Source organism: Saccostrea cucullata, unplaced genomic scaffold (assembly GCF_032062105.1).
Source record: "Saccostrea cucullata isolate Sc308-1 unplaced genomic scaffold, CSIRO_AGI_Scuc_v1 ctg437, whole genome shotgun sequence".
NCBI lineage: Eukaryota > Metazoa > Mollusca > Bivalvia > Ostreida > Ostreidae > Saccostrea > Saccostrea cuccullata.
Window position 1 is genome coordinate 21,376 of NW_026922060.1, and position 72,089 is coordinate 93,464.

Below are 72,089 nucleotides of genomic sequence, written 5' to 3' on the forward strand. Positions count from 1 at the left end.
AAGGTTACCGTATAGAACAAACGTTGGTTACACTTCATTAATGATACTTTGATCGTGGTAAAAAAAAATAATTAAAATAATAATAAAAGATTGTTTAAAAGTTCAGTTACTTCATTGGAGTGACAATTTATTGGTTCCTTGTTCCTTGTTCCTTATTGGATATCGTTAGCAGATTAAATTACCTCGAACCTGCCAAAAGTACACTGCGCTACAAGTGCACGCGGACGAACACTTTATCTTTAATTAAACAGCGGATAGGCTCTTCACATATCAGAATGATGAAATCTTATATTTGTGTACGTGCAGTGTGGTACGTTTTTGTTCTCCTGAGAATTAGACATTGGTCATATATCTTGTTACATAATTTTGCGAGTCAGAATATCAGGGCCAGACGATCCATAAACCCGGATATAAATTAGATAATTTAATACCAGTATATCTAGCGATGTTTGAACGTGCGAAATTTAAACTTTGGTGGATCAGAGGGATATTCAATAGTCTTTGTAGTTTAATTTGTATTTGTACAACACGTTTGTTTTAAATAAAACTTTTATTATATTTTAATGCAGTACTTATTCACTTGTTTTATTATAGGCTCAACATATTCAAGTGATTTTTTTAAGTGTTGGATTTAAATGATTTTAACATTTTATCTGTAGAACAAAAAAGGGGTTAAGAAACTGTAACTCTCAATACAACTCCTTTCTAATTTAACCATAATGTTAGTAACAAAATAATTAGATGTTATCCTGCAAATTCGTTTAAGAAAAATAAAACCTAATATCAACAAATATTGGATCCATCAGAAGCTAGATCATACAATGTAGATTGAGAAATCGGTCAACTAGCCCAGCTCGGTAATGATACAAAATTAACAACAAACAAAACGCCAACTCATACAGAGATCCAAACTCAGCCATATTTGTAACAGATTTCCAACCAGTTTGTTAATTATATGAAGATGGTTAACGTTTAGATAAAATATCTGCCAAACTAAACGCAATGCTGCAATATATCAAAATTTTCTTGTGCATTCAGCAGCTGAACAGAAAATATTTTATGAACCCTTTTCAGAATTGGCCACCACAATTCAATGTAATATCTTGAAGACTAAATGCGACTTACAATATGGTAATAAGGCATTGCATGTTGCATCTTTATTCTACTTATATTGGGAAGATGAACAGACAAGGTCTTTCAAGGTTACACTGATAAATTAAAGAATGTATACTTCTGTGCCATTTTGATACATGTAAATGGTCAACTCTGATAATCAAGAATTGACAGCGTAAAAGATACAGAGCTTCGATGAATTAAACAGGGATTCATATTTCATCAATTATTATCGCTAACGGCAAGATCTCGATTCCGATCATTAGCATCTTTGGGTAATGCAGAGGAACGTATGAAAGGTTAACGTTTCAACCTTCTATACAGAAGAAATGTCAAATCAATCACATTTTCCAGTCATGCAGATAAAGTTGCACTGAAATACGGTGTTTTTATTTGAGCAACTTGAAAGATGATCATAGTTAAATTATTTACTTCTTATGACTATAACAATGTTAAAAATTAAGGTCATGAATCGTAATCTTAATTTTGAGTAAGCAATAGGTTATTTCCTGAAATTTACTAGCCTGAATTCACAAACGTGTGTTTCATCAATGTCCCTTTATTTGCTCCAAGTTAATGCTGCGAAATTTTTTAGAATTCCCATCACTGTTTCAAAACATAAGGCTAACGGACATTTAACATCACTTTTAATGCTTCTTTGCCATTTCTCCGACATTTACAAATATGAATTTTTTTTATGTTTTTTTTTTCTAATCAAAGGATATATCTTTTTAAGTCTCTGTCTTATGTTATTTTAAAATTAATGCCAAAACATAGAGTCAGCAAAAATGTTATACTGTTACAGTAACTGTATTTTGAAGATACTAAAAGATAAAAGATAAAATTGAATTAATTTATAACAAAAAATTATTTGGAATGGAAGATCTGTCTGCTTATTCCGTCATACAGACAGATAACGTGATATTGATATGACATGTTTAAATTATTGTTATACGACATATTACATAATAATATCGAATTACCCGAAGTTTATTTTGAAATAGTTTTGTATGTGTAATGTATAATGCCTCTGATTCCCTCTGTTGGTTTGTTAATATATTTTACTCTATGTCTAAAGAAAAGTATTGAAATTTTAAATAAGAATTTCAAATTCTTTACTTATTTCTGCAAATTCAAGTCACTTTGATATCTTAACCATTAAATTTTAATTTATCATTTTTAGTCTATTTTATTTCATTCTTGAGAAAAACCTCTCATGATAAACGAAGAGATCAGTTTTATGCAATAAGTTTATGTATTAAAAATTCAATATTACTTACATGTATTAAGCGAGTTTTGTTTTTTTATTATGTTGTTAGACTAACGGAAATACAAGTAAGAAATTACGTTTATAACGAAAAAAAAATCCTACGTCTTGTGTACTTCGTTATAAGCGTGTTTTAATATATATAATTAAATGAGTTATGTAGACAAGCATAAAATAATTCTTCTTCCTGAATGCAGATCATGCCTGGTTTGTGTGAAGCTGATTGAAAAAAAAAATTAACAAAATTTATTATGAGATAAACAACCCTCTGAAAAACATGTTACTTATCGGAATGATTCACAAGAGAAGACAAACGATGCTAGAAAGTCAGGCATATTTTTTATATTGATTGATATATACCGGGTCATACTTTTGACCTTAGAATGGGTGTAGCTATTAATCTGAACCTTTAGGGCAGGGAGATAACGATTTTGGGGCAAAAGTGTCAAACATATGTCGTGAAGCTGAAAAAATTTATATATCGTTGGCTTGCACACTGTAAACCTTGAATGAAATATTTGAAGATAACCATTTAGCTTAAAAGTCCATGAAACAATACAAAAAAAGAGCAGAAGAAATGCAGCCCTCCAAAACATCAGAGATGGGTTCAGGTGCCAAGGAGGAGTAAGCATCTCCTGCCGACCGGTCAAACCCGACGTTTGCTTCTTGTAGCAAAAATAAAAGCGAGTTATATTATTTCGCGATTGATGCTTCTCGCAAAATTACGCCTAAATTAATTCCCCGCGTATAATTAGGAATCTACAGTACTTAAAATGTAACATTTTCTTTAGTTCTAACGTATAATAAAATTTATTTTCTCAAACCCTATTTTAATCTTTCAACTCCTTAAACTGAAAGAATTTGATACATTTGAATGATATGCATCTTTACCTGTGCTATTTAAACTCTTAATTTAGGCAAGTATTGACCTAAATTCCTTGGAAGCCATTTAAACAAGTTAAAACAACGATACAATGTGATATCTTTTACTGCAAATTTGAAATTAAATTACTTTTATACGTGCAAATTTGTGTAATATCACTTGGGTATCTCCGACTTTAAACAGGTTTAAAAAAAAGTGATGAACATAAAATCAAAGAACCTTATGAGAGATTTTAAAAACATTTTTTTTCTTCATACAAAGAAAGAAAAATAGCGTGCACCACATGTTGGATATAATTGATGTGTATTTTTTAAAAACATTTTTTTCGAAATTTACCATATTTGAATGTCAAAAAACCTGTTATTTTTTTTATATGTCTGCATATCAATTCTGTGTAACTACATTGCTTATTGACAAAATCAATAGAAAAATCTTTTGCATATGGGAACAGTAAAATGTCAGAATGAAATTTAATCTGGTTAGATGAGAATTTTAGATTTCTATAACACATAAACAATCAACATATTTGTGCTATCTTCATTTCTTTTAAGAAAGAAACTATATGTTGAAAAGATATAGATACAAATCAAGATATTTTTTTTAAAATTTATTTAGATAAATAAAAGCTCCACGAACATACTCAACACCAAGAAACATTATAATATATATATTTCCATAAAACATTTCATACATATATAATCTGTTGTATTTGTAATATAAAGTATTATTTCAAGGCCCGTTAAATTCAAAGGCTATGCTTCTGAAATAAAAAAAAGAAACAATTGATTTGATCATAATAATAAACATGCATAGAATTTGTACTATTTTCAATATGACGTTAAGGAAGGAAAAAAATGATTTCATTTATTGGATAATTGATTATTACCGGATACCCTCTTTAACTTACCATTAAATTTATGAAACAGGAAAATAAATTTAAAATAATCGAAGGGCTACAATTGTTAAGTCACACAGGTGCAGATAAGAAAGAACATACTTTAGTGGTATTTAATCTGATTTATTTCCCTTTTTCTAATTGAAAGGGTGATTTTTTAACCCTTGTTTTGCAAGACGAAGAGTCAAAGTTAATATGACATACAACTTCCAATGAAAAAAATAAACCTTCAACTTTAAAGAAGAATGTTCTTCATAACAATTTTGAAAGAAATCTACATATGAATGAATTGAAATATATATTTTGATAAATTAAAAAAGACAATTTTGATTTCAAATGAAGCAAATATGAACGTTCAATTTTGTAGAATTCCACAAAACATTTCAGCACCTATATAAGTACATGCGAAAAATATGACTACAGAAGATATGTCTGCTGATTTCATTTCAAAAAAGAACTGTTGCTTTACAAGCCAACTATAACGTTATGAAACGAAAGACCAATATCACTACAATATAATCACTAAGTAGCCCTTATATAGTGTGTTGTCTAGTTCTGACGTTCGGTGCCATATAAATATTGGTGTGGTCCTATGGCTTTGTGAGCTAGAACTTCCATGTCCTTGGCCGGTCCAGTTCTTTGTGTCAAAGGCTTTACTGTCCAAACCTGTAAGTCCAAATAGTAATATAATAAACTGTACATAAAATGTCATACAAAATAAGATATATACATGTTATATAAATTAAATTTCTTCCGCATAACACTTAAAAGGAAAAATAACGAAAGGAAGTAAAAAGTAGTAATTAATTCAAAAAGCACATTTAAAAACTCAAACAATAAAGAGAGCTAAAGACAACGACTGTAATGAGATTGAATGAAGTGTCATTGAGAAGTAAGCTTCCCCGTTGATTGATCATGTTTGCCATGCTCTGTTTGTTTTAATTGGGGAATCAGAAAACCAAATAAAGTCAGTGTGCAAATATTGATAACATACAAGTACATGCATTTTATTATTTCATATCTGTCTCCTTTATATGGATGATAACATCCAACTAATCATCCTATTTTAGTAAAAATGTATTTCTTTTATACTATTTTAGGATTGAAAATAATGCAAGATCCCATATCTCCATACATATCCAAGAACGAATTTGATGTCGATATTGTATTGATATCGATCGTGATTAGCACTATTAATTTGAAATACTTGGTACTATATATGAGACTTTGTGCTTTGTCGATGTCGTCGATATCGACAATATCATGAAGATATCGTATATATATAGATCCTATTTTTAGATTTTATTTTCACAGTAGGGTACAAAATAATTTTACAAGGTTACTAGTGATGTCATATTCATTCATTATTAGCATGAATATGAAATTAAATTATGATAAGGAAAGGGTTAGTGGTTGTTATTGTTGTGGATTAGGTTCAAGTGTTGGGTGAGGGTGAAATTTGTTAAAATATGTTTGTTTAAATCATGATTCAATATCGATACGATATCTTCGATATCGACGATATCGACAGTAGGGTAAACTTATTAAATATAGTAAATAGTAAATATGCACAAGAGTTGCATGAAGAAACACAGAACTTAGTGTCATGGGATATTTTAAAAATAAAGTTTTTGTATTAGAGTAAAGGTTGGAAAAGTAATATGTTTTAACAATTATGATTAGATATCAATACGATATCATCGATATCGACGATATCGTTAACAGGTACAATCTTCGTAAATGTAAAGTAATAAAACATAAATCCACATACAAAGTAACAGGGACGGTATTTACAAAGGGCTAAGCAAACATGATTCGATATCGAAGCGATATCGTCGATATCGACGATATCGACACCACAGGGAAAGTTTTATAAAAGATAGCTTTCAAGTAACACGTGTTAAAAACACAATGCTAGTATTATAGATGGGAACCATAATTCTTTAAACAATCATGATTCGATATCGACACTATATCGTTGATATTGACAGCAAGGAAGACTTCGTAAAACAGAAAGTATTGTAATAAACACACACACAAGGATTGAGAAATATTTTAGTAAACTATAAAAACGTAATGTGTCGATATCGTAACTACATCGTGTCTTGGATATAACTCCAAGATCTAACTGAAAATATAACCCTATACCGGGACCCAACGTTTTACAGTTCATTCAAACAAGCGATGTATAAGAATCAACCCCTTTCTCTATTAATCTTAAGCAAACGCTAACTTACAGTTGCGATATTAATATAAGCATAACGCTATATCTTAACCTTTACTTACAGTTTTACTTTTAGCGGGGTAAACGCTGTCGTCTCCACAGTCTGAAATAAAAGAAAGTCTCTGTAATATAGCTTTTAATCAAGAGAAATATAATGATATCATGGGTTGCATATTCCCAAAAGATTTACACAAAATAGATGTTAGGGAATCTTAACCAGTATGTTGAGGTAACATTTACACTTTTTTTTTACAATTAAAATCTAAATACGTATTTTCTTTATTTAGTTTTGATCAATTTTAACAAACCTTTCTTGCATTATATTAACATTGAAAAATTAACAATTCTACATAAACATCGACATAAAAGTCAAAATAAACATCTGGCAAGTCGAAATAAATAACTTACAAGTCGACATCCGACCAAAACAACTTTATTTTTTTTTTGGGGGGGGGTCTTTTAAAACGAAGGTACGGATTTATTCAAACTATTAATTCTGACATAAAAGTAGAGAACATTCACCTGATATCTGGACTTGTATAAAGACAGTATGCTGTGTAAGTAGCAGAAAGGGCGGTGCCTAATCCAACGACTACAACAAGAGGGAGGGTCTGGAAAAAAGTCAGGAAAATATAGCAGACATTTTAACGTGTTAAAAGGAACAATCCGCACTTCATAAATGTATATATTAAATATGTTTCATGTTTAAAACTTTTTAATGATAATAATAGTAATAATAGCCTTTATTTATCCAGGATAACACAATTAGCATAAAGCTAGTTTTCATTGTGGTCCTGCATTAAAACATATTTACAACCACATAAGGATATACAAAATTAACATCTTACATGTAATATTAACACAAGATATAAAAGTACAACACATGCATATATAAACATAAAGAAGCATATCTTTTATACAATCAAACATTGGGAAAAAACTATTTGTTTTTTTTTGTGTGTGTTTTTATGACACATACTACGATTTATATTATACATGTATATAATGCTTAATGTATGCAAATATATTCACAGAAAATATTTATATTCTAGTATACTTTTCATATAATTAAAAATATAGTTGAATATTTAAATTTCTTTTGCTTATACATACATATGGTAATTTATTGGGCATTATAATTCAATAATCTGGCTATAAATACACACTAAAAGTGACGTATATCTCACGTATAAATTGTAGTGTGAAAATGTGTACCTGCATGAAAAACATACTGCTTCAAATACCTATCATGCCCCGTTTATGTAGTAAATAGTACTGAACACCTGTGCAAGTCTTTCGTGGATATAAACAATTCAACATGTGCATTAAACTTTAATTTCTTCTCAAAGTTGCAAAGGAGTATGCATTATCTTTTTTTAAGATAATGCTCATTGTCATTTCAATGCGTAAATGTATACACAAATCATAACAAGAGCTTTAAATACAAAGTTATAACGATGACATCTTTTTTTTTTGGGGGGGGGGGCATAAACATTTGATAAAGATTGAAAAAGAAATGCCTGGAATTTGGATGCAAAGGAACTCGACCCAAACCCTTTTCATAGGTAAATCATGATATCCTCAATAAAACCATCATCAAACTATTGCGTGTAATTTAATCAATGTTTAACTTATAACTGAAAGAAAAAATACTTTTTATCTATCCCCAATGCATCTTTAGGTGGTTTACACAGACTCGCAGATACCAATTATACACATTACGCTCAAAGTGCAAGAGTGCAAACATTTCTTCTAAAAATAACAGAGGATTAGCTCTTAACAAATACAAATGATGAAATCCTTTTGCCAATGGTTTTCTATAAATCAATGTGTGTACGTGCAATGTCGTGCGTTTTTTGCTCTTCTGGGAACTTGACTTTGGGCAAATATCATATGAAATACAGGGAAGAGATAGAGGAATGTGAAACCAGGATATAAAATTTAAATTGCTAACGATCTGAATTCACGATAACAACTAACATGTATTTTTTTCATTTTATACATTTGAGGGAAACTCAATGTTTTTATTTTTCTTTTAATTTATAGATATTATGAAAAATAAATGCAATACTTTAATTGAATATCTGTTTTATTTCTTACTGATAACGGTGTTTATACATCTTTGCACTGATATTTGAATGAATACGACAGAGCCTACAGCAGGGAACAAAAAAAAAAGCATGAAATGGAAACCTGGGAAATAAAAAAAAATAATAACTTGCTAAAGGCAATTGAAATATATTTTTAATTGTATTAAAAACAGGTTTTTATTGTCCGGCAACATAAATGCACATATCCTTTCCACTATTTATGTAAGGCAGGTATCTACATTTTAGTCAGCAGATGATAAGAATGAATAAAAAAATGTCAACAGCCATTTAAATTCGCTGATGGAAAAATGATCAGTCAAGTTTGCATAAAATACTGAAAAAAATATAATTCCTTCTCTTTTGTTAAACTAATTCTAAAGACCTTAATTTTGAATCCTCGTATTCATTTTTAAGAAATATCAAAACGAAGTTGAAAAATTGGTTTTGAACCCGAGAAAAAATACTAATAGGTACTTCAAAACCACAGAGAAAAAATGTTTTTGCACCCGAGCATATTTTAGCATTAAGCAGACGACAGTTATGTTACAATTCATTACCCTAAATGAACATTGATTCCAGTATGGCCTGCCAATAAACAGTAAACTTCATCGTGTGAGTACAATTTGTAGCCACATGGGAACGGAAGTGGTTCCAGAAAAGATGAAAGGACAAGGACAAGTCAAGGATACACTGCTAAATCATGCTGGCTTCAGTGCCATTATGCCCAGATAAATGCAGCCTCGAGGTAGGGCGTTTGATTAGTTTAAAACTGTACCTGATTTTCGCTTGGAACCGGCAAGTCAATATGAAAAACTTAAACATGGGTATTGAGTGCTCTTTGCCAAGCACAGGCACTAAATTTAAAATAACAGGCTTTTCACATGAGCCTTGGAGCTGAACACGATTAGTAAATTGAAGAGTCAGTCATATTCGATTGGTCTCTCTCCATATCAACATGACCCAATATATAGAGCTTCTCACTTAGTCACTGTTCAGTGTAATTAATCTCACTGGTGTAGACGAACGTATCGACTAAAATAGCTTTACTTCTAATACAGGAAAGTAAATTAACAGTCATTAGTAAAGCAAATTAACAAGTAGACTTTCAACAGTTTCAAAGGTCAGTGCAGTATTCAAACAAAAATGCATGCAACTGCAATAAAACAGTTTAAAGTAATTAAAGTAATGCAAGATAACCAGCAGGAACACAGGTCAGCATTCAATGTCGATACCCGTGACAGCAAAGCAGCCAGGTTTAAGAATACAAGGGGACCTTTATATCCCCGTGATATCGGAAATATTAACATCGAAAATGGCGCATGCATATTTACGAGTCGTGTTCAGCTTAATAACAAGTTACCGTGTCAGAGTAGGTGTTTTATAATTAAGCATTGATCATTAATTGTTAGAACCGAGCTTAAGTCCAAAATTTGACGTCTTTCAATTGTATTTTGATATAACTTTGCCTCAGTGATAGAATGTGACGGGGAAAAAACATACAAAGAATTGTTATACACAGATTTATTTTTTGCCCCATGATATTTTCGCTCGAACATACTTGCAAATAATTTTACCCATTTCAAATTCGTCAATTTATCGTTTTGTTTAAGACATTATGATATATTATTTAAATTTACGGCGTTTGCAATTCGCCCATATAAGAGTAGGGTGAAAGGGGCGAAAATATAACGGGGGGTACACAGGGAAAAGTGGCTCGCATGATTTTCATATGAAATTCGCACGAATATCATGCGAATTCTTCGCACGAAAAGGAGACGAAAAACAACTCGCATGATATTCGCATAAAAATATCATGTGATTTTTACATGAAATTCGCACGAATATCATGCGAAAAGAAAATCGCATGATATTCGTGCGAAAAAAGAACCCAGGTTTCATATGAATATCATGCGACGACAAGCATATTTTTTGGACCCTAGAAATTGATATCAAACATATTTTTGAGTGCCCCAAAACTCAATCCATTTAATTCTATCCTTCGAATTCTTTGAAAAACAATTTTTGCTTCTTAGCAGTTCCTGCTAATGATTTTTTTTCATGGATAATTCCATGAATTTAATATCTCCTCTTTTTTCTTACTTAGTCAATTAATCCAGGTACAAGAAAGGAATGATTATACAAAAAATCACTTTCAATTTTAAAGAATCAAAACTTGTTTCTGCATTCCTTGACTAAGTAAAGACATTTGTGACATCAACTTCTACATTGAAAACTAAAACCATTGATCTTTTTCTATCTTCTTTATTGAGGTTTTCATCACATAAAATTTCTTTATCTTGAAGTTCTGTTGAGGTGGTGTTGTTAGTAAACACTGAAAATACAAATGGTAAACATTCTATAAGGTTATATTAAAATGCAAAATGGACAATAAATTTTCTGATTTAAATATATGCTCTAAATGCCCTTTAGTAGGATTGATATTTCTTGGCCATGATCAGCTGTATGTCAAGTAAGATAATGTTCTCTTCATGCTATCATATAAAAAGTTGTACTTTTTAGTGAAATTTCTATAAATTCTGCAAACTTGACCTTGCCTTATGACCTCTGTTTTGGAAATTTAATACAATGTATCTAATAATAATTATAATCAACCATTAGGACAGTATATTGAGATCTAGATCTTACTTTTACAATTATAAGTTATTATGTTATGGCCAAGAATTTAAAATTCAATCAAAATGTGACTGATTTGACACTGCTTACATGAACAGCAGGCAGAGTTATTTCACGGCCTCTGGTGATAGTAAAGCAGCCTTTTTATTTAGAATATATCTTCATGAAAGTTATTATTTTATATTTTAAAAGCATATCATGATATCTATATGTCAATTACCCTATGTTAGAGTTGGGATATAGTCCTCTAGACCTTTTAGTCACAAACAATTCTTGTCTATCTAAATGTTTCCATTATAGAATTGTGATTTAAAACAAGAGGCCCGTGGGTCTTACGGGTCACCTGAGTATCATGTAACAACTGTCCAACAATTGAATTGGTTCATGTTTTAAATCAAAGGCCATTAAATTCAAAATTTTGAAAGAGGCACTATTGCTTATAAGTTATAACTATATACTTAGCTTGCTTACTTTAGTTACTTAATACCCAGAGTTAGATCAGGTAACAAAGAAAAAATGTATTTCCACTTTTTAACCAGTTGTGCACTCTACCCCACAGGAACCACTGACCCTGGGGGCACATATTTCAAAATTCTGGAAATTTTATCATAAAATTTATTTCAACATAAATGGTTGATTATTACCAAAAAGAAAATTTCAAAGCATTAATTTATTTTCAGACTATGTAATTCCACCCCAATCCCAAGTACCCTGACCTAGGGGATCTGAAACTAACCATTTTGGAAAAGGCACCTTTCATCAACATTAATATGTACTTAATTAGAACACTGACATAATAATCAGGAGCAAAGGAAAAGGTTTTCGAGGAATTCATGCATTTTTTACTTTAATCATTCATTAGAGCCCCGCCCTAACACCAAAACCCTGAACTTGAGTTTACTTGAGATGACCTAAAACTATGTGAATACATTTGTACTCTTTAGACCTTAAATATAGTGACAAATACCTATACCAGGCTGTTCAACATTGCTGCAACAATCATGTCTTGTTGTTCCTTGGTACATGTCTCTGTGCTTTAACAGTTTCCTCTTCAAGTGATCCATCAGTTTCCACCTCCAGACTGTTTTCTGTAATATTGAACTTAGGAGTTTAGCTTACAAGTTGTGTATTGTTAGAGTTTTCAAACAATTCTGACTGAGTGAAAGTAACAAATACCTGTTCTAAGCTGTTCAAGATATGCTGTAACATTAGGTGTTAATTGTTTTGTGAAACATATATTTATGACTGCTTTAACAGGATCCTCTTCAAATGATCTATCAGTTTCCACCTCTAGACTGTTCTCTGTAATATTGAACTCTGGTTTAGATGGGAAAAATTAAATATGTGCAGCTTAGACATAATTGTTAAGATTAAAGTGTCCAAATTAATTAAAATATTCATCCAAATTACTTACATGTAGTCTTTTGTCAAATCAGGATGATTAAATACTGGGTTACTCTGGTACTTGAAGTTTGATCTTGTGATGATTGACATTTTAACTGTGCCTACAGAGAAACTCAAAAATGTCAGTTCAAAAACAATTTGTTCATAATCTCTATAACATTTTATTACACAAGTCACAAGTATTCTATGAATTAACAAAGTTAACTATAATTTAACTTAAAATTGTCAAAGTTAGCATAAAACATAGTTTTGTCGAGAAAATGTTTAAAATGTCTACTCAGTTAAGACCTCATTTTTCCCTGCAAAACCTCTAGAATCCATGAACTTCCGGGGCTTTGCCCCCAGGACCCCTACCAGGGCTTTGGTCTGGACCCACTGGGGGCCTCAAGGCGGCAACCAGACCCCCTGCCTAAACTCTTGCGCCCCCACCCCCCCCCCCCTCAACTTCAAATCCTGGATCCGCCCCTGATACTCCTGTCTTGCCTTCTTGATACGCCTATTATATAATGTACGTACTACCATGATAACTAAGCTTAATTCTTTGTATCGATCAGCATATATTTTTGAATGTACATGTACACAAGTGAAATACCTAATGGCTTTAACAGCTGATATTTATTAAAAAAAAAAGCAGCTCTTTTCATGAGATCTTTACCAGGCATATCCTTTACCTACTTCTTTGACATATTTTGACTAGGAGTTATTCCACTAAGCTGCCAACTTGTAGGGCAAAGCAGTGAATTTTCCTCTTTAAGCAACCAATTTTAAACATACATGCCAGAAATATTATATGGAGGAAAATATTTACATTCTCAAGATTATGAATTAACAGAGGCTTTAACAAACGTATTTTCAAAAGAAAAATTGTGTTAACTTTACCTCAGTAACCAGTATAACAAATTGAACTTGGACAGTTGGTTGAATAATGAAGGGATCTGGGAATGTTGCCCTACAACATGGTGGTCATGGGGGAACTCTTGCTTTTAAATTACCTCAATGGAAAACCTTGAAAATCTTTGCAGTGTTGTGTAATATGGCTTGCTGCATTTTACATTTCACATGTTTCAGACACTCAAGTGCAACAGTATTTAAAAAAAACAAAAACATTAGACCCATCCTAGTTCACTAAGCCTATGCTAAGCCTTTACAATAGTATCGTGATGATATATAAAGAATGCAGAGAGCCTTTGCCAGGTCCATCTTTCAACACACCAGCATAACGTTATCTACCTGGATCTATTATTTAAGTTGTCAACAAATATTCCAAAGAAAGTTATTACATCTATCTGGTATAAAAAGTAGAAGATTCAAGATGAAATATAAACTTACAGAAAATATGCAGTCGTTCTGCTCTTTCTTGTCTGCTTTCGCAGCCGCATGATGACGTAATACGTGACGTACGGCATTCCATAGTAAAACTACCTTTGGTTCAGTAACGTAAATTTTATAACCGTTGTCATCAACGTTTGACTTCAACACGGAAACAGATTTTCAAGATAAAACAAAATTGAATGAAAATTAAATTTATAAGGTATTTTCTGATTCTGTGACGAATACGAAACCGACAAGCCGAATAAGCCAGGTTCTACTTGCACTTCCTGTTACAGGAAAAAAAAACAAGTCAGCGAAAGAACCTCGTGTGGCTTGTTCCAGACTTTCCTTTTGGCTGATTGCGCTCTAATCCTTGAAAGAAAGGTAAAAATGAATGCTTTTTAAATCGTTTGCCATATTTTGTGTTTGTAATGCAATTATTTATTGATATTCAATTTGCAACGAAAATTTTCAGAGTAAATTCGGATCTTGTTTTTAATTCAGGTTCTACATGTACGTAACACGACAAGTTTGGCTTTCCAGAAAGCCTGAAATGTCATCTCTTTGGTATCAATAATGTCAAAGAAATAATACAGAAAGGGAAATATTTTAATGCAATGAATATATGGATTATTACACCTGAAGTTCCCAAATGACTTATTCAGCAAACTCCACAGTAAAGTACGCAGTTTAATTTGGCCGCAGTATATATATATGGAAAGCATGGACGTCTGCGAGAGCACCCAAGGCGATTTTTGGTGAAATTTCATTCTAGCGGTATTTGTGCTTCTGGGTGTTTACAATTTACTTTCCTTTAACTATATTTTCTTAACACAATATGGAATTATCAACAATACTTATCATTCATTTAAAAGCCGCTAATCATTAAAGTTTGACAGGAATTAATTTAATAAATCCAATTACAGACTAAAAAATTAACATAGATTAAAATTAGAGTTGACCACTCTTCGTTCATTTTTTGCAGCTTGTTCTATTGTGCGAGAACCAGTTTTCCCTTCGCGTCAACAAATCTATATATAGAAATCACGTCATTGTCAATTCTCCTTGTGTGGCTTACCAATTTAATAAGGCATAGTATTGAGGATCAATATATATACGACACACCGAAACTAAAGATATTTATAAGCATCGTTCTTCTTTTCCAAATTTTCCTTGGCTTTCAAATAGGCCTAAACCGAAAGTAGATCACACACTCCTAAGCTAGTTCTTCTAAAAGAAAACCAGTTTACAGGCTACTTGGAACTCTGTAAAACATCGAGGACTCCCGAAAGATTAATGGAGGCTTACACTAGGACTTCACTTCCGGCATACAATCTTAATGTGTCATCTCCCGAGGGAGATGACAACAAGGTGAATTGAGCAGTTGAGCGACACCTATTTGAAGGGTTTACAAAGTCTTGTGTAAGTAATTCAAAAAGTGATTGTGTAAGCATTTCTAGCTCTCTCTGATTGTTGTTCTGTTGAAAATATTTTTTTTTCATCAGATGTAAACACTATTTAAAAAGCGATTTTTATTTTAACTCATACTGCGTGCATAATTTTGACACATGAGTGGAGACTTGTAAACACAAAATAATTTTGGACTTGAGGTCCTACTAAAGATCCATCTTCTTGGGGATTGATTTGAGGGCTATGCCAAAAAATAAATAAATAGATAACTGTTTCATTTGATGTTTTCACCACAGGTACTTGTGGACAGGACCCCCCCCCCCCCCCCCCCGATATTCAACCCCGGGACTTATTTGACATTTTTTTTTTCACAATTTATATTTAGTACACTTATTCAACATGTTTGTGATAGGAACAAATCGTCAAAACCCTAAAATAATCGCTCTACAAAATTGAAAAAAAATACCCCACTACAATACCTTATAAGAGAGAAGGTAAGCAACTTCGGTTTGTTTACATTTAGGTAAACGCTACGGAAGTGCCTATTACCAATGATAACACCCGAGAGTGATTATTACGTCAGGCAAAATCTCTCTCGGACGTTATCGTAATAAGTGTAACATTCTCTATGCACTTCCGTTGCGTTTACCTAAGGGAATTTCAACATTCTAACTGGAATGCTGTTTGTGGATTCTTACGAGATGCAGAGTCAATTCGATAGCATTGACTGAGACAGAAATATATCTAGAGACAGGGTGGACCGACATTTTAGGTGAAAATGAAATAAATACGTTTTTAAACCCAGAAAGACCAGTGAGGGTACAACGTAAACAAACCGAAGTTGCTTACCTTCTCTCTTATAATGTATAGTGGGGTATTTTTTTGTGAAGCAATTATTTTGGGGTTTTGACGATTTGTTCCTACTGCAAACATGTTGAATGAGTATACTAAATATAAATTGTGAAAAATATGTCAAATAAGCCCGGGGGTGGGGGGGGGGGTTCCTGTCCACAAGTACCTGTGGTTTTCACTATTTAGGAATTCTGATCATTCTATGCAGATTTTTTTAAAAATCACCTTTTCAGTATTATAAGTCTGTTAAATTCTTTGTCATCAAATAAGAATAAAATGTTGACGGTACGGCTGTTATGGCGAGAACGGTTATTTATTTTGTAATACATTTGAGACTGGGCTCGGAAAACTGCACATCAGACATTTGGTGTGTCTAGACTCTGACGTCACATGACGTCATATGTAGTTACATATTTCCAAAAAGATTTCAGCCTGAACAGTGATGAAAGTAAATCAAGAACATTTCGTTTACTATTTATCTTCAATACTTATACATAACATTAAATCATGGCATGTTTACTTTAGATTGTAGCTTTAACAAGTGTTTCATTGTGGGTCCAAATTACTGCGTCAAAAAAATCTATCGAATGAATGTGCAGTAGTCCGAATTTTCTCTTTGCACAGGAGTTGCTGTAAGAGCTCACAGTGACGAGCGTCGCTTCACGATGCTTGCTTCGCTCGCCATCACAATTAAAATTAAATATTTTATTTCATTTGGTTACTATAGCAACCCAAATTTATGTACTAGGTTTAAAACACACTGTTTCATATGATATCTGACACATGCCTCTATAATGGAGTAAAGGAAAGTACTAAACACAGGGTCTTTTGTTTTGCTCAAAGCATAATTTATTATACATGCAGTACCATCAAAATGAACTTAATCAAATGTCGAACAATATATGTAGAGAGACAATCTTTCTTTTTTCAATTTTCAAATTGGTAATTTTTTTTTAGGGCTACAGTTTTAATTGGGACTCCTGTACTAGGAATATCATATCTTTAGCAGAATTGTGCCATGAATTAAAAGGGAACTCTTTTTTTAGGTGCACATGATGCAAAGTCCTTGATGGTGTGTAGGCTGTTTGTCAACATCTGAAACCCACATGAATTTCAGGGTAGGTAAACTAGGTATGTTTACTCCTAATTTTCTTTCTTAAAAGGCGCATAAGGCATATTTTGTCTGATTTTAAAGTTTTGTCTCAGCATTTATTTTTTGAATTATTTTTTATTTCATGAATTATCTGCTGAGAGTCTATTTAATTGATTAATCAAAGCTATATAGTAACACATACTAGTGAAATTAACTTCTTGTGTGAGACTTTAAGATATACAAATTGACAAAACATGGACCTGTCAAGTGATATCATTGTATTATTTATTTTATTTCATGTCATCCTAATTTAGGAATTGGTTCCAACTGACCTAAACAATTGGAATATTAGTATGGGAAGATATAATTTTATAATAAAATTTCTTTATAGGAGATGCTTGTCAGGAGCCAAGACTGAAAAAAAGACTGAAAAACTGCCTTTAAACACAGACATTATTCATTTCAATGGACAAACTAGAAACATCCAAACAATATTACATTAGAATCATCAGAGACTGTCAATTTTTATCCCTCACTGTGGCAGAAACACCTAAATAAACATTGAAAAGATAAATTTCTTTGTTCATTGCTTTTCTAATGATCTACGAATATTGCAAAATATTTATGCGAATTTCACACGATTTATACATGAAAAACTGATAAATTTAAATTCGCATAAATATCATGCGAAAATATGGTCACATGAAAATCGCATGAATTTCGCATAAATATTATATGAGGACATTCGCATGAAATTCGCATGTGTGATTTTTCACACGATTTTTGTATGATTTTCGCATGAATTTCATGCGAAAAGCAAATCGCATGAAAATCATTCGAGCCACTTTTTCCTGTGTAAACATCACCCTGTAAACAGTAGTTGCAAACAAAACTTTTTTTTTCCGATTTTCAATACTTAACATTTTTGATTCATGGGAAAGGACTACTTTGAGGCCAAATGACTTTGTAATTTATGTGTCACTGAGTCACTCTTACTTGGTAAAACTAAACATTTCTTTATTTACTTCCCTAAACGTATAATTTAATGTATGATGCAATAATTAATAATTCTGGGAAAATACAGTTATTTGACATTGGAAGTGAAGTTGTTTTTCTCAAGGAACATCTATAAGATAACTTTTCAGCAAAAATAATCTCCAAGTATATTGATTATCGATTTTCTTCTACAGTATGCCTTTAAATAAGAGAATAAATTATCTTTCAAGCATGTGTTTGTGTCATAAATACATTACGTAACGCATATTGCACTAAATCATTCCAGACTTCTGTTTCATAATTTAAAAATAAACATGTATTAATTCAATTATTTCTGGTATCCTCGTTTAGGCGTTTTCGTTGCATTTACTGCAACAAGCACAAATGCATAACAGAGCGGTGATTTTTCTTTTCAATGATAAGCGCTCTATGAGTACAGTTTAAATGGAGAATATTTTAAGAAGGTTAAATTGTGCATTCAACAAGAAAGTAAAGTATTTCTACAGTTCACACGTATTTGTCATTTATTGATCATTGACATACGTAACTATATCTACTATAAACTAAACAATCCACATACCAATATGTCGTTTGGGTATATACTGTGCGCGATATTTTCTGATACAATGCTTTTAAAGTGTATTCTATCTTTTTATTCATGAAACATATGTATACATTGTTTTTAACAACCACCACTATTTACTATTTCAGCGTCCCTATGTTGGATAACATTAAGTCGACATTGTGTCCATAATGCTCTATTTAATTCCTTGCACGTAATAAAATACATATAAATTTCCCTCCCCAAATCCCCTTTCCGGTAACACGTTCTTTTCTATTAAACTCAAACTATCCCTAAGTAAATTGTGGAGTCTATTATAATGATTAATGGAAGGGACGCCGAAAGATTAGATAACATTAAACATATCCTCTAAAAAACATGTTGTTAGGAAACTTTTATTCAGGGAGGCTGCCTAACGGCAAAATTCTCTTTTAACAATCTGCAACTCCACAGTTCTTAATGACATTGTTATAATTAAAAATATTGGTAGCTTACATTAATTTGTTGTATTGTTTTTTGTATTACAAATAATATTGTTGCATTCTACGTATATTACTGTATTCATTGTTTCAACGCTACATTCTCCATAATATTGCTCTATGAAGACGAGACTGTTGTATTATTGTTCTGAGTAGCATTGTTGTCTCTAAATACACTTTTTGGTATTCTTTAATTAAAATTCTGTGTTCTGTGTGATACTTACGCCATGGTGATTTTTGAGATGATGCCTAAAAACATCCCAAGGTAGAAGCATGGTTTCTTCCGAAATATGGCCTGAAAATCGTTGCACTTCTAGGTTGTCAAATGGTATTTACCTTGAGAGACGAAATGGGGTATTTAAGCACGTTTGACCTGAAATGAGGTAGGTTATTAACAAACATGTTGGTGAACCAAAATTATCAGCAGTTTTGTTTAAAGTCATCATTTAGAAGGTTCAATGGTCGATAAAATAACATTGTCAGGAAATATACTTGTCACTGAGTCAAATGCTGACTGACGTTTATCATACTAATTGTTAGTTCCTTATATACATGTACATACTGGACTGTCGACGGATTTCTCTGTTATTTGCCGATCATGACAAGGATAACACTGCGGATGTGACCGGTCGGCAGGGAATGCTCACTCCTCCATGGCACCTGATCCCACCCCTGATGTTTAAGAGGTCCGTGTTTGCTCCGCTTCTATTTTGCATTGCTTACTAGACCTTTGATCTTGAATGCACGTTATCTCAACATATTTCATTTCATTACTGAGCATAAATCCACCAAAGGAAGTAAACAGAAATGGCCCTTTTAAATGTAATTTAAAAAATATCTATATATAGGATTCTTTATGAAATATACGTATCAATATAATTGATAACTAATGTAAAATCTTGAAAAAAAACTTTGTAGTGTATATTGTAAAAAAAATACTCCTTAAATGACTCTTTATGTTTAAGGAAACAAAGTTTGCCTACTACACGATTTTACTTCCTGTTTAGTGATTTTATAGCAACTAAGCACATTTTTTAAAATATAAGCAGTTAAAATACTTTTATATATTTATTTAAATATATTATCTTTTTTGAACAAAAGAAAATCAAATGGATAATTATATAAGCAAGAGAAATAGAAATGATAAATCTTTTAGGTACTTTATTTCATGAACCAATTACAATCTAAAAAAAAAGAATCATTTAAGAACCAATCTACCAGCTTTGTTAAAATTCACAAAAAAAAACCACTTTTTTTTTTTTACAAGAAAACGTTACGATTGTTGTTCTTTTCTTTTTAATTATTATTTGCTTCATAAATTAATGAAATTTAATTTTAATTATATGAAACTAATAAAAACTTACCCCACCAAGTCAGTCGCTAACAATTCCTTATTACCACTGATTTTCCTCTTCGCCTTTCGCTCAGCTCAATACAATATTAATCAATTTTTTCCGGAATTTTTCGAGCTACATAGAAAGACGCACGTATGCAGACGACATAATCGATCTGCGTCACCTTGAGACAAGGTCAGATTGATCGCGCGGGGGATGATAGTTCGGTATGTAATAAAATACAGCGTCACGATAAGGAGTTTTTTAGTTGTTTATACATTAACAAAACATCCGGTTTCTAAAATTTATCTAGCTTCCTACAACAGGACAGGAAAGTTATGTTTAGGGCAACTAAGGCATGCATCGCTTTGTTTATATTCATTCATGATCGCATTATACACTACCGATGCATGATATATATTGGAATTCCCTTGTTTAGCAGAACTGTTTTGTTTCAGATTTGTTCATGATAATGATGCGTAACCATTAACGTCCTTAGAAAACACAAATTAAATAAAAATTATATATAAATATGCAAATACAGTAATTATGTCCTTAGTTATCAATATATATAAATTGCTAAAAATCGACAAATTGAACATAAATAGATAAAAAGTCGAGGGCACATTAATTTCTATTCCTTTATATGTACAATCAAATTTGTATCTTAACTCTTTACAACTTACAGAATTGGTATGCAACATACATTCAATCCTCGCATCATAGAAATATTACTTTACCATTTCCCCGCAAGCACTTTATAGCGGGGTACAAATTTCTCTAAAGTTTATCGTAAATAATATTCTGAAATAATATTTAAATTAGAAAATAACTTTTCTTATTTTATGAGTCTCAAGCAAGTATAAAATAGTTGAAATTTGGCAATAAATTAAAGATTAAATGAACTTTTTAAAGTGCGTGAAAATGCGTGATTGCGGGGAAACGGTAAATGCATGATTTTGCGTTAGAAATAGGAAATGGTATTGCGTTAAAATGCGTGACTGCGGGGAAGGGTGTTAACATATAAAACTACCTTGTATACACGTGGTAGTAAGTATGATTAATTTGATAAACTGATTTACCGTCCTTAAAAATCATGAATTTCACGAGCTTCAAATACCATTTATACAAAATATGCAGGAAATGAAATTAACTTAAAATACTGAAATATGATTCAATGAAACTTTTAGTTTCCTCTCAAATGTACAATAATTTTACAAAAATAAATCATTAAAATGAAGAAATTGTTTCAGCTTGAATTTGGTTGTGATCATTTATGAATATTACTAAGAGAAAGTTGTTTGGAAATTCTAAACAATGATCCGGCCATGAAACATAATTTACTAAACTGTGGTATAATGCACATCTGTCAATATCTACATCGAAATTAAATATATTCTTTTATCTTAATACACCGTGGGGAGTCTAATACAAGAGAAGACGTATACGTGTCAAACTGCAAGATGTTGTGTTTTAAATGATCAAAAAGTAAACAATTTAATCAGTTTAACCATTCATGCAAGGATATTAAGTCCCAGTATGATAAATATATAAAAAAAAAGAGGTTTTTATAAAGTCGGGTAGGAAGTGGTATGTACGTGAGAACTAAGGTGTATCTACCATTTTTATAATTTCTCCCCAATTCACAAGCACAACTGTATAAGGATAATTACTTTTAAAAAATAGTTGATAAATGTACCGTTTCTACATTTTCTTAATTAGATTCAGTTTTCGTGTGTTGCGAGGGATTTGGTGAAATCTAGGCGTTACCGAGTTTCTCTTCCTTTTTTTCCTCACAAATATCATTGAGTTGACCTCAATTCGTTTTAAAATGATTACCTCCTATAACAATGTAAGAAAGGATGGAAAGAAAGAAAGGAAAAGAAATCGTAATAATATTTGCATAAACAAATTTTAGAGACAGGTATATATTTCAGATGATCGATTAGAACAATAAAGTGCACCGATTTTCTTGACGGAAAAACATAAGTCAGTTACGTCCTATATCTTCTTCATTTTATTTTACATGTAATTTGGTATAGATCTTTTTATTTCAAATTGAGAATGATTTTGTAGGAGGAAATAGAAATCAACACACATTAAAACATTTTTTTTTAATTTACAAAATAATTTCGCAAATGTGTATTTTATTCGGATCTATCATTATAAGATTCCTGTACTGTTTAAAATACAAGTTAAGGTGGGATATCCCTCTGGTAAGAGAGATAACTCTTCTAATAAGAGAGATAACTTTATTCAGACATTTTGTCATGAAATTCAGTGAATTGTCATGTCAGAGTTAACAAGTTTCATTCACAAGGACCATTTTATAGTCAACTCAAGCAAACCTATTCTAGTGTACAAATATTGATTTCTAGTTACTACTGCTAGCATATTTATTAATTATTTATTATAGTATACTTAAAACATTTATGCTCAGTTCCTTTAAACAGTGTAAATTGAGAAATCTCCTTCTCTTAAAGTATTATTCTTTATATTGTACAGAAATTTCAGATGCAGAATTGATTATAAACATAAAATTAATATTTTGTTTCATTAAAAAATATTTTCAAGGGCAATAATGGAACGATAACTCTTCTTTATGGATGCGTATTTTTTTTTACATGCACAGAAAACAATTTGTTATTCTGATTTAAAAAGCAGTGCTTCAGTATGTTTCCTAATGGGGATTAGATAGGTACAGTGTATGAGAGTAAATATTATTTTGATATATACCTCATATTTCTAATTTAATTGTGATATAAAAAATAATTAATCATTCTATTTGCCATATCAAATTTTCTTCACATCATGATTTGACATATTATTCATTACTGACAAAATAAGCAACGCTTCATACTTCAAACTATTTCCATTTGAATTTAATGCTATAGTTGTTGCTGAAAATCAATGACTGGATTTAAAAAAAAATTCGTGTAATTTGGAGCAGAGAGATAATGCCCCTTAAAGTCAAATATGTTCTATCGTGAAGAATTTAATTATTGAAATATTTTTTTTGAAATTTAAGGTAAGGATATATTCATTAGAACCATGATTTTTTTCGTGTTAGGGAATATTGACAGGAAATTTTCATTTTCTATCTAAAACTACAGGCCATAAGGATGATAAAGTTATTAATAATGAAAGAAAATGTATGTTAAAGACCAAGTAGGGACTTTCATTTGAATAAAACACTTACCACAAACAAAAAATGGATGCGCGGGTTGATATATATTTTTTATCTGATTTTGATTTGTAATGACATAAATAATAAATCCCTGAAATATAGCAAAGTATATTGAACAAAAAAGAAAAAAAAAAACATTTTTTCAAGGATTAATTAAATGCAATTTGAATCAATCAAAAATAATGTATCTGGAACTCCTGGGAAGGAAAATCATTTCTTTTTCGGTAGTTCAATTGATCTGATAATTGGATCAATTATAATATTTAAACAATTCCTCAATCATAAGTACATCTACGAAACTAACACATTGACTTTAATGAAATTATACATTGATACGCATGCATATAATATAACATTCCTCGCTACAAAGTCATTAGCATGCAATGGATATAATCCATTTGGTGTTGAGTAGAAATTTGCGAGTTGAAGCGATGCACATAACGAGCCTCGGACTAGGGTTTTCTTCTGAGTCATTTCAATTTCAATTGTAGTATTTTCTTTTCTCTGTGTATCTCAAAAGTATTTTTTTTAAATTCATTTTTTTTAATGATCAAACAATCAAAACACAACTCTTGAAGAGTGAAAGAGTACAAAAATCTCATTTGTCATATCGCAGAAATTAGAATATATTAGGCTGTATTTATCCTGTTTCCTAGGTATGGTAGGGGATAATGTTTCTAATCCTCCAATAATTATACAAGACATGAAAGACATGTTGCAATGAAGTATCCGATTTGGTATATTGAATTATTATCTAATGATTTATTTCACAATGCACGGTAAAAAAATCCCTAAAAATTGATTTAAGATAAACATACAATATACCTGTACATTTGTATATGCATCATGAATATTTTTATAACAGAAAGGAATCTAAATAGGTCCCTTTAAAACTTACCTAATTCATGTACATATGATCCTCATATTTAAATGAGTTTCATATTTGTATCATCTGTGTGTCATGTTCTTATCAAAATTTTATTATATGCATATCCATGCATACAATAAACATATGCTGTACGCATGCCTGTGCATGAGGATATTTTAAAACATTTTCCTTCGTTCTTTTATACATCCAGACTTAAGTTACCGATCTGCACTTTAGTCAAAGATGACTTTTTATATGAAGAGAAAGTATTATAGCAATGGCGGAACGTACTTCTCTATCCAGAGTTGTCGTTCCCGCTACGCTCCCACATACACATATGTTAACGCCTGTTTTACAAGATTTTAAAAAAAAATTGTAACAGATTAAAAGTTGTATTAATAATTGTTTTAATCATGTTTCTTATCGGAAAATATTTATTTTAATTTATTACACCTTAAAAGTATTTTTTTATTAAGATTTTAATTTTTACTCCGCAAAAATAGTTCCCTTAAAACATTGTAAGTTAGTCGTTTTGAGGGATTATAGATTTAAAATAAATGATGAATGATCATCTTCATCGATAATTACAATAATTAATTACTATTTAAACTTCAAATTTCCATCGTTTGAAATTTGTTCAAGAAGCGTTGACACACCCCCTACTAATGTTATTGTGATTTAAATTAAAGACACGTGGTTTAGGTTGATCTATTCAAAGGTTATAGGGTAGAACCGGTTTTATAAATAAAATTGCCAGTAAACATGATATTGCTATAGCCTGTTTCTTTTGAATAAATGTTTCCAGACTTTCTGAAAGACTTTCTTGATTTTCAACAGAAAAGGGGTGGCTAAAGGAGGGGGTGTTAAAATAAAAATATATCTTATACTTTTCGGCGAAAATTAGAGCTCACTAGTGACCGATTCGCTGGTAAAAAATGTGCATAATCATCTTCACCGATAAACCTTTGTTTGCCCTATATACATGTAGCTATTGTTATAAATGCGCACAGAGGATCTCACTACGAGCAACTGACCAATCGTTGAATGAATAGCAACGTTTATGCAAAATACATGTTTATATTTTACTTCAAACAGGCTTTTATAATTTCTTGTTAAATGGAAAAAAATGTTTAATCAATTGTAGTTTGCGTCTAGCTAGTTCAGAACACCGACGCTTCAAGGGTAAGGAAAACGAGCAGCATCTCTTATGCATTTTCAAAAATGGACAAAACTTTGTTTATGTTCGTGATCATGTGTTCGGCCAGGGAATTCATCTGGCAATCGTATTCACCGCTAGTACAACAAAAGAATTAATACAGACGCAAATCGCTTTTGCAGTATGACTTTCAGAAACCTGATAGAGACTTCCGCCATTTATTCAAAAAAATTAATTATTTGTCATTATGAGCATGAAAATAATATTGTTAAAAATGCTTTTCATTTACCATATGGTTTTCCTTTTTTCAAGCGTTTGATTCCTGTTGTATTCGTAGTAACCCATATTTTAATAACTCATTCAGCTGATTCAGGTCAGTTAAAATCAGCAGGTGTCTCATTTGCTAATCTGACGCCAAAAAAATATAGTTCTAGTTCCCATGCAAAAATATTTGTCCAAAGTGAAATTTTAATTCATGACTGCAGAAAATTGTATTATAGAGAATACTTACTTAAGTTTGAATGAATGTAAAAGAGATCGATTGATTGAAGTACATTTCTATAGACATTATCAGCTGATTCTAGGGTGGTGAAAACTGAAACGCAACGTTACTTTTCTGTTCACCATGCCTCCACGTGCTAGTCACTTCCTAGCCACATTTCCGTGAATAATTAACCCTATCTCGCTGAAGTCTCGTTAACTCTCGCCAGAGCCAATGTCTGAGCTACTCTGAACTCATCGGGTTTATAAACTGCAGAACTCCAAAAAATAAAAGGTTCCGAACACATTAGTAGGGGTGTGACAGCTGTAGGTATATGTAGAGAAACACCGACATCTTACGAACGAACGTAACTCTCCCTAACTTCCCGTATCTCGATAGTTTTCTCGGGACCAGTGATTGCACCCATATAAAGTTTAAAATCGGAAAAAATAAGTATATGTGTAAAATAGAACGGATAGTGTTTTAACCTTTTTGTATTTGAAAATTGCTCATGTCAAATTTTTTGTGATCACTTACAATGTTTTAAAGATGCAAACAAATGGAAGAAAATAAACCATCATACTTTACATGGATTAGGAAACACGTTTGTCATGCGTCAGTGATTAAACGTATACAAACTACTCGTAGTGTGCGCCTTGTTCATATGGGGAAAGGTTACTTTTTACAGCTTGAAAAAAATATATCCGTGCAATCAAGTAAATAGGTAGTGCGCTTTATAAAGTGTCTTGTTTTGAGAGAGAGAGAGAGATTCTTTTTTTAAATTTATTAAAATATCACTTTAAAGAAATAAACGAGCATTCATGGTAGACAGTATCTTCTTAGATGATGTATTAAATGACGATCTTAACTAAATTATCTTGGACTGCTTTTATTTTATATAATATATAATATGTAACAGACCTGAAGCAAGCAATTTCAGTTGGGAGGGGGGAGGGGCGACACAACCAAAAGTTTATAGACACTACCAAACAATTCCTTGGAAAGCCAAAATGAAAGATTTTTTTTATTGAGTGGGCACAAGTATACAGTAGCTAAGTATTCTATAATACTTGTATTACGTTGTTTATTTATCGACTTCATTGGAGGAAGGGGGGGGGGCGCTTATCCCCAACCCCTCAACCTCGTTCAGATATACGACCGTGTGTACATGTATATCTATTTATATGTGTGGATTATAAAAAAAAAAGCTGAAAATCGCATTTATGTAGGGTGGTGGATTTTTCATAGTAAAGTTCTTTTCTTTGTCTTAAAGTTATGCTCCACTATGTCATTGTTTGTTAATTGTTAATTATGCATTATTCGTCAAAATATAAAATCAGAAGATACAATTTATACTTTTGACCACACACAGTTATTTTGACCGAAGGCCCAATAAACATATCAAAACTATAACCGAAATTATAACTTGCTTATTTTGTAAGGAAAAATATATATTCACCATCCTGTTGTAAAACAAAAAAAAAAGATTGATTCCAGAATACCGACAATTACGAAAGCCTATTAGGATCAATCTAAAGAGAAAAAAAAAATATAAAAGGCGTTATAACGCCTTTTCAAAAGGCGTTATAACGTCTTTTCAAAAGACGTTATTACGCCTTTCTATTCCAAAAAGGCGTTATAACGCCTTTTTAAAAAGCGTTATTACGCCTTTCCATTCAAAAGACGTTGTAACGCCTTTCTAACAGGCGTTATTGCGCCTTTCCAAAAGGCGTTATTACGCCTTTCCATTCAAAAGGCGTTATTACGCCTTTCCATTCAAAAGGCGTTATTACGCCTTTCCATTCAAAAGGCGTTATTACGCCTTTCCAAAAGGCGTTATTACGCCTTTCCATTCAAAAGGCGTTATTACGCCTTTCCAAAAGGCATTATTACGCCTTTCCATTCAAAATGCGTTATTACGCCTTTCCAAAGGCGTTATTACGCCTTTCTAAAAGGCATTATTACGCCTTTCCATTCAAAAGCCGTTATAACGCCTTTCCAAAAGGCGTTATTATGCCTTTCTAAAAGGCGTTATTATGCCTTTCCAAAAAGGGTTATTACGATTTTGGAATAACCTTTATTTTACATTTAACAGACCCGTGCTTTTAATAGCCCCCACCCCACCCCACTCTACTGGCGAAAGTCGTGGGGGGGGGGGGGGGCTTTTCGGTAAAACTTTATTTAAAATGCAAGAATTTGCCACAGTTTTACATAGTGCAACAAAATGTTCGGAAACCAAGCAACCAGTAGTTAATTATAATATTTAAACTGCAAGACTTTTCCCCAAAAAGTGTGCATGTGTGGAGGTGGGTACCCCATTTGCACTCGTACTACTGGCCTACTTGAAAAAAGAACGGAAAGGCTTTATTTTATTTAATAAATACATATGAAAGATCTAATTAAATTTATTTTTATTTAAGCAATTCTCTATATTCCTGCACATCTCACTGACAACTGTTTGCATTCGTATTAAGAGATCAGGGCAACACTCTACTTGTGAAGATCTGGGATACATGTATAAGCAGATGTATCTTGTAGCTTTAAAAATTTTTTTCCTGGAAATCTAATTGCTATCTGTTTGAATTATTTCTTTGAGAAATTTGTCCTATATCTAATTGTGAAATTCATGTCCCAAAGGTACGATTTCTGCATACCCCCCCCCCCCCCCCCTCGGTTTGGCCAGAGACGTTTAAGAGATATACGTCTCTGGTTTGGCTAAATATGTTCAGTCATGTTTTGAAAATGAAAGGCGTAATGACGCCTTTTAGAAAGGCGTAATAACGCCTTTTGGAAAGGCATAATAACGCCTTTTGGAAAGGCGTAATATTGCCTTTTGGAAAGGCGTAATAATGGCTTTTGAAAAGGCATAATAACGCCTTTAGAAAGGCGTTATAACGCCTTTTGGAAAGGCGTAATAACGCCTTCTGAAAAGGCGTTATAACGCCTTTTTTCGCGTTATTACGCCTTTTGAAAAGGCGTTATAACGCCTTTTATTTTTTTTTCTCTTTAGATTGATCTTATAGGCTTTCGTAGACAATAATATATACGGACTTTTAAAAATGGAAATAATGTGAAAACGTAGTTGTCACTTAGTTGTCATGGCATCCTTCAAAAGTATTTGCACACATATGCTCATCACAAGTATTTGTAGACCAGACAACCTCCCCATACCCACCTCCAATATACATATAAAGGCGCGGATCCGGAATTTTTTCCAGGGGGGGGGGTTCCACCCCGGTCAAAAAAAGGACCAATCCCAGAAATTTCCTGACAAGCCAAAAAAGAAGGGGGGATGTTAGTCTTTGACTTCTATTTCCTAAAATCTTTCACTTTTCATACCCATTTCACACATATTCACGTTTACCAGGGGAGTGTCAGCGTAATCCAAGGGGGGCCCAATGTAACTTATTTCTTGCTTTAGTATAATACATTTTTTTAACCTTGTAAATTCCAGGGGGGTCCTGACCATCACCCCCCCCCGACCCCCCCCCCCCTAGATCAGCGCATGCATATATGCATGCATATACGAAAAAAAAGATGATCAAAACTGCATCGAGGGTGATACTTGGTTCCAATATTTTTCAGATCTTACTTCTGTTTCAGACAAAATGAAAAAAAACTAGATGTTTTAGAAGAAAAGTTAAAAGTAATGGAACATAATAATTACAGTTTCTCTATGATAGACAAAAAAATTACAAACACAGAATTACAAGAAGCATTTTCTAAGCTTAAGATGAAAAAACACCTGGATTAGACAATATCTCAAATGAAATGCTTAAAGCATCACAACATTTCATCAATCCTTGCTTGTTAAAACTGTTTAATGCTGTATTTACATCTGGAGAGTATCCTTCAAAATGGTCAGAAAGTTTTATTTGTCCTCTATTCAAATCTGATGATCCAAATAAGCCAGAAAATTTCAGAGGCATAGCTATTAACAATAGTATTGGAAAATTATTTAACTTAATATTGAATAATAGACTTAACAATTTTTTGCTGGAAAATGATACTATTCATAAATCACAGATAGGGTTCTCCAAGAAATCTCGCACTTCAGATCATATATTTGTGTTAAAATGTTTACTCAACAAATATCTCAAGACTGGTGATAAGAAATTATATGCTTGTTTTGTTGATTTTCGAAAGGCTTTTGATAAAGTTATTCATGTTGGCATTATGTATAAACTGCAATCAAAGGATATAAATGGATATTTTTACAGAATTTTAAAATCTATGTATAAGAATGATAGATTATGTGTGAAAGTAAATGATAAAATGACAGATTTTTTTCACATCTGGGGTTGGGGTCAGACAAGGGGATGTCCTTAGTCCAAATTTGTTTAAACTCTTTATAAATGACCTCCCAAGTATTTTGGATCATAATTCTGTTTCTGTTACTCTAGATAAAGAAATGATTTCATGTCTCCTGTATGCAGATGACCTTGTTTTATTGTCCAATTCAAAATCAGATCTTCAATGTAAACTCAATCTTCTCCATGATTACTGTAGTGAGTGGTGTCTAGAAGTAAACTTTAAAAAAACAAAGGTAATAATTTTTAATAACTCTGGTAAATTACTGAAGGAAGCATTCCAACTTGGTAATGACATTATAGAATGTGTAAAACAATATAAATATTTAGGGATAACTCTTGAAAACAATGGAAAGTTTACTGAAGCCAAAAAACAACTGTATCAGAAAAGTTTAAAGGCATGCTTTAAATTCTATAGGGATGTGAAAAATGCTAACCCCTCCTTAAAAACATTTTTACATATATTTGATCACTGTATTAAACCTATAGCTTTATATGGCTGTGAGAACTGGAGCATTATTAATGTTACTCCAAAAAGGAAAAATATCCCTCTTTTTGATATATTTAAAGATTGGGAAGTTGAAAAACTCAATATGAAATTCTGTAAATACATTATGGGTGTATCTAAATCTTGTACAAATGTAGGAATCTATTCTGAACTAGGGAGGTACCCATTATATATAGACATGTTAAAGCAAATATTCATGTACTGGTATAGACTAGAACATACATCATCTAACCTACTGAAAGCAGCTCTCAATGAGTGCAAATCAAACATCATCAACAGTGATTGGTACTCCAGTATATTATTCTACAGTGAAAAACTTAATATTAATTTGTCCCTTTGTAAAAAACTAAGTGAAAACAAATTTAAATTGTACATGAAAAGACAACTCAGTAATAGTTTTTTAAACATTTGGAACGATATTCGTACCAATTATTTGGAAGGCTTTGGTAAATTAAATACATATTTTAAGTATAAAAGGTCTTTTTATTTTGAAAAATACTTGAATATGAAAAACCGAGACAATCGGGTAATTCTCACAAAATTCAGAATTAGTAATCATTGTTTAAGGGTGGAAACGGGTAGATATGAAAGGAAAATTAATAAATGTGGTAAAAATGAAATTCTTCCCAGGTGTGAGAGAATCTGTCGTTACTGCACCTCAAGTCCAACTGAGGATGAATTGCATTTTTTGCTAGAATGTTCACTTTATAATGACTCAAGAAGAGAGTTTTTAGATAAAATCTTTAAAACCTTTCCTAATTTGATACTGCTTAACAATGTTGACCTGTTTACATGGATTATGTCAAATGAAGATTCTGAGTTTGTTGTTTTATTATGCCAACTTTTAAATGCAAATTTTAATAAGAGAAAACAACATAGTTCAATATAGGCATATTGCAGATATTATACATAGGCCACTTATAATGTACATTCTATACATCCTAAAAGAAGATAACTAACTCTCTGTTCATTATACAATGTTTGTTTTGTTCTGTTTTGTATATGTATAACTGATGATTTTGGACACTGTTCTGTATGCTCCACTGTGGGCCCAAATTGGTTGAATAAATATATTCTAATATTCTAATATTCTAATATATATACCGGGTCTCAAGATATTCATATTTGTCTACTTTCATAAATTAACCATCCAGTGTATTTCATGTGAAAAATCAAAAAAGTACATAGAATTCACTTTTTATTTTTAAAAAAATCATGCCCGTAGTATCTTAAATCACCTCTGATTTTTTTAACTGCATGTACCAATGTTGTATGTTGTAAATTGTAAAAATCAATGTTATAAATGAAAAAAGTCCAAAAATATATTTGGACCAGGATTTATATATATTTCAGGGGTTGGGGAAGGCGGGGGGGGGGGGTGGGGGGGGGGCATAGGTCCTATGATGGCATGCTTATATGGAACTTGCTCTCAAATATCTTAAATTATGTCAAAAACAATTCACTAAACTTCATTTTTGCGCCGACCCCCTACCCCCCTAAATTTGGGTAATTATTTATTTCGGTCTGCCCGTTAGCCATAATTTTGTCCGTCTGTTACACTTTTGTTTCGTTCAATATCTCGAGAAGCCTTTGAGCTTTTACAGTGAAATTAAAAAAAGCTTTGGGTCTGGGATGTTAAAGGGGGGGGGGGTCCAGTCCACTAGCACCCGTGAAAATTATATGAAGATTTTTAAGATACTTGTTTGTAAGAAGAAGCTTTATCAAACGACAAATTACGAACGGGCATCCCCCTGGATTTATGATATGGCTATAATACCTGTGTATAAAAGCCGTATTATTTTTATTTTTCGCAGCATATAGTATTTTGAACAAGAATTTCTTTAAAGTTGTTGGGTTTTTGCAATTTAATTTTAGACCATAACTCCTTATTGTCCCGACCGCCTTTCGTAAAGTACCCCCCCCCCCCTTTCGACCCCTACTAAATCAGCACATACTATTTTTTTTATTTCATGCCACAGAATGACATTTTTTTTAAATTTTCCTTTCATTTCCCTTCTCGAACCCCTTTGCTCGTTTAAATGTCCATTGAAATGTATTGAAGCGTCACGGTAGCGACCACGAAAAGACGTGGATTTGAGGTATCTTGTGGGGATTTTATCTATCGAAATCCAAAAAAATTGAAAAATTCAATAATCCAACCGTGAATACAATAGATTACGATGACTGATCCCCGTTTTTGGTTACGTTTGTTCGTAAGATGTCGGTGTTTCTCTTGTGAGAGCGTACTGGGAACGACAACTCTGCATAGAGAATGTTACATTTTCTACAATGAAATACTGTAAAATATTTAACGAATTAAAATGATAACACGACAAACTTCCTAAACCAAACATCGTTGTAAAGGAATACTTTGTCTGTTCTAAAATAGAGAGAAAGAGAGAGAGATAGAGAGAGAGAAAGAGAGAGATAATATCCCATTCATACGACATTATTTGCATACTTCAGTATACTTTACACATGTAAATTTACTCTGTCATTTTTGTCGTAGGTACTGACATACTCATATGCAAATTCTGCACATTTGGGTAAATTTTCAACTGATCAGGACTAATACCCCATTCATACGACGAAAATTTGCATATGTGTGCAAATTTACATATAAATAAATATACACACGTAAGTAAAAGTTAATTTGCTATGCGTTCAGACGAGATTTATGTACTGTAAGTAAATCCTTGTATTTTCATATAAAATAAGGAGATCCACAGATTCAGAAATGTGAATTTTTATAGAGAAAGGTTATTTTCTTAGTCTTTGGGTATAATACGACTAACTTTTGAATGTTCCTCAAAGAAAGTAGGGACAAATCCGATTTTGTTTTCTGGTACGGATAAAAGCGAACTTAATAACAGTTAGGAAAAATTTACACACGAAAATGGGAAAATTATATATACTGTTTAACGTCCCTCTCCAGAATATTTCACTGATATGGAGACGTCACCATTGTCGGTGAAGGGCTCCAAAATTAGGCCTATGCTCGGCACTTACGGCCTTTGAGCAGGGAGGGATCTTTATCGTGCCACACCTGCTGTGACACGGGGCCTCGATTATACGGTCTCATCCGAAGGACCGCCCTATTTAGTCGCCTTTTACGACAAGCAAGGGGGTACTAAGGACCTATTCTAACCCGGATCCCCATGAGGGAAAAAAGAAAAAAATAATTAAAATCATTGTTTAAAGTTGGAAAATGGTTTAGCCTCAGTTCTAGAGACTATAGAAGAGCCGTTGGGTGTAAAGAAAAAGATGGTTTACTACTGGTTGGCGTCTTCAGAAGAATACAGGACGACTGGAAATCTTTTTGGTGTTTGGAAATCTACAGTTCATCAAGGTTGCGAGTTCATTATGAAGGATCTGCTTGAATATTACATTTATTTTCCAGGAGAATGAAATGGCAATCAATTTAAAAAAATTCAAACAAAAGAAATATGTGAATAGGAAATAAACACGAATCCCCTAGAAATTCATGGTGGGATCGGGTGCCAAGGAGAATACTTAGTGCCTTTTTTCAACAGTGTTGTTGAAATTCCTGTAACACAAATTTATATGTCAGTAGCTTGTCTTGGTTTAAATATAAAGAAAGATATAAACAGTTAATCTGTAATGGGACCCAGGCGATTGATGCTATGCCTATTCCTATTGCAGCTCCGGAGCATTCCCATGAAGACAACATGAATTGTAAGGGGACTACTTATTGATCCTGCAGGGCTATTTTTGCGCGAACACAGCTATATTTTTATAATTTAGAGGCTTTATCATAGGCCAGAAAGGGTAAAAGATGCGCACGTTTTTACAAATTCAAATTTATCACAGAGGAGACTGGAGATATGGTGTGGATCCTTGTTTTCAGAGTTGAAAAAGCCATTTGTGGAAAGAACTATGCTAATGCAGCCCGGCGTATCCTTTAAAGACTTTAAAGCATTACCCTTAGTAAAACTCAATTTACTTTCAGCTGTCCTTGAAGTACAGTAAAAATGACCATAAAAATCCAGTTTTTTTCCTTTTGCTTTCTAGCCGCCTTGTTACGAGACTGATGTTATACACTTAACAATGCATAAACAACCGAAACAACACTTAAACTGGAAATTTATGCGATAAACAAAACAAAATACATACATAAGTAAAGTTGCTGCGTGTTCATACGACAAAATTTACACACAAGAACTGATAATTTGCGACAACATGTATGCAAAAGTTAATTTGCACCTAGTCCTGACCAGGTGTAAATTTACTCAACTGTGCAGAATTTACATATGAGCAAATCAGTTCATACGACAAAAAATGCACATGTGAGTAAATTTACACATGAGTAAAATATACTGAGGTATGCAAATCATGTCGTATGAATGGGGTATTAGTGCAAATTAACTCTTGCATACACTTTGTAGCAAATTATTAGTTCATGTGTGTAAATTTTGTCGTATGAATACGCAGCAAATTTACTTACGTATGTATTTTGTTTTGTTTATTTATAAATTTCTATTTTAAGTGATGATTCACTTGTGTATGCATTGGAGTGTAAAACATCAGTCCGTAAACATGGTTAGATTGATTGTATATTGTTTAACTTCCCTCTCAGGATTTTTTTTTACTCATCACTTGCCGGTGGAGAGCTGCAAATTTTGTCCTATACTTGGAACTCTGGGCCATTTAGCAGGGAAGAATATTTTTCATGTAAGCACCTCCTTCGACAAAGTCTTCAAGTCCAACAATGGGATTCGAACCCCCGGCCTAAGGATCAACTCTTTATATCATGACTCTATAGCAGACGCTCTAACTATTGCGCCACGCAGGCGACTTGGGGGTTAGATAGCAAAACTATTAAATAAGGAGCCATTATCCCTTCCTAGATAAATTTTCGAATTTGCAAAAACGAGAGCATCTTGCACTCTATCTGGCAAACCTATGTTTATGTTTGTAAAGATATAGCTGTGCCCTGTAGGATCAATAAGTAGTGTCCTTACTATTCAAGGTCTCTTCTTGGGAATGATCCGGATTTATCATAGCAACATACATTCCATCAATTGCTCTGGCTTCATTATCGTTTATCTCTTGTTGACTTTCTTCTAACCTTTATCTGGTTTTAATTAAGGCAAGCTACTCATATATAAGTTAATGTTAGGTGTACAGGAATTTCAATAAACTTGTGAAAATAAGTATTCGTAAATAACCTCCTTGACATGCACCTGATCTCATCTTGAATGAATCACCAGGAGATGACCCCGAATGGGGTTTCTTCACATCCTTGTGTAGCGATCTATAGGAACGGATAAAAGAATCTGATTTTAATCAGATTGAGATTTTTCCACCGTTATCATTCTACTGGAAAATACATAGAAAGGAACCAGGAAACAAAAATTCCTCTTTTCTAAAGTGTTACAGTAGCTCTAACTAAACGAAACTAGACTGGGTCGGTCGGACGTGGCTTTATGCCAAATCGGTGACTGATTTCTAAACCACAATGGCTGTCATAATTCTCCTCGTGATTTAAAAAGGATATATTATTACTCTAACAACAACTGATGGATGTAAACTTCCTGAATTTTTTCACCAAGTGTACATATATTCAGTTTGAATATTCAGACAACAATCAGGTAGGTCTTTATTTTTTATTTTAATCAAATGTAGATAAAAACATCAGAACCCCTGTCCCTAGCGTCATGGTATTCAAAATTTAAAAATAGAGGTACCCTTTTTCATCATGACTTTGTATGTAGGTAGATTATTTAATACCAAGGAGCAGAGAAGATTATAAAAGAATCAATGCATTTTCAATAATTTAAGTGTAATTAATAGAACTCTGCCCTAAAACAAGAACCACTGACTACTGGGCCACGCAATGTACATTTTTCAAAAAGGGACTCTTTTCATGATAAATATACAATAAGATTGTTAGTTTAAAACCCACGAGCAGAGAGAAAAAAAAAGTTCTCAAAGAAATAATTCATGTTCAATAAATTATGTATAAAGCTCCCCACTAGAACACATAGAAAACAGATTTTGAAAACCTTCTTCTCGGCTCCTGGATATGAAACCAACTGCATACGAAGATGTGATAAGAGATAGTGCCTCTTCGAGAAAGATATGTATTTTACGGCCTTTTGAACAGGATTTCTGGTATTATGACGCGGCTCTCTTGATTATATTATGAAAATCCATCAAATCTTTGAAAATCTTTCTTTCTGTTCTTGGGTACTAAACAAACCAACAACATACATAGTTATGAAAAACAGGGTTTTCATTTGATATCAAGAAAAGTGGCTGAGTCCTCAAATTAGGGACTTAGACAGGTTGGGAAGACATCCCCTTTAGCGAGATCATCTAGCTAAAGCGCGATTATCCCTCTTTAGCGGAAGTAAAACATTATCATAAACGGAAGTTTTGTTGTTTTCATATCAAAATTATCAAAAATCTCGCGCGTATTGAAAATCAGAGAGAAAGCTGCATTGAAGCATGAATTTACTGAAAAAAACTGACAATATTGGCTAGAAATTTATGACAATCACTGCTGTGTGTGAGAATAAGAGGCTGAAATCCACGTAAAAATCGTGCCTTATTTAGCGAAAGTTTTAAGATTTACAGTCATATATATTTTTGAAGCATATACAATATGTATAGATATCAAAATTATATTCGTTAGGGTCGTAGTTCTCATTCTTGTAAAAAATAAAAATGAAAATTAATGTTCTTCAGAAACCCATGATATTTGCTTAAATATTTGATCTTTGATTGACGCTAAGAAGTAAGGAAGCGCAACAGGGTTGAAACGTTTGATAAAAAGTAATGATTAATGAAAACAAGTATAAATTGAGGTGTGTATAGAATATAGGATAAACCATAAATTTAATAGAATATTGAAAAAAAAATAATAAAAAAGGTTGATATTGAGTCTAACCGATTTTGACATAGAACAAATGTTGATACATGGAAAACTTTTAAAGTCAAGAAAGCATGAGTCAACGCCGTCTGAAGCAAATTAGAAAAAAAAAAAACAGGTGGGTTTGGTGGATAATTCAACGATAAAAAATTCAACCTGAAAAAGAAATTGACAAAAAAGAGGAGAATTCGATTATTGTCCAAATCTGAAAATCCTATTTCTTGCGGGTAGTGGGGGGGGGGGGGGGGGGTGTAGCTTCAAATTTTTTTTCAATTACAACTTACCCATCTTTTCATGAACACTGAAAGGTGCCTGTTGAAAGTGAAAAACATGTTATCTTGAATAAAAGTAATTCAAGATAACATGTTTTTCACTGTTCACAGTTTCATAGTTATATAAAATTAGAGAAAGGAAAAATGCGAAATTGCATTGTTGTAATTACTGCTTTTAAGTTGTTGTTATAATTCAAAGTACCATGCACTAGGTATTCGTATTTAATGACATAAATACAGGGGTGTCATTGAACAGTTCTTCGTTTGAGGACACTTTAATTGCGTTGGAAACATGTGTTGGCTGCATAAGTTAACATTAAAATTTTAAAAGGGAAATCAGATAGTTTCTAAAACAAAGGCTACATGAAAGAAAACAGACCAAGTGGCATTTTTATATTAAAAAAGGGGGGTGTCTTCTGAAAAATCCGCCCCCCAAAATAAAATAAATAAAATAAAAGTAAAAGAATATCTACGAACAATGCATGGAATACTTACATTTTACGATTTTTTCTTACGAATTTTACATTTTTTATACCTTGCAGGCACGTAGTAACAAGAGGGGTGGAGGGGGGGCTCCCCACTTTTTTCCCAACAGAACTAATACAATTGGAAGTGTTCATTTAAAGGCGTATTAAAAAAATAAGGTAAACGTACAATTCAATAACAGTATAACCGAAGTAAGTTTAATTGTACTGGTAATTATCACCTGTGGTCCTCCGTAGGAAGGCTACGTTATTATTCATAAATTTATTTTTATTTCCATGATTTGCAGCAGAAGAGGCAATATTTTGAAGCAAATTTATGAGATGAGACATTAAATATTTATCATATAGGTTGACATACTTCCGGATTTTCCTTTTTCAGAAGCTTACACGATTACAGTTTGAATCGGAGAACAAATCTTGCTTTCCCTAGATGTATTCTTTCCCGCTAGAAAGGGATAATAATCGCGCTAATATAGCGAAATTTTCTCGCTTAAAGGTATGTGTTCCCGGTCAGTTATATGAGCCGAAGGTATTTCATAAATAACTCTTTAACGTTAGGACGCTAATTGGTGACTAATTTAGTCATCATGGCGCCTAAAATTTTGACTCGAGCTTTTTCTTCAAGTCGCCAGATTGGCGACCATTTTAAGTAAAATTGGTTTTACAGTTAGGAAAGGACATGTCTCTATATATTAACTAATATACGATTTTTTTTTTGGTGTGTAAGGAAATATTTCCGACGACTAAGGTCAGACGACACGTTCCTCAAAAATATAAAATTTTTCCTAAGAATTTGTCATTGAAGTATAGGTACTTAAACAGGTTTCCTCACAAAAAATTAGGGTACCTTACCAGGCATTTGGTCAAGATACCATAGGGTCATATCTCTTATATTACCTTTATGATTAAAATTCTAAATAACCTATAACAAAATTTTTGGTGTACTTGTATTTAAAAACATTTTAAAAAACAATGTAGAAATCAGAAGAGAATGACAAATATGAATAATTTTTTTGTAACACAAATAGATACAAAAAATATATTTGAGGAACGTGTCGTCTGACCTTAACTTTAGAAGTCACACAAAGGCCTGGACGATCAATATGTTACAATACGATGGCCAATATTTGTGTTTTACGAGCTAGGTTAATATTTTGTGACACGAGGGCTATTTAGAATTTTTTCTGATATTCACTTTTATTACATCAAGTACAGGGATAAAGTCATCTTTTCTTAACGAGAAATAAAACAAATGTGCAAAATTTCTAATCTATAATATGATGAGACAATTTAAGTTCCGGTGAAATTATAAACATCAACCGTAAAGATCTCGAATGTGAAATGACCAGGACCTGCTTACCAGGAAACAAATGCCTTTTTACTAAAGGAAACGAAACTAGACTGCGTCGGTCGGACGTGGCTTAGTGCCAAATCGGTGACAGATTTCTAAACAGCAATGACTGTTAAAATTCTTTTCGTGACTTAAAGAAATTATAGATTATTACTCTTACAACTCGTGAAATCAATCTTAAGGATGTAAACTTCCTGCATTTTTTTCACCAAGTGTACATATTTTCAGTTTGAATTACCACACAATGATCAGGTAGGTGGTTGATTTTTATTCTAATCAAATTTTGATAGAAATCGATGCGTAGAATACATTTTTGGTCAATTTGTAGGTGGAAGGGCCTCAAATATTGTGAATTAATGTTCTTCACTGGCAATTGTAGTAAGGAATACATTAAAAAGAATACTTCTAGGGGTTAGTTAACGCCATTATTTAGTGTATTAATGTAACAGATATACTGATATCATAGCATGAGAAAGTTTAACAGGCCCCTTAGCAACAACGTTCACCTTGGGTCATAGTTTTCATAGAATCCTTCCAGTTAAATATCATTTGAAGAAAATACGTATTTTATCTGATGATCACTGTATCTTTTGTAAACAGGATATAGAAACAATACAATATATATTTTTGAATTGTACAACAATTTCTTCACTATGGAGCAATCTTAGCATGCTCCTCTTATACTACTGAATGAAATTTAATGAAACTTTCACAGAATCTGAATTACATATTGTCCTTGTGCACCTTCTAATTTACTTTTAGATCCGACAGGTATTTGGATTTCCCGGCCACAGCAAAATATGGACTTTGCCATTTTAACCATATGGAGGGGGGTATCATTTAGTGAGCTCATTGCTCACAGTACCTCTTGTTCTAAATTGTAAATGTATAGGGAATGATGCTTTGTTTGTGATGTTTCTTTCTTTTTTTTTTTTTTGTCCTGTTTTTCATTTGTTAATGAAATTTTGAGAACCTACCTAGATAATGCAATTTTTTTTAAATTTTAGATTTCAAAAGGATTTAATAATTGTTCATTTGTAAAACTTTGACCACTCATGATGGCACAACCCTATTACTGGTGGGCGTCTTGAACAAACTTAAAGCATATAATACTTTGGGATGCGTCCATATCAGTAACATTTATCATGAAATCGTTGTACAAGAAAATAGAATTTTAAAGATTTTTCATATTAATTTTTTTGTAAACATTTAATTCCCCATGAAGGCCCATCGAAACGCCAGGGTTTACGTTATGACTTAACTTAAGTAACTGATATTTCCATATCAATATGACTAATCTTTGCTTATAATAATCTTTGTTTTATAATATTTAGGGGAAGATGTTTGAATTTTTTCTAATATACTTCCATACAAAATATCTGAAGATAAAGATTTTTTTTTTCAATTAATCAATTTAATTTTATTATTTCTTAGTTATCTCTCCTTAAAAGAGGGCGCGTCTCTTCATCCGTACAGAATTGAACTTCTTTACCCAAGAATGTTTTGGTCAAAGTTTGGTCATAATTGACCTATTGACTGTAGTTCTTGAAAAGAAGTGAAAATGTGAACACTTTACAAAAAGACAGATCTAGACTAAAAAACAGCAAGACAGACAAATAAACAGACAGACGAAAGCCAGGCAAATGTGATTAGAAATGCTCACATGACTTAAGTCCATGCGATTAAAAGCGACAATGACATACAAAAAAAACTAGCTAGAACTTTGAGCTATGATGTTTAAAGGACACATATTAATATTTCAATGCTTTTGAACGTCGGTTGTAGAATTGATTAGGGTTGAGTAATGATTTTCAAGTCGAATGATTTCAATCAATTTGAGAATAATACAGTAGACATGAGGATAATAAAATCTCAAAAACATGGTTCAGTATTTACGTCTGTATTTTAAAATTTAAAGTTTACGTTAACTAGTTCACGCTTCATAAAAAGCACATTCGACTGTGTTGTTGAATTTACACAAAGAGCGAAGGTCATTATGTATTGATTTTAAAGAATAAAGGTCTTTTTTAATATGTTGAAAATACCGATCAAAACTGCACAGTCCTCATGTTAAGGGAACTATGCAGTTGCTGGCATTCTTTCAAAAGTGTATCTTTAAATAGTTTAATACTATTCAATAAAAACTGTTGGATGAGAGGACACATTGTATGAACTAAGCATATTTACTCGTATTTCACTGAATATTAATTTAAATGGTAACTACTTTTTATCTAATTTGATGACTTGAGTTTGACGTTATGAACAGTTTCACATTTTGGCCAGATAAGACTTAACTTTGAAACATATAGACCTGACAATATGCGAAATACCAGTAACCTAGACTCATACTAAAAATGTCACATCAGCTGTTCGTCAAGTGACATATTTAAAAATAGAGGAAAAAATATGTACGACTACAATGTTTGTAAAAGATCACTCATATAAAAACCATACAAGTTTGTAAAACTTCTACCAATTTTTCTCAATGATAGTAATTGTGTTTTTTTTTCAGAAAAAAACATCTTAACCAGAAAAGTGCTGAGAGAAACTTTCCAATGCCCGGCAATTATATAAAACTTAGGGGTCTTTGAATAAACATCTATATTAACATAATACGTATCGAAATAATGTAAAGTACGAAAAAAGGCAGCAGAAAACAAACAGATCCCTGGACAATTTGAAATTGTTGTAAGATGTCTAAAATCATAATTAATTAATAGTGGTGTTTATATGTCTTATATAATAAGATCGAAAATAGCGTACGCCTATTCACCAGTTGTGTTCTGCTGTAATGTTATCTTTATCGTCCATTTGATGTAGCAAAAATAATCTTTCATACTTTTATGCATTATTATTGACAAAACTAACCTCATACGATATATGTTACTCTCGAAAACGTGTTATTTTTACGTGCTTTAAATACTTTATTCATTTTCATTTCAACAGGTACCACTTTGTGAAGTAGGAAAATAAGAATGACGATCTGGACGTACATAATTCTAATTTTCATTCAGAATATCAAGGTATACATTTTAAAGATAATATCACAATTAAAAAGATAAATGTAATTTGTTAATATGATATTATAAAATAAAGTGATTTAAAGAATATCATTTCTAGAGAAAACCTTGGTTGTGTATGAAATAAATCTAGAGGTACAACAAAGGTTGTTTTGCTACTATTCATTTAGTCATTGTGTAAATACACACTCCCTACCTACCTCCCTTAACCTCACACACCTTCCTTCTCACATACATACACACCCTCCCTCTCCCTCCCTCTCGCTTTCTCATCCTCAGACACACGCATACACCCTCTCTCACACACACATATAAAGATATAAATGAAAAAAATAGCAATATCTATATATAAATATATCTATGAAAAATAAAAATGTAGAAAGTTCATCCTGAAAAAATGCTTCAATGTCCAAGATAAATACCAAACAAATGGTTAAACATGCCATGACTGGAACTTAAAAAATCAAAATAAATATCATTCACGGACAAAATGCTTCTACCAACGTAAAAGACAAGAGTGAGAAAAGGAGTTCGAATTCCTGTCTATGGTCACCGGTCATGTGAGTGTTCTGCACCTATTCTAAAAAGAGTTTAAGCGATGAAATGATTAATTCTACACATGTTAAAATGAATTAGCACAGACACTTACATGTATACCATATTTGTACAGTATAATATAAAATATTTGTTAAACTTTATTACCTCCATATATTTCATAATGTTAAGTACATAATAAGAATAAAAGAAATTATATATGCAAAATGAGATGCTACATAAAGTTACAAAGAAGGTAATTCAAAGAATTTAAACAAGTCATGTAAAAGTGCTGATAACAGTATAACTTTCATGCCCCTGAACTAATGGTATTGATATTGCATGGACGATGAATCTAGAAATATATGATAGTTGTAATTCATTAGTCTCCTACCGGTCAAACCTTCTTTCCTTTGCATCCGTTCGCCCGTCTGTCTGTCCCTATGTCTGACAGTCTGTCTTACTTGGTTTTCGGCACTTTTTTTCTAAACGCTTGAGATATATAGCTGGATTTTTAAATGTAAGTGTATCCTCATAAGTTAAAGATTGGGTTCGTCCTGCAGCAAATTCTTAACGTGAACATGGTAAATATGAAACAAAGCGAGAAAAAGACGTCGAAAAAAATATATGAATTTTCATCTTTATGTGACTGTGATACACATTTAACCAAGTGTAGATAAGTTACTAGTAATTCATTATGCAAGCATTTTGCTTTGCACTAATCTAATAGAAGGGGTCAGGGGTCGGGACCCCCGATTACTCAGTTTATGTAAAAGTTACAACCTTGAAAACCCTCCCCCGCCGACAAAAACGGACCCCATGCGAGGATCTAAAGGGGGAGTCTTGAGGGTCCAGACCCCCTGTTATTTGCAGTGTTATGAATAAGATGACATCCTATAGAAAAAGGGGATTCTGAGAGGGGACATGTTTTGTTTATGCAATTCTCTCAGAATGCTTGTCATAAATTTTACCATTGAAAAACATTTGTCAAACACAATATGTTCTTACTGCTGGATTATTTTTTTTTTCATGTTGATAATATTTTACTACAAAGTTTGATTTCAATTTTGTTTTTCATTAAGATGATAGAATCGCCTGGAGATTTGCCAAAAGGGGCAAAGATTGTTGATAGATGTCCAGAGTCTGAGAACAAGACAGCCTGGGAGATAGCATCAAAAATATTTGGATGTGCTCATTCTGGAAAAATATCATCAGAACAAAGTGACGTTTATCATTGCCTCTCCAGCAAGTCACTAAATGAGTTTGTCGAGTTTTGTGGAATCACTGCACCGATTGCTCAAGGTTTAAAAAATTTAAACATTTTCAAATTATCTTACTCAAAATTGCAAGTATGACATAATTGAAAAAAAAAGATTTGCATTCACTTGCATCATTAAATATGATGAAAACGAAAAATTGTCCAGTTAAAAAAATCAATTGAAATATTACAAGGGATGTCTCAGGATATTCAAAATAGACCAGCTGATCTTCATTAGCAAATTATTTTCCGATATACATGTGTAGTCAAATATTTAAAGTTATTTACCCATCTTACAAACATGCATACATATATTTGTATGATCTGAACAAACTTAAATCTTCATTACCTAAAATACTTCCATATCAATATGACTAAGCATGGCTTTGCTGCATTCAAGAAATAGATTTTAAAAACGATGTTTCTCCCTTAATACTCCCGGGTGTCATGAAGTAAAGAACTTTGATTTAAAAAAAATTGAATCGTATCAAAAACCATGCCTTTGCTGTTCCTTGATTTTTTTTCTATATAACCCTATGCAGAAAGAGCCATAGCTGCCTTATGCCTAGGTCACATTTCCCGGCCGGTAGCCGTAGATCGGTGGTAATCGGTAGTAATCCTTGGTGTTAATGATGCCCCAACATCGGTCCACATCGGCCTATTAGTCCTAAAAGTATCAGTCACATTACCCAGCGATGTGCATACAATGGGCAACCAATGCGTTTTATGAGAAAAATGGCGTGGTTGCCGGCCGGACTTGCAAAGGTTCAGCGATGGATGCATTGCTAATCATAAAACGATGTTCCAGGATAATCGGCCGATGTATATTACATCGCTCATACATTGGTGAACATCGTTCGTACATCGGTCGACTACGGGCCAATGTTTGGTCGAACATCGACCGATGATCAGTCGTTATCTGTTGAACACAACTATACTCCCCGATGACCTCAGATTCAACGGATATTTGACGATGCTCGGCCATACATCGGCCGATCCTTGAAAGATGTGTAAGCGATGGGTTGCCGATGAGGAGCGATATGAGGCATCGTTGGAGACATCGCTGAATTTTAACTACGAATTATTTCCTACCGATGACCCCACCGATTCGCAAAAAAGACTCAGTCATCGTCCGATCACTAGTGGTGCCCGGCCGGCAACCACTCCATTTTCATAAAAAAAACGCATCGGTTTCTCGTCGTATACCCCATCGTTGGATAATGTGACTTATACTTTACCGACAACACGGCCGACTCAAGTATTTAAACGGAAATCACCTGTTATTATTTATAGATACCTTTTCAATTCAAGATCAAACTACATTTCGTATTTAATCATATGTGGACCAGTACGTGTTTTATTTTCATGGTTGCAAGTTTGTTACACGACAATCATTTTTCATGTTCAATACTCATATTCTAAACAAGATTTTCAGACATTTTTGTCAATAAAACAAACCAGCAGCAATGACTTTGGGTCATTAAAATAGTTTAGGACTGTTTTCCCGAGATACTTTCAAGGTGTTTTGTTGTATTATATATTTTGTACATTATTTATACATGTATTATGAAAAAATAATTTTAAAAAAACATAGGAAAAATGCACACAGAGAAAAAAAAAATAAAAGCATAAATAAGAAACACACACTGGGAGACTCGAACTCCTGATCATTATGTCTACAATCCAGCAATTTTTTTTCTCTCTTTTATTAATCCAGTCCAGCAATCGAACCACTACGCCACGAAGTCATTTTAATCTGTTGGACAAAATGAAGACAGGTTGTTGAATCTTAAAATAATTTTGAGAAGAAAAATTAATACTTATTTTCAACATTTTTAATTTGGAGACCACCTTTTACCTAACTCATCTAAATGTAATGAAATGTAAACATACCCAAATAAAATTATTCAGAAGTTGTTTTTCTGGTTATGTGTGGTCTTTTGCTACAGTTTGTCATTGTTTAGGGGGATACCTCATTTTTACTGTATTCTCCATATAAATTGAATGATTTTTATATCTATCATGTGAGGGAACTATTAATATTTGAACATTATTTCTGTGTGATTTGTTTTAAGCCGTGTATAAACTAACGTTGTTTGTCAAGATTTTGGTTAAAAAGTATATTTAAAAAATTACAACTACAGTAGGCGAAAGTGCTTATCAAATGCGCTATGGCTCTTTGATTCCATATTGATATCAGGGGTCATTATTTAAATTAACTTGAATATGCAATACTTGCGGATACTTCTATGTCAGTTTGACTTGTCAGGGTTTTACTATTCAATAGAGGATTTATAGAGATTTTTCCTTTGTATTCCTATATAAAATATTTATCTCTCACTGTGTCCCAGCCTTTCCCCTGGTGTCATGATTTGAGCAAACTTGAATCTTTACTACCTTGGGCTGCTTCCATTTAAATATGAATCAATGTGGCTTTTCTGTTAAATCATGTTTTAAAAGACGTTTTCTATATATTTCTATATGTACGTAAACCTTTTCCGCCCAACGCACATGATTAAAATAATCGAATCAATAATTTCCTTCTAAATTAATATCGTAAGTAATGGTTTCCTTTCCGTGACCATTTTGTGTGGACAAAAACTCAAAAACGACAAAAGTAAGAATGCTGTCATTTTCAGGACTAATAGACAACATATTGTAGTCTCTCAAATCTTCCGGAAATACTTAGTATGGAAGCTCGGTAAGGGTCGAAATTTAGGACACGAATCATGAATGATTTTTTAAGACATTTTGCATCATATCTTTTAAAGTATAATTATTTTCTTAAAACATACTGAACAACATTTGTGCAGAATAACAAGATCTTTAATATGATATCAAGAAAAGAAATACTGACTCATCACATTAGGGGTCAAAAGGGGCTTAAATTCTTTTTTCTATAACTCTTTAACAGTCAATATTTTGTAATACATTAATGAAGCAAAGATGTTTATCTCAATCATTTACAACTATATATTATGATTTTTATGTCGTATGTTACATAATTAGGGGCCACAAAGGGCCAGAATGCTAAATCTTTGACGCTTTGTATCTCGAAAGTGAGAAATATTTTGAGTAATATTGAACAAAAGATCTTCAAAATCATGTTCTTAACAATATGCAACCTTTCCTTTTTTGCTAAACGTCTCCATTAGGGAGTTGAAGGGTTGGCCCCTAAATATTTCTTTTACAAATAGCTCGAAAACGAAAAAAGAATCTCTGAATGTTTGTTGAACAAAGTGTTCAAAATATTAAGAGCTTCAAGATGAAATCAAGAAAAAAGGGCTGGGCACTCAAATTAGGGACCAAGAGGGGCCAAAAGTCTTCAATCGATAACTCTTTAGCAGTTAATATTTTGTTATACATTACTGAAGCAAAGATGTTTATCTTAACCATTTACAACTATTTATCATAATTTTAATGTCGTATGTGACATAATTAGTTGCCACAAGGGGCCAGAATGCTAAATCTTTGACGCTTTGTATCTCGAAAGTGAGAAATGATTTGATAAGTTATATTAAACAAAAGATGTTCAAAATCATGTTCTGAACAATATGCAACCTTTCCTTTTTTGCTAAACGTCCCCATTAGGGAGTTGAAAGGTTGGCCCCTAAATATTTCTTTCGCAAATAGCTCGAAAATGAAAAAGAATTTCTGAATATTTTTTAACAAAAAGTGTTCAAAATATTAAGAGCTTCAAGATGAAATCAAGAAAAGGGGCTGGGCACTCACATTAGGAGCCAAGAGGGGCTCAAAATCTTCAATCGATAACTCTTTAGCAGTTAATATTTTTTCAATACATCACTGAAGCAAGGATGTTTATCTCAATTATTTAAAACTATATGTCATGATTTTTATGTCGTATGTGACATAATTAGTTGCCACAAGGGGCCATAATGCTAAATCTTTGATGCTTTGTATCTCGAAAGTGAGAAATATTTTGAAAAGTAATATTGAACAAAAGATTTTCAAATTCATGTTCTGAACAATATGCAACTTTTTATTTTTCGCTAAACGTGCCATTAAGGAATTGAAAGGTTGGCCCCTAAATATTTATGATGCAAATGACTCGGAAACAAAAAAGAATCTCTAAAAAGTTGTTGAACAAAAAGTGATCAAAATCCTGAGAGCCTGAAGATGATATGAAGAAAAAAGGGCTCATCCCTAATATTAGGTGCCGTTAGGGGCCTAAAGTCGATTTTTAAAATCTTTAACGTTCAATGTCTTTTTACAGATTATAGAAAATCATTATTGTAGAATGAAAATCTCAATCAAAATCTTATCTCATCTTATCAATATTCGGACGGAAGACCCACTCGTTGCTCGCAACGAAATCGTATCTAGTTATTTATATATTTATTTCTATGTTCAAATCTGAGCCCATATTGTAGGTGCACTATACCTCCTTGTGCCATGATTAAAAGAATGACGTACCTCATTTTTAGAGTATGTTTCTGTATCAATATGACAAATAGGACTTTGCTGTTTTTGAGAATATTTTTATGCGCATGGATCCAAGGCGTATCTTGTTTTTGTTCTGTCTGTCTGTCTGTTTGTCTGTTTGTCAGCAAACATTAACGTTCGCCATAACTTTGAAACCATGATTGATAGAGACTTTATATTAAGTATGCCTACTCCGCTAATGAAGCTCTTTCAAATGACATCAAGGACAATAACCTTGTGACCTTGAATGTGACCTGTGTGCTAAAAGAAGGGTTTTGTGCAAACTTTAAGCTTTGCCAGAACTTTTGAACCATAAAAGATAGACTCTTCACATTTGGTATACATACAACCCTTAGTAAGCGTTTTTAAAAAAACACCAGGGTCAATGACCTTGTGACCTTTACTGTGACCTATATGCTAAATATACCTTTTCTGACGACAAACCTAAACCGTCGCAATATTGTTTAAACAATAAAAGATAAAGACTTCATAATTGGTATGCATATTTTACTAATCAAGATCTTTTAAATACCACTAAGATCAATGACTTTGTGGCCTTCGCTGTGACCTGTATGCTAATAAAATTCGCCACGAACGCGTCACCAACCTATGAGTTAATGGTATTTGCTTTATCCATTAGGATATCACCGCTTTTGATTCTTTTGAAAAATATTAAACCTTTATTTTTCAAAAAAAAGTGTTCTGACTTGTAAAAGTATTTATTTTGTTGAACCTTTCCAAAGTCTTGAATTGATTTTCTTAATCAATATATAAATAATTTTATTCATGAACCTTTTTAAAAGGCTTATATCACATTAATGTTTCTAAACCCTTAGATTGATGTAATGAATTCTTCACTCTGTTATTCTAAGATTTATACATGTAATCATTAAATCATGATTGAAAGTAAATTAATTTTAGATAAAACGATAAAACACAAAAATCTGTCATCGAAAAAGAAAGATGAAAAAAAAAAACATATTCTACTATTTTAAAGATGCTTTGGATATTTACGATTTTTGTGTCAATAATGTAGTGATAACCCCCACGAGTAAAACCCCCGTCACATTTCTAAAAACGACCAGCAGCCGACGGGTTTTGAAGCAAATATGGTATTCTTCGAGTGACAGTCGGCAGTTCATCGGATGTTGTCTTGCCCGATTTTGACCTCCTTTTTCGTCGGCCGACTAATTTTGTGTCCATCGGTCCAAGTTATATTTTTTCCGGCGTCAGTGGCTGATTTCGTCAATTGAAGTTATCCGTCGACCAACTTTCGATCATCGTCCGACCATCGGCGGTCAGTGTATTTAGTCGTCGTCCGCGCCGTCGTTCGACAATAAGGGTGTTAACCTACGGCTAAAATCAAACTGTAGCTCAGAGCTCGATGATTGGGCGACGATTGGCCGACTCGTAAATATTTTACCTATTCTGGATACATAGCACAAACAAAATATTGATACATGGAGGGATAAATATTTTTTGAACGGAAATAACAAATAATTAATTTGTAAGATATAGAATTCTAAAATATACTTTGCTGCGTAGATACATGTATGCACCATTTGTCGTTTTATGCAGTTCTATACAGAATTTTGCACAAACTTTTAACATTGAGTCACAATCTTATAAACTTCTGCCTCTTTGCCTCTCAAACATTATTCATGTCACATATCTGAATATAGATCCATAAAAATATCGCTGATTTCTAAAGAAAAAAAAGATTTGTTTGTGTTACTGGTCCAAGTCATCGGTGTTTCTAGGAATTAATGTGACTGCTCTGTGTCCCCGATACTTGTTTCTTCTGATCATGTTCTTCAACCGACACGACCAGAAAAATTTAGTCGCCCGACCATCGGTTAAAATGTTACTTAAGTACATGTATAAGTCACATTATCCACCTATGGGGTATACGATGGAAAACGGATGCGTTTTTTGATGAAAATGGTGTGGTTGCCAACCGGGCACCACTAGTGATCGGAAAGTGACTGAATCTTTTCTTGCGAATCGGTGGGTTCATCGGTAGGAATGTATTCATAGTTAAAATTCAGCGATGTCTCCAACGATGCCTCACATCGCTCCTCATCGGCAACCCATTATTAACACATCTTTTAAGAATCGGCCGATGTATGGCCGAGCATCGTCCAATATCCGTTGAATCTGAGGTCATCTGGGAGTATAGTGGTGTTCAACAGATAACGACTGATCATCGGTCGATGTTCGACCAAACATTGGCCCGTAGTCGACCGATGTACGAACGATGTTTATCAATGTATGAGCGATGTAATATACATCGGCCGATTATCGTGAAACATCGTTTTATGATTAGCAATGCATCGCTGGGCCTTTGTAAGTCCGGCCGACAAGGACGCCATTTTTCTCATAAAACGCATTGGTTGCCCATTGTATGCACATCGCTGGATAATGTGACTGATACTTTAAGGACTACAAGGCCGATGTGGACCGATGTTGGGGCATCGTTAACACCATGGATTACTACCGATCAACACCGGTCTACAGCTACCGGCCGGGAAATGTGACCTAGGCATTAGGCATTAAGTATAAGTCACATTATCCAACGATGGGGTATACGATGAGAAACCGATGCGTTTTATGATGAAAATGGCATAGTTGCCGTCCGAGTACCACTAGTGATCGGACGGTGACTGAGTCTTTTTTGCGAATCGGTGGGGTCATCGGTAGGTAATAATTCGTAGTTAAAATTCAGCGATGTTTCCAACGATGCCTCACATCGCTCCTCATCGGCAACCCATCATTAACACATCTTTAAAGGATCGGCCGATGTATGGTCGAGCATCGTCCAATATCCGTTGAATCTGAGGTCATCGGGGAGTTTAGTGGTGTTCAACAGATAACGACCGATCATCGACCGATGTTCAACCAAACATTGGCTGTAATCAACCAATGTACGAACGATGTTCACCAATGTATGAGCGATGTAATTTATATCGGCTGATTATCCTGGAACATCGATTTATGATTATCAATGCGTTGCTAGGCCCTTGTAAGTCCGGCCGGCAACCACGCCATTTTTCTCATAAAACGCATTGGTTGCCCATCGTATGCACACCACTGGATAATATGACTGATACTTTTTGGACTACTTGGCCGATGTGGACCGATGTTGGGGCATCGTTAACACCACGGATTTCCACCGATTACCACCGGTCTACGGCTACCGGCCGGGAAATGTGACCTAGGTATTACCTGGTTACGTTTACAATATTTTTTTAGAATATCATATTCAGTTTCAATTCTTTTTGTATCATAATGGGTATTTAAATTATTGTCCTTGCACAATTAATCATAATTAAAATTTGTTAAATGCTTGCTTTTCCTTTAAATTTTGTAAAAATAATTGTTCATCAAAATCTGCCAGTGTACGTTATGTATGTATAGTTTCCTTTTAGTTAATAAGGGACGTTGGACACACCTAATTGATTGATTGATTGTACCCTGTTTTACGTCCCTCTCCAGAATAATTCACTGATATGGAGACGTCACCATTGCCGGAGAAGGGCTGCATATTTAGGCCTATGCTCGGCACTTACGGCTATTGAGCAGGGAGAGATCTTTATCGTGCCACACCTGCTGTGACACGGGGCTTCGGTTTAAACGGGTTCATCCGACGGACCGCCCCAGTCAGTTTCCTTTTACGACAAGCAAGGGGGTACTGAGACCTATTCTAACCCGGATTCTCACGGGGTCACACCTAATTGAGGTCTTTGTCTGATCAGTCTGTATACTGTACACTGTTAATCTGTTAATCTTACCCCGCTTCCCAATGTGTAAATATCTGGTCGGGTGTCATGTTTAATTTGATTGGCGGTTCTTTTGAAAATTGATTTTGAAATAACAATCATTGGAGACCGACTAGATTTTGACAGATACTTACCGCTACATTATATTAAAATAACGAATTAATTCAAATTATAAATGATGTAAAAGTAAATCTTTGAAAACTTAACGTAAACTTGAAAACCCAACCCCCCTTGCCCCCCCCCCCCCCCACCTCCAAAAAATTATATTCCTGTGAATTCTGTAGCGAAATGTAGCTTTTAACACATGAAAAAAATATCATTTTTTTTTTTGAAGTACTAAATATTTTTTGTTCATGGATAAAGATAATTTTAGGAACAAATTGATTTGCGGTAGTGAAAAATAAAGAAATTTGACATAAGCTTGCTTCCGGCGTGTAATAACTATTTATTTAAAAAAAAAATAATATACGGTAATGATAAGCATGTCTAGTTTATTATAACTGTAAATGCTTTTTTTAAAATAAAGTTTTATTAGACACATTAGTTCTCAGTTTATGCATGTTGACAAAAATATTATAAAGAAATTACGATCGAGACAGAATTATGACACAGAGTTTAAATTGATTTTGAGTTAATGGTATTGAAATAACTTAAAAAGTTATAAGACTTAGGATGCGTTTTACGGTATAAAATGCGTAAAAGTTTATTGAGGTTTTACCATTAAGTCACTATTAAGCTCAGCTTAAAGGTGGCTTAATGGTAGCTTAATGAAGATTGGACATTAAGCACCTGTAAGTTGGAGCTTAATGGTGGCTTAAAGCACAGGAGTTCGCGTACCTATCAATTTTGCCGAAATTTTCGGTAAATAAAACAGATACGTAATACCTATAATAACTAGGGCTAATTGTAACGGGGACCGTTACAGATGTTCCCCAAACGCTCCCCAACTCCCTTTTGGTGCCATATTTCCTTAAACTCTATCAAATAAGACATACTTTGTGCAATTTAGACTTAAACAATGTTTTCCCAGAAGACTACGAAATATATTTAAATTTTAGCATTACATGCGAGCTCATGTGAATGCATGTGGGTAATGATCATATCATCTTTTCTACACTATGTATATATATTCAAATAGACTTAATATCAAAACATTAAATCCAGAAGTATTAAAAAATACACTTATTCAAGCATATTTTTAATTTACTCATTTCACGTTACAAGCATGTGCATGATGACCATACCTTCTTGTAGGGGTCCATTATGTCTATCAATATTCTAAATACCATCCTATTTCGTTGAAAACCAAGGGAGTTATAACCATTTAAAGTTTAAGCCAATCAGATTTCAGCGCACGTGCATGCGTGTGATTTAATGACAATTGTTACATATCATATTGTAGGACATCCTATTGTATGCTTATGTTTTAAATTTCGTAGCATTTCATCAAAGAACGGAAAAGATATTGAGATTTTGTTTCAGCCAATCAGAGTTAAGAACACGTGCACCCACGTGCATGACGACCATACCATCTTGTTGGAGTCTATTATGATTGTCTATGTTCTAAATCCCATCCTGTTTGGTTGAAAAACAAGGGGGTTATAGCCATTTAAAGTTTAAGCCAATCAGATTGCAGCGCACGTGCATGCGCATGTTTTCACGTCAACTGTTATATATCATATTGTAGGACATCCTAATGCATGACTATGTGTAATATTTCAAAGCATTTCGTCAAAAATTCAAAAAGATATTGCGATTTTTGTTTCAGCCAATCACAGCAAAGCACAAGTGCACGCATGTGCATGCATGTGCATGAGGACTACACCGCCTTGTAGGAGTCCATTATGTCTGTCTATGTTCTAAATCCCATACTGTTTGGTTGAAAAACAAAGGAGTTATAGCCATTTAAAGTTTAAGCCAATCAGATTGCAGTGCACGTGCATGCGCGTGCATGCGCGTGCTAACATGACAATTGTTATATAGCATATTGTAGTACATCCTAAAGTATGCCTATGTTTGAAATTTCATAGCATTTCGTCAAAAAACAGAAAAGATATTGAGCTTTTTGTTTCAGCCAATCAGAGCGAAGCGCACGTGCATGCGCGTGAGTTCGTGCTAATTTGACAGTGTCACATTATCTACAGTATTAATATATCTTTATATAATGAGTTTCAAATCATTTCATCAAAAAATGTAAATGTAATAGCTATATTAAGTATATCAGTTAATTCACTCATTTCACGCGCACGCACGTGCATGCGTATGCGCGCAAAATAACCTTCGTGTTGCACACCTACACTACACACCTATTAACCCTAAAAAGGTTTTAGCTCAATAGGGTGAACAGTTTCTGAGAACACTCGCGGACAAAAAAGTACCGGAGAACAAAGAAGAAAAAAAAGAATAATAACTAGATACGATCTCGTTGCGAGCAACGAGTGGGTCTTCCGTTCGATTCTTGATGAGATGAGATCCGATTTTGATTGAGATTTTCATTCTTAAGTAATGATTTTCATATTCTGTAAAAAGACATTGAACAATAAAGACTTCTAAAATCGACTTTTGGCCCCTCACGGCCCCTAATAATAGGGATCAGCCCTTTTTTCTTCATAACATTTTAAAGCTCTCAGGATTATGAACACTTTTTTTTTCAACAACTATTCAGAGATTCTTTTTCATTTTCGAGTTATTTGGAAAAGAAATATTAAGGAACCAGCCCTTCAACTCCCTAATGGGGACGTTTAGCGAAAAATGAAAGGTTGCATATTGTTCAGAACATCATTTTGAACATCTTTTGTTCAATATTACTTATCAAAATATTTCTCACTTTTGAGATACAAAGCGTCAAAGATTTTGCCTTCTGGCCCCTTGTGGCCCCTAATTAGGTAATGTACGACTTTAAAATCATAATATACAGTTGTAGATTGTTGAAATAAACATTTTTGCTTCAGTAATGTATTACAAATTATTGACTGTAAAAGAGTTATCGAAAAAAGACATTTAGCCCCTCTTGGCCCCTAATTTGAGTGTCCAGCCCCTTTTTCTGGATTTCATCTTAAAGCTCTTAGGATTTTGAGCACTTTTTGTTCAACAACTATTCAGAGATTCTTTTTCGTTTTCGAGTTATTCGGAAAAGAAATATTTAGGGACCAGCCCTTCAACTCCCTAATGGGGACGTTTAGCGAAAAATGAAAGGTTGCATATTGTTCAGAACATCATTTTGAACATCTTTTGTTCAATATTACTTATCAAAATATTTCTCACTTTTGAGATACAAAGCGTCAAAGATTTTGCCTTCTGGCCCCTTGTGGCCCCTAATTAGGTAATGTACGACTTTAAAATCATAATATACAGTTGTAGATTGTTGAAATAAACATTTTTGCTTCAGTAATGTATTACAAATTATTGACTGTAAAAGAGTTATCGAAAAAAGACTTTTAGCCCCTCTTGGCCCCTAATTTTAGTGTCCAGCCCCTTTTTCTGGATTTCATCTTAAAGCTCTTAGGATTTTGAGCACTTTTTGTTCAACAACTATTCAGAGATTCTTTTTCGTTTTCGAGTTATTCGGAAAAGAAATATTTAGGGACCAGCCCTTCAACTCCCTAATGGGGACGTTTAGCGAAAAATGAAAGGTTGCATATTGTTCAGAACATCATTTTGAACATCTTTTGTTCAATATTACTTACCAAAATATTTCTCTTTTTTGAGATACAAAGCGTCAAAAATTTTGTCTTCTGGCCCCTTGTGGCCCCTAATTATGTAATGTACGATTTCAAAATCATAATATACAGTTGTAGATTGTTGAAATAAACATTTTTGCTTCAGTAATGTATTACAAATTATTGACTGTTAAAGAGTTATCGAAAAAAGACTTTTAGCTCCTCTTGGCCCCTAATTTGAGTGTCCAGCCCCTTTTTCTGGATTTCATCTTAAAGCTCTTAGGATTTTGAGCACTTTTTGTTCAACAACTATTCAGAGATTCTTTTCCGTTTTCGAGTTATTCGGAAAAGAAATATTTAGGGACCAGCCCTTCAACTCCCTAATGGGGACGTTTAGCGAAAAATGAAAGGTTGCATATTGTTCAGAACATCATTTTGAACATCTTTTGTTCAATATTACTTATCAAAATATTTCTCACTTTTGAGATACAAAGCGTCAAAGATTTTGCCTTCTGGCCCCTTGTGGCCCCTAATTATGTAATGTACGATTTCAAAATCATAATATACAGTTGTAGATTGTTGAAATAAACATTTTTGCTTCAGTAATGTATTACAAATTATTGACTGTTAAAGAGTTATCGAAAAAAAACTTTTAGCCCCTCTTGGCCCCTAATTTGAGTGTCCAGCCCCTTTTTCTGGATTTCATCTTAAAGCTCTTAGGATTTTGAGCACTTTTTGTTCAACAACTATTCAGAGATTCTTTTTCGTTTTCGAGTTATTCGGAAAAGAAATATTTAGGGGCCAACCCTTCAACTCCCTAATGGGGACGTTTAGCGAAAAATGAAAGGTTGCATATTGTTCAGAACATCATTTTGAACATCTTTTGTTCAATATTACTTATCAAAATATTTCTCACTTTTGAGATACAAAGCGTCAAAGATTTTGCCTTCTGGCCCCTTGTGGCCCCTAATTATGTAATGTACGACTTTAAAATCATAATATACAGTTGTAGATTGTTGAAATAAACATTTTTGCTTCAGTAATGTATTACAAATTAATGACTGTAAAAGAGTTATCGAAAAAAGACTTTTAGCCCCTCTTGGCCCCTAATTTTAGTGTCCCGACCCCTTTTCTGGATTTCATCTTAAAGCTCTTAGGATTTTGAGCACTTTTTGTTCAACAACTATTCAGAGATCCTTTTTCGTTTTCGAGTTATTCGGAAAAGAAATATTTAGGGGCCAACCCTTCAACTCCCTAATGGGGACGTTTAGCGAAAAATGAAAGGTTGCATATTGTTCAGAACATCATTTTGAACATCTTTTGTTCAATATTACTTATCAAAATATTTCTCTCTTTTGAGATACAAAGCGTCAAAAATTTTGCCTTCTGGCCCCTTGTGGCCCCTAATTATGTAATGTACGATTTCAAAATCATAATATACAGTTGTAGATTGTTGAAATAAACATTTTTGCTTCAGTAATGTATTACAAATCATTGACTGTTAAAGAGTTATCGAAAAAAGACTTTTAGCCCCTCTTGGCCCCTAATTTGAGTGTCCAGCCCCTTTTTCTGGATTTCATCTTAAAGCTCTTAGGATTTTGAGCACTTTTTGTTCAACAACTATTCAGAGATTCTTTTTCGTTTTCGAGTTATTCGGAAAAGAAATATTTAGGGACCAGCCCTTCAACTCCCTAATGGGGACGTTTAGCGAAAAATGAAAGGTTGCATATTGTTCAGAACATCATTTTGAACATCTTTTGTTCAATATTACTTATCAAAATATTTCTCACTTTTGAGATACAAAGCGTCAAAAAGTTTGCCTTCTGGTCCCTTGTGGCCCCTAATTATGTAATGTACGACTTTAAAATCATAATATACAGTTGTAGATTGTTGAAATAAACATTTTTGCTTCAGTAATGTATTACAAATTATTGACTGTAAAAGAGTTATCGAAAAAAGACTTTTAGCCCCTCTTGGCCCCTAATTTGAGTGTCCAGCCCCTTTTTCTGGATTTCATCTTAAAGCTCTTAGGATTTTGAGCACTTTTTGTTCAACAACTATTCAGAGATTCTTTTTCGTTTTCGAGTTATTCGGAAAAGAAATATTTAGGGACCAGCCCTTCAACTCCCTAATGGGGACGTTTAGCGAAAAATGAAAGGTTGCATATTGTTCAGAACATCATTTTGAACATCTTTTGTTCAATATTACATATCAAAATATTTCTCACTTTTGAGATACAAAGCGTCAAAGATTTTGCCTTCTGGCCCCTTGTGGCCCCTAATTATGTAATGTACGACTTTAAAATCATAATATACAGTTGTAGATTGTTGAAATAAACATTTTTGCTTCAGTAATGTATTACAAATTATTGACTGTTAAAGAGTTATCGAAAAAAGACTTTTAGCCCCTGTTGGCCCCTAATTTGTGTGTCCAGCCCCTTTTTCTGGATTTCATCTTAAAGCTCTTAGGATTTTGAGCACTTTTTGTTCAACAACTATTCAGAGATTCTTTTTCGTTTTCGAGTTATTCGCAAAAGAAATATTTAGGGGCCAACCCTTCAACTCCCTAATGGGGACGTTTAGCGAAAAATGAAAGGTTGCATATTGTTCAGAACATCATTTTGAACATCTTTTGTTCAATATTACTTATCAAAATATTTCTCACTCTCGAGATATAAAGCGTCAAAGAAATGGCATTCTGGCCCCTTGTGGCCCCTAATTATGTACCATACGTCATAAAAATAATGATATATAGCTGTAGATTGTTGAGATAAACATTTTTGCTTCAGTATTATATTACAAAATGTTAACTGATAAAGAGTTATCGATTAAAGACTTTTGGCCCCTTTCTGCCCCTAATGTGATGAGTCAGCGTTTTTTTCTTGATATCATTTGAAAGATCTCGTCGTTCTGCATAAATGATGTTCAGTATGTTCTTACAAAATATTTATACTTTAAAAGATATGATGCAAAATGTCTTCAAAAATCACTCGATTCGTGTCCTAAATTTTGACCCCTACCGAGTTTCCATACTAGGTACTTCTGGAAACTATCCAAACTCCCAGTGACATGGGGACATGTCCTCTATCATCACTGAAAATTTCAGCGCTCTAGCTCAAGCCGTTTTCGAGAAAATGAACGGACAAGGAGGTCCTCTGAATTTTGATAAAAGGGCGATAACTCTAGACCGGAAGTGATTTTCACAAAATCCTTCAGCCGGTATAAACTTCAGATTATCCTGCAACATCCCTGAAAATTTGAAGCAAATCCATCCAACCATCTCTGAGAAATCTTCTGCACAAAATTTGTGCAGAAAAAAAGAATTAATAATAACTAGATACAATCTCGTTGCGAGCAACGAGTGGGTCTTCCGTCCAATTCTTGATAAGATGAGATAAGATTTTGATTGAGATTTCCATTCAAAAATAATGATTTACCACAATCTGTAAAAGGACATTGAACATTAAAGACTTAGAAAATCGGCTTTTGGCCCCTAAGGGCCCCTAATTTTAGAAATCAGCCCCTTTTCTTCATATCATCTTAAAGCTCTAAGGATTTTGATCACTTTTTGTTCAACAACTGTTCAGAAATTCCTTTTAGTTTTTGAGCTATGAGCAAAAGAAATATTTAGGGGCCAACCCTTCAACTCTTTAATGGGGACGTTTAGCAAAAAATGAAAGGTTGCACATTGTTCAGAACATTATTTCGAACAACTTTTGTTCAATAATGCTTATCAAAATATTTCCCCCTTTCGAGATATAAAGCATCAAAGATTTAGCATTCTGGCCCCTTGTGGCCCCTAATTTTGTACCATACGACATAAAAACCATAATATATAGTTGTAGATGGTTGAGATAAACATCTTTGCTTCAGTAATGTATTACAAAATATTAACTGATAAAGAGTTATCGATTGAAGACTTTTGGCCCCTCTTGGCCCCTAATTCGAGTGCCCAGTCCCTTTTTCGGGATCTCATCTTAAAGATCTTAAGATTTTGAACATTTTGTGTTCAACAACTGTTCAGAAATTCTTTTTTGTTTTTGAGCTATGAGCAAAAGAAATATTTAGGGGCCAACCCTTCAACTCCTTAATGGGGACGTTTAGCAAAAAATGAAAGGTTGCATACTGTTCAGAACATTATTTTGAACAACTTTTGTTCAATATTGCTTATCAAAATATTTCTCCCTTTCGAGATATAAAGCATCAAAGATTTAGCATTCTGGCCCCTTGTGGCCCCTAATTTTGTACCATACGACATAAAAGCCATAATATATAGTTGTAGATGGTTGAGATAAACATCTTTACATCAGTAATGTATTACAAAATATTAACTGATAAAGAGTTATCGATTGAAGACTTTTGGCCCCTCTTGGCCCCTAATTCAAGTGCCCAGCCCCTTTTTCGGGATCTCATCTTAAAGATCTTAAGATTTTGAACACTTTGTGTTCAACAACTATTCACAAATTCTTTTTCGTTTTTGAGATATTAGCAAAAGAGATATTTAGGGGCCAACCCTTCAACTCCTTAATGGGGACCTTTAACAAAAAATGAAAGTATGCATACTGTTCAGAACATTATTTTGAACAACCTTTGTTCAATATTGCTTATCAAAATATTTCTCCCTTTCGAGATATAAAGCATCAAAGATTTAGCATTCTGGCCCCTTGTGGCCCCTAATTATGTACTATACTACATAAAAACCATAATATATAGTTGTAGATAGTTGAGATAAACATCTTTGCTTCAGTAATGTATAACAAAATATTAACTGATAAAGAGTTATCGATTGAAGACTTTTGGCCCCTCTTGGCCCCTAATTCGAGTGCCCAGCCCCTTTTTCGGGATCTCATCTTAAAGATCTTAAGATTTTGAACATTTTGTGTTCAACAACTATTCACAACTTCTTTTCGTTTTTGAGATATTAGCAAAAGAAATATTTAGGGGCCAACCCTTCAACTCCTTAATGGGGACGATTAGCAAAAAATGAAAGGTTGCATATTGTTCAGAACATTATTTTGAACAACTTTTGTTCAATATTGCTTGTCAAAATATTTCTCCCTTTCGAGATATAAAGCATCAAAGATTTAGCATTCTGGCCCCTTGTGGCCCCTAATTATGTACCATACGACATAAAAACCATAATATATAGTTGTAGATGGTTCAGATAAACATCTTTGCTTCAGTAACGTATTACAAAATATTAACTGATAAAGAGTTATCGATTGAAGACTTTTGGCCCCTCTTGGCCCCTAATTCGAGTGCCCAGCCCCTTTTTCCGGATTTCATCTTAAAGATCTTAGGATTTTGAACATTTTTTGTTCAACAACTGTTCATAAATTCTTTTTCGTTTTTGAGCTATGAGCAAAAGAAATATTTAGGGGCTAACCCTTCAACTCCTTAATCGGGACGTTGAGCAAAAAATGAAAGGTTGCATACTTTCAGAACATTATTTTGAACAACTTTTGTTCAATATTGCTTGTCAAAATATTTCTCCCTTTCGAGATATAAAGCATCAAAGATTTAGCATTCTGGCCCCTTGTGGCCCCTAATTATGTACCATACGACATAAAAACCATAATATATAGTTGTAGATGGTTCAGATAAACATCTTTGCTTCAGTAATGTATATCAAAATATTGACTGATAAAGAGTTATTGAATAAAAACTGTTGGCCCCTTTCAGCCCTTAATTTGATGAGTCAGCACATTTTTCTTGATATCATTTTGAAGATCTTGATATTTTGCACAAATGTTGTTCAGTATGTTTTAACAAAATATTTATATTTTAAAACATATGATACAAAATGTCTCAAAAAATCGCTCATAAAACGTGTCCTAAATTTTGACCCCTACCGAGCTACCATACTAGGCACTTCCGGAAAATATCCTGACCATGTTGCAACATGGCAACATGTCCTCTATCATCACTAAAAATTTCAGCTTTCTAGCTTGAGCCGTTTTTGAGTTCCATCACAGACAAGGAGGACCTCTAAATTTTGATCAAAGGGCGATAACTCCCGACCGGAAGTGAATTTAAAAAAAAATGATTTGCCGGAATTAACTTCAGATGACAACGCATCGACTGTGAAAATTTGAAGCAAATCGAACGAGACATCTCCGAGAAATCTTCTGCACAAATTTTGTAAGAAGAAAAAAGAATAAAAATAATAATAATAACTAGAGCCGAGCTCGTTGCAAAGCAACGAGTAGGTCTTCCGTCCTGTTTGACCGGAAGTAGCTTTCGTTTTTAACAAAAATGAGAAATAACGCCTAAAAATGGTTTGAATCCTCTTAAGCTATGTTAATTAGTGCAAAAATATAAGAATTCTTGCTACTTCCGGTTTAACCGGAAGTGAGGACGACGGACGGAAAATTAATTTGTATGCTCCCAGAGACATACTGTAAACCAACTTTTATTCGCGTGCGAGAAATTTTCGCGATTTTCGCGAGAGCCTCGTCATCGCGAATATTTCTCGCCGCGAACCGGTTCTTAAGTTCTTTGTGTCTGTTAAAAAGAAACCTAAATAGGCTTTATCGCGAAAATTAATCGTCGCGAACTGGTTTACCTTCGGCAAATCGCGAAATAAAGTCGTCGCGAATAAAAGTTGGTTTACAGCATGTTACCCAAAAACTTGACAAGAACGGCGAAAATACGCGTTTTTGACTACTTCCGGTTTGACCGGAAGTGACGACGCCGGACGTATTTTGACGACACAAATGGATTAAGCTTGACATTTTGAATAACTTTGCTTCTTTGACGTATTACAAATTCTCAATACTTTTTGAGATATCAATTAAAAATATTTGGCCCCTTTAGATCCCTTATTTTAGGGGTCAGACCTTTTTTCGAGATATCAATTGAAAGATCTTAAAATTCTTCACAACTTTTGTTCTATATGCTTTAACAAAATATTTACAAGTAAAATGATATAATAGAAAAAGTGTTAGAAATTTTGAAACGTTCAATATGACTTTTTTCAGTCCATACCGAGCGTTAACGTGCAGTACTTCCGGTGAAAGTTAACAACACAATGCAAATCTACATATGTTGCTCTATCTTCCTGTAAAGGTTTCATCTTCCTGTGATGAGCAGTTTTTAAGAAGAGCGACGGACAAACTGACCCTTAAAAATCACAAAACTGCGAAAATCTCCGAACCGGAAGTGACGTCATCAAAATAAAAAAAAGGGTATCGAGAATTTTTAATGTTCTATCAGACCTGAAAGTTTCATAAAAATCTAACGAGCCGTTTTCGAGAAATCGCGTGCACAAAATCGGTAAGAAAAAAAATAATAAGAAAAACAGTGGAAAAGAAACAAACGAATAACAAGAAGGTCTTCCGCTGAAGACGGAAGACCTTAATAATAAAGGTAAAAAAGAAACCGAAGAATAATAGAAGGGTCTTCCGCTGAAGACGGAAGACCCTAATAAGAAAAGTGAAAAAGAAACATAAGAATAATAAAAGGGTCTTTCGCTGAAGACGGAAGACCCTAACTAGATACCATCTCGTTGCGAGCAACGAGTGGGTCTTCCGTTCGATTCTTGATGAGATGAGATTAGATTTTGATTGAGATTTTCATTCGAAAATAATGATTTTTTTCATAATCTGTAAAAAGACATTGAACAATAAAAGACTTCTACAATCGACTTTTGGCCCCTCACGGCCCCTAAAATTAAGGATTAGCCCTTTTTTATTCATATCATTTTAAAGCTTTCAGGATTATGAACACTTTTTGTCTAACAACTATTCATAGATTCTTTTTTGTTTTCGAGTTATTCGCAAAAGAAATATTAAGGGTCCAGCCCTTTAACTCACAAATGGGGACGCTTAGCGAAAAATGAAAGGTTGCATATTGTTCAGAACATGATTTTGAACACCTTTTGTTCAATATTATTTCTCAATTTCGAGATATAAAGCGTCAAAGATTTGGCATTCTGGCCCCTTGTGGCCCCTAATTATGTAATATACGATATTAAAATTATAATATTCAGTTAGAGACGTTTGAGATAAACATTTTTGCTTCAGTAATGTATAATAAAATATTGACTGTGAAAGAGTTATCGAAAAAAGACTTTTAGCTCTTTTTGGCCCTTAATTCAAGCACCCAGCCCCTTTTTCTGGATTTCATTTTGGAGCTCTAAGGGTTTTGAACACTTTTTGTTCAACAACTATTCAGAGATTCTTTTTCGTTTTCGAGTTATTCGCAAAAGAAATATTTAGGGGCCAACCCTTCAACTCCCTAATGGGGACGTTTAGCGAAAAATGAAAGGTTGCATATTGTTCAGAACATGATTTTGAACATCTTTTGTTCAATATTACTTGTCAAAATATTTCTCACATTCGAGATATAAAGCGTCAAAGATTTGGCATTCTGGCCCCTTGCGGCCCCTAATTATGCAATATACGACATTAAAATCATAATATACATTTGTAGATTGTTAAGTTTAACATTTTTGCTTCAGTAATGTATAATAAAATATTGACTGTTAAAGAGTTATCGAAAAAAGACTTTTAGCCCTTTTTGGCCCTTTATTTAAGCACCAAGCCCCTTTTCCTGGATTTCATCTTGGAGCTCTTAGGGTTTTGAACACTTTTTGTTCAACAACTATTCAGAGATTCTTTTTCGTTTTCGAGTTATTTGCAAAAGAAAGATTTAGGGTCCAACCCCTCAAATCCCTAATGGAGACGTTTAGCGAAAAATGAAAGGTTGCATATTGTTCAGAACATGATTTTGAACATCTTTTGTTCAATATTACTTATCAAAATATTTCTCACTTTCGAGATATAAAGCGTCAAAGATTTAGCATTCTGGCCCCTTGTGGCCCCTAATTATGTACCATACGATATTAAAATCATAATATACAGTTGTAGATTGTTGTGTTAAACATTTTTGCTTCAGTAATGTATTACAAAATATTGACTGTAAAAGAGTTATCGAAAAAAGACTTTAAGCCCCTTTTGGCCCCTAATTTGATCGCCCAGCCCCTTTTTCTGGATTTCATCTTGGAGCTCTTAGGATTTTGAACACTTTTTGTTCAACAACTATTCAGAGATTCTTTTTCGTTTTCGAGTTATTCGCAAAAGAAATATTTAGGGACCAGCCCTTCAACTCCCTAATGGGGACGTTTAGCGAAAAATGAAAGGTTGCATATTGTCCAGAACATGATTTTGAACATTTTTTGTTCAATATTACTTGTCTAAACATTTCTCACTTTCGAGATATAAAGCGTCAAAGATTTGGCATTCTGGCCCTTTGTGGCCTCTAATTATGTAATATACGACATTAAAATCATAATATACATTTGTAGATTGTTGAGTTTAACATTTTTGCTTCAGTAATGTATAACAAAATATTGACTGTAAAAGAGTTATCAAAAAGACTTTTAGCCCCTTTTGGCCCCTAATTTGATCGCCCAGCCCCTTTTTCTGGATTTCATCTTAGGCTCTTAGGATTTTGAACACTTTTTGTTCAACAACTATTCAGAGATTCTTTTTCGTTTTCGAGTTATTTGCAAAAGAAAGATTTAGGGGCCATCCCTTCAAATCCCTAATGGGGACGTTTAGCAAAAAATGAAAGGTTGCATAGTGTTCAGAACATGATTTTGAACATCTTTTCTTCAATATTACTTGTCAAAATATTTCTCACTTTCGAGATATAAAGCGTCAAAGATTTAGCATTCTGGCCCCTTGTGGCCCCTAATTATGAACCATACGATATTGAAATTATAATGTACAGTTGTAGATTGATGAGATTAACTTTTTTGCTTCATTAATTTATAACAAAATATTGACTGTAAAAGAGTTATCGAAAAAAGACTTTTAGCCCCTTTTGGCCCTTAATGTGATGAGTCAGCACTTTTTTTATGGTATCATTTTAAAGATCTTGTTATTCTGCACAAATGTTGTTCAGTATGTTTTAACAAAATAATTATATTTTAAAAGATATGATGCAAAATGTCTTAAAAAATCACCCATAAAACGTGTCCTAAATTTTGACCCCTACCGAGCTTCCATACTAGGTACTTCCGGAAACTATCCAAACTCCCAGTAACATGGGGACATGTCCTCTATCATCACTGAAAATTTCAGCGCTCTAGCTCAAGTCGTTTCTGAGATCAATGACGGACAAGAAGGTCCGCTGAATTTTAATAAAAGGGCGATAACTCTAGACCGGAAGTGATTTTCAAAAAATCCTTCAAGCCGGCATAAACTTCAGATTATCCTGCAACAACCCTGAAAATTTGAAGGAAATCCATCGAGCCATCTCTGAGAAATCTTCTGCACAAAATTTGTGCAGAGAAAAAGAATAATAATAAGAAAATTGAAAAAGAAACATAAGAATAATAGAAGGGTCTTCCGCTGAAGACGGAAGACCCTAATAATAAGAAACCGAGTAAAAACAATATGTTCCCAAACTCCGTTTGGGGAACATAATAACACAAGGAGTGCAACTGTTGTCCGCGACGCCATTACGTGACGTCATGGACGGTCCATTTACCCTTAAGGAACAAAGAAAAACAATCATACACAATTAACTAGAGATAACGATATTCCGTTTAGATACGAATACAAGTATTTGTACCTCCCCGTTTTAAATTTTCTTGAATGTCTACTAACTTGTCTCAGGTTTCTTTTCGCATATGATCTCAATCAACTAGATTGGCATTTCAGGCAGTTTTGTTCCTTTTTGGGTAAATGGACGAGCCCGTGAAGTCACGTCTTGGCGTCGCGGACAACGGATATTTGAGCAAAGTTGTGGAGAAATGTCACCGCTGCTGCCGTATTACATGCGTTTGAAATCATATGCATTAAGAGCCATAAAGAATGGTCCCTTCCAAAAAGATTGGTTTGTGTTTTATAATTTTCGATTGAAGATTAATTGTGCGACAGCCTTAATTTTAACTGAGGGGTTCCCATGTGACCTAAAATGCGTTGCACTCCTTGTGTTATTATTATACGTATTACGATTTTTTTTTATTTAATGAAAGTTTTGGTATAATTGTTAGGAACGCGAACTCCTGTGCTTAAAGGAATAACTTCTTTAAGACACCATTAAGTCATCATTAAGCTACCATTTAGCGACTGCTTAAAGGTAGTCTTTCGACTTGTGGAACACGTAACATAGGCGTCGGAACCGGGGGGGGGGGGGGGGGGGGGGGCTGGGGGGCTTAGCCTTCCCACTTTTTTTCCAAATACATACTTAGTATAGACATTGAAAATATTTACGTAAGTTTAGCTCCCCACTTTCCACAGATACGTCTTAGTATAGGTAAAAAATGGGGAACATGGGGAAAGAGGTGGTGTTTGGAAGAAAATTTTTGGTACTGGAGTTCGACCCCCCCCCTCCCGAAATAGAATTTTCGAGTTTGGGAAATAGACATTTCCTTTTTTTAGCTCACCTGAGCCGAAGGCTCAAGTGAGCTTTTCTGATCACATTGTGTCCGTCGTCCGTCCGTCCGTCTGTCTGTCCGTCCGTCCGTCCGTCCGTCTGTAAACTTTTCACATTTTCAACTTCTTCTCAAGAACCACTGGGCCAATTGTAACCAAACTTGGTACAAAGCATCCTTGGGGGAAGGGGAATATAAATTTTAAAAATCAAAGGCCAAGTCCCCTTAAAAGGGGAGATAATCAGGAAAATACAAAAATAGGGTGGGGTCATTTAAAAATCTTCTTCTCAAAAACCACTGGGCCAGAAATGCTGAAACTTATGTGGAAGCATCCTGGGGTAGTGTAGATATTAAATTGTTAAAATCATGACCCCCAGGGGTAGGGCGGGGCCACAATAGGGAATCCAAGTTTTACATAGAAATATATAGGAAAAAATTTTAAAAATCTTCTTCTCAAGAACCACTGGGCCAGAAATGCTGAAACTTATGCGGAAGCATCCTGGGGTAGTGTAGATTTTAAATTGTTCAAATCATGACCCCCGGGGGTAGGGCTGGGCCACAATAGGGAATCCTAGTTTCACATAGAAATATATAGGAAAAAACTTTAAAAATCTTCTTCTCAAGAACCACAGGGCCAGAGAAGCTGAAACTTATTTGGAAGCATCCTGGGGTAGTGTAGATTATAAATTGTTCAAATCATGACCCCCAGGGGTAGGGTGGGGCCACAATAGGGAATCCTAGTTTTACATGGAAATATATAGGAAAAAACTTTAAAAATCTTCTTCTCAAGAACCACTGGGCCAGAAATGCTGAAACTTATGTGGGAGCATCCTGGGGAAGTGTAGATTCTTAATTGTTCAAATCATGACCCCCGGGGGTAGGGAGGGGCCACAATAGGGAATCCTAGTTTTACATAGAAATATATAGGAAAAAAATTTTAAAAATCTTCTTCTCAAGAACCACTGGGCCAGAAAAGCTGAAACTTATGCATGAGATTCCTGAGGTAGTGTAGATTTTAAATTGTTCAAATCAGGACCCCCAGATTTAGGGTGGGGTAACGGAAATGGGGGATCAAGTTTATTCTTGGGATTGTAATTATTAAAAAATTACAGCATTAAAATGATCATATGAGTAACAAATCATAGTAGATAGGATTTTTGCATTTAAGTTACGTGTATTTTAATGTCTTATTGCCAAACAAACACTTGGGCACCAAGTGGAGTTTGTGCATTCCTGGAACACCCCCCCCCCCTTTTTTGGTCCAATATTTTTGTTAGGGGGATGACAATCGTATTGTGGCTGTTTTTATCTGTTTAAACGTTTGAATGGAATAAATGTTGATTTTTAAGACCGTTTTATATTTCGATTCACACTGTTGTGTGTGTGTGTGTGTGAATTTTTACTTTTGTCCCATCGGGTTTGGTATTCCGAATATCACAACAGGAAGTCAGAAATCAAAACGAGGTTCTTTGTTCTACAACCACGTTGCGTAGAAAAGACAGACGGTTTGGAAGAGAACACATCCAGTTTTGCTCTTGTTTTTGATAAGATACCTTTTTGTCAATTCATTTGTAGAGGTAATATTTTCAACTTGCTATAAACATCGAAATCAATGATTGAGATGTTATCTTTTCGGCTAAAGTGATAGGGGTCTCAACAGTCAGAAATCACTGATCAACAGTAAATCTGCATGAAGTAAGTATTATCGCCGAATAAAGTCAGACGATTTTATACACATATTTAAACATGTTAACGTCATGCGTGTGCAGATGCCTAGATAATCAGGAAGTTGTTTTAACGTATGGTTCACAGCGGAAATTCGCATTGTAAATTTGTATTACGAAACGCTAATGTTACAAGATTTTTTTCTTCTTTTTTTTCACCGTTTTTTTTTTCTTCTTTTTTCCCCCGAAAATTAGATTGGCTCTATCTATATCGATGAATAATAATCGAAATATACAGGATTCAAAGAAGAAAATGTAATGGGGAAAAGAAGAAAAACAATGTATTTAGGATTGTCATAATATAAAAGCGCGGGTTGTCATCTCGGATTAGATTGCAGCAAGCTTTATCATTTTGGAAATCAGTCTAGTTGAAATAATTTACCGTAGACTTCTGTTGAACAATAAATAAAAAGACTTTAAGTGTTGTTGTGTTGAATTGTTTCTATATTATGATGTTGTATAGTGGCAATATTTTTAAAGGGCACCTTTAGTCAAATATTTTCTTTTTACTAATCATTAAAAGTAATTTATCTAAAGAAAAATTATATCTTTTATCGATAAAACAATTAAAATTTGACCCATGGTTACACACGAGCGTAGCTGCAAAAGTTCTCTTATCAGCTGTGGAATGTGAACGTCACGATGTGAACGCGAAGTTACTTTACAAAGCATCATGGCTTCACAAACAGATGAAATTTTTTGACATTTGGTTGATTTGGATGTTGTAATGTCTTAGTGAAGATCTGACCATGAAGAGACAGAATACTACGTGGGACACAAATGCTGGTTTGGATTCTAATGAGCCTTATGCAACTTCTGATGAAGATGCTCCGACAATTCAGAATGATGAGGAGACAGAACAATAACACGACTGGTGAAGAATAGTTTAATTTTCTTTTAATTCATTTACATGGAATCAAAGTTGCAATTGTTTCTAAGGTCAAAAATATTTTGACAAAGAAAATTTCAAACAAATAATACAATTTTTTTCTTTTTAATCCCAAGTAGGTGTTCATGTCAATGCTGCACCTGAATGCCAAAACATGTCAAGAGATACAACAAGTAAAGGAAAATTTTAAAACGACACTCTTAATTCATAACACATCATCCTGGCAAGTTGTCTTGATATTCATGTACTGAGAACTGCATAGTTATCAAAGTGAACAATATGGAGGGAAAAGTAAGTCAATTCTATTACCCATTTCTTTTAAGACATAATTAACAATTATTTAATACAAAATGGCAATCATTTTGATATATTTACATGTATTTATTGAATTTGACATAGATACACAGCAAGGCAGTTTCCAATTGGTGTTCTATTTGGCAAGAAGGTTGTCATACAGTTTCTTGTGTTTCAAAAGTCATTCAGAAACATCAACCTGAAATCACACAGTTTAAATTTGCTGATGAACCTACTAGTTTATGCTGCACGGGATGAGAATAATGGCAAATGGCAACAGTCATCTTTATCTCACTAAACACTATTTTAAAATGTGTCCATTATTGTCATATTCTATAAAAGAAAAATGGAGATGAAAATATTAATAATGTGATAATTTGTTTTATACAACTTACATGGCATCAATATTATGTAATTAAAGTTGTCTTTGTAAACTTTTGATTTTACTTCTCTCACAGTATAACCTTTCTTAAATTTAGGAAAGGTTATTTTGTTTTTTCCCTCCTGTGTTTCGTCTGGGGTTTTCTGCCATTTTCATTAAAATGCAAGGCAGAGAGGATTAGTCTGGAACAAATATAATGTAGTAAAGCATTTTATTGCTATATATATAATAAACAACATGCTTTTAATCTTCCTAAATTTCCTTGATGTAAACTTGATACATTACCTGCTTAGCATCCCCTGGTATGAAAAATGTAATTTTAGGGGCAAATTGACAAAAACTGTAAAATTTTATTGATAAAGAACATCTACTTGTAACTGTTTTTATGGTCAGTACCTTTTCAAGTTGTACCACAAAAAAGAATAAAATAAAAACAAATTCTAACACAATTATACCACTTGTTAAAAAAAATATACATGTTTCCTCTTACTTGATTTCCAATATTTTTTCTCTCTCGTCCCCTAAATTTTTTTTGATAATTTCCATGACCTTCAAGATGATTTCAAGAGAATGAATCCACTTTTAGGGATATGATAAGCATCATCTGTGGGTTCCACATGAACAGCTACCCAGTATTTTGATTAGTCAGCTTGATCCCTAAA

General features: G+C 33.4%; 2 long non-coding RNA genes across 2 annotated transcripts; one reads left to right on the forward strand and one right to left on the reverse strand.

Annotated features, from left to right (window-relative positions):
* Positions 1–3,868: 3,868 nt before the first annotated feature.
* On the reverse strand, positions 3,869–20,826 carry LOC134261130 (uncharacterized). The gene is made up of 5 exons (XR_009990749.1): positions 20,578–20,826; positions 19,438–19,586; positions 6,905–6,993; positions 6,445–6,485; positions 3,869–4,824 (listed from the first exon to the last, which is right to left on the reverse strand). It is a non-coding gene; the product is annotated as an uncharacterized LOC134261130 (long non-coding RNA).
* On the forward strand, positions 15,182–17,750 carry LOC134261129 (uncharacterized). Its single transcript, XR_009990748.1, has 3 exons — positions 15,182–15,243; positions 17,130–17,201; positions 17,568–17,750. It is a non-coding gene; the product is annotated as an uncharacterized LOC134261129 (long non-coding RNA).
* Positions 20,827–72,089: the final 51,263 nt, after the last annotated feature.